The 60,948-nt window shown below is 38.3% G+C and overlaps 1 protein-coding gene across 1 annotated transcript; it reads right to left on the bottom strand.

Annotated features, from left to right (window-relative positions):
• Positions 1-2,999: 2,999 nt before the first annotated feature.
• On the bottom strand, positions 3,000-44,330 carry LOC113061763 (cell adhesion molecule-related/down-regulated by oncogenes-like). Its single transcript, XM_026231187.1, has 19 exons — positions 43,917-44,330; positions 25,960-26,099; positions 25,561-25,839; positions 24,639-24,785; positions 24,400-24,543; positions 23,904-24,194; positions 22,951-23,220; positions 19,473-19,756; positions 18,681-18,855; positions 17,771-17,884; positions 15,810-16,016; positions 14,950-15,131; positions 13,203-13,308; positions 10,821-10,943; positions 8,813-9,004; positions 7,028-7,323; positions 5,756-5,835; positions 3,857-4,119; positions 3,000-3,644 (listed from the first exon to the last, which is right to left on the bottom strand). Exons 2-19 carry the CDS (start codon positions 26,030-26,032, stop codon positions 3,490-3,492), a joined length of 3,381 nt encoding a protein of 1,126 aa, XP_026086972.1. The 5' UTR covers positions 26,033-26,099; positions 43,917-44,330; the 3' UTR covers positions 3,000-3,489.
• Between the last annotated feature and the right edge of the window lie 16,618 nt (positions 44,331-60,948).

Below are 60,948 nucleotides of genomic sequence, written 5' to 3'. Positions count from 1 at the left end.
TCAGTAGAGAAGGGTTGGGCAGTTTTGGTCCTGGAGGGCCACTGACCTACAGAGTTTAGCTCCATCCCTAATCAACCATTTGCCAACACTACAAAAGCTGTCACTGGGCTAGAACCTTTTCAAAAGGTACACCTTTGTACCTAAGAGTCCGTACTGGTACCTTAAAGATAGATTTTAGTACCGAAAAGGTGTGCCTTTTGAAAAGATACTGCACCAGTAACAGCTTTTGTACCTTTTTTTCTGAGAATGTATGTTTTTAGAATTGCTTGTAGATTTAGCACCTTGCCAAAAGGATCTGATTCTCTTGGCCACTTTTATACAGTTTACAAACACATTTATCCAAAGTGCACTGGATTTAAGGCATACATTTGATTAGTTTTTCTATTCCGTGGAAACGGAACTGAACATTATTATGGCACTTTTCCAATGCATGGTATGGCTTGATACGGTTTACTGGGTACAGTACATGGTACCTGGTACTTTTTTAGTAGCACCTTGTTTGAGGTTCCAATGAACCGTACCATTTCCAAAACCTGACATGTAAACTCTGTTGATCAGGGACTACAAGAATGCTTTTGTGGCTCAAGCTATACTGGCCACCGCTCTAAAAGTCATCTTCACAATAATGAAGAAAATTCGCAGGTCCAAGAGAATAATCTTCAATATCATTGTGTGGTCTCTTATACTTCAGGTCTCTGAGCCAACCTTTGCCTGTTATTTAGATCCTGGCTTTGGTTTTCCAGCTGAAGCCCAGTGGAGCAGAAGGGACATTTTTTTTAATCCAGACACCGTAGGTCCAGCCAAAATTCAGGAAACCACCTTTAAGTGGTCTGGATAGTGCGCTAAACGGTTCACCACAATCTGGCAACAGCAAGACCTCCTGTCTTTCCTCCATCTTCATTTTTCTTTCCAACCAAGAATGACAGATGGAAGCATCATGATGTCGAGAGGGTTTGTAGGGAAAAACCAGCAGGCCTGAATGTCTGGTGGCAGTGTTGGCACTGTAATTGGAAGTCAGTGACTGGGTTTACTGAGGACTGTGAGACTAAAATGGCCATCTCTGTTAGCCACCATCTACAGTACTCCAACCAGCCTAGATTATTTAGAACAAAATACTCAGAGGTTCAACGTCTCAGTCATGGTTAGACAAGTTATGATGTCGTGACATGTCAGTCTTAGCTCATGAACATTAAGTTAGACCATGTACAATAAATATCTTATTAACTTTTCTTATAACATTTAGCTAATTTATACTCTGATTCACAAGTTGAAGTGGGGACATCAAGGACTTATTAATAAAAATAAAGTGGCCCAGCATGACAACAGCGAAACCTGACAATAAAATAAATAATTTGCACCGATTCCTGCTACTGCCCCATATGGAAATACTGAAAAGGCACATACTTGTAAATCACTCATAATGTATACAAGAAAACATAAAATAATAACTAGACGGATGTACTGCTACTTCCTCTACAGTCAAAAATCTGGGTGTTACATTAAACAGCAACTTGTCTATGAAAAACCATATTTCCCATATTACAAAAGCAGCATTCTTCCATCTTAGAAACATTGCCAAGCTACAAAACGTGTTACCTGTTTCTGATACAGAAAAGCTAGTTCATGCATTCATGACCTCTAGACTGGACTATTGTAATGCACTTCTATGTGGTTGTCCTGCATCTTTAATAAACAAGCTACAGGTAGTCAGCAGCTAGAGTCCTTACCAGGTCAAGAAAATATAATCATATTACCCCCATTCTACAGTCTACAGTGCACTGGCTACCAATTAAGATCCTTATCAGTTACAAATTATCATTACTTACCTTTAAGGCCCTAAATGGTTAAGCTCCTGCATACCTTCATCACGCTACGCTTATCATCCTCCCTAAGGTCACAAAACGCTGTACTTTTGGTAGTTCCTATACAAAATCCACTAAAGGAGGTAGAGCTTTTTTGCATTTGGCTCCCAAACTCTGGAATAGCCTTCCTGCAGTTGTATCTGATCAAATGCACATTATTATTCTATAGCTTAATTTTCTGTAAAGTTGCTTTCAATGATTTGTATAGTAAAAGGGCTATACAAATAAACTTGAATTGAATTTTACAGGAAGGGTGTAGTCAGGATAAGGTAACATTAGATCAAGATAATTTTAAGGGAAAATATACATTTTTATCATCATTGTAGTTGTCAGTGATCAGAGCAAAAGTTCAGGAGGAGACATTTTTGAAGCTTAGTGTCAGTAAATGCTCTTTATGGATGGTGGAGGATGTTTGGGGTCTGAAATTTACAATATAATTCCCTAGTACATCAAGCTCTCGTATCTCTAGAAAAAAAGAAAAAAAGAAAACAACGATATGATATCCCTTGACAGATGGAATTATGAAAACACATCTCAATCCAGCCAGCCTGAAATCAGATGTTAAAAAGACTGCAAAAAATGACAATGCACCGTACACTCTTTGGCAATCTGCTTATGTAGACGGTCAACTTGAGCACAAACCACATCCTAAGCTGAAATAAGGAGACCGCAGTAATGAGCTCCACTAAGCAACTAAACAAGAACACTCATGTGATGTCAACACAATCAATGCCTTTCAACTCAGCCTGGGAGGGTCAAAGGTCATTCAAACACTTGCATGTTTGTTTATGGTTAACAAAAAAGAGACGCAGAGAGCACAGAGGAGGTGTGGATGGGAGGCTGTGGGAAACTTCAAAGAGCTGTTGCAATTACCGGACACTTGAGCAGATATTTCGGATATCCCTCAGGCAAAGACTCGATTATAGTGGGACCAACCTAATTTTGGATTCAAAACCAAACGTTTAAGATTTGAGCTTGCAGGTTTCCTAGATTCCACTTGTGAATTACTTTTGTGTTTTAGAGGTGCAACAAACCATGTAAAGGGCCCATATGAAACTATGTAAATATTTGTCCATGTTTGGAAATTTAAGAGTGTAAAATAAGGTATAGCACGAAAACTTCAGAGGAAGAAATGCATAGGTGTAATACTTAATCTTCTCTTTATATTATTACAAAACTTTACACATACAATGGCTAAACTCCACACTGAAAAAAAAAATACAGAGTCAAATAAACAACAAAAATGTCAAAGTTTCTCATTAAAAAAAGCATAAATAATATAAAAGACAAACTTTTTTCTTACAACAGATACATTCATATGAAATAATATTTTACTACTACAAAAAATAAATAAGGCATCTAAAGAGTTTTTGCTTTTACTTTTAAAAGTCCTCCCACAAGTGGGATCGTTTCGGCCTTTGCGTCTTTGCATAAGAGTCTCTTTTCATTCTTCTTTCTCTCGTCAGTCTTCTCCAGCTCTGTAAGCAGTCAGTTTAGCGTCCAATTCAAGTCACACAATGTCTTTGACCATTCCATCACTGGCCGTTCATGTTCCCAATTTCTCTCGTTCTCTTTCTCTCGTGTAGTGTGTATGCATATTTGATAAGTGTTTTCTGGTTGAACATATTCAGATCTCCTGCACAGTAGGCTGGATGAGATCTCCAGTCAGGCTTCCAGTAGAGATCCAGGCAGTTTTTTCCTTACAGTCCAGATCAGGCAGTCCCAGCCGTTCCCAACACACCACAGGACCCTCCGAGTCTTCGTGCGGCACGGTCTGAACTCCTGTTACATACACACAAACAGATAGAAAAAAAATTATGCACCAGCTCCAGTATGCGGCAGTCTAGTCAAGTATAATAATATTGCATGATGGGTAATTTACAGTTTGCCAATGCAATAATTTCCTGCAAGGCAAAAAGAAACACTGAGTTTCCTCATTCAGAAGGAGTGCAGAGTGAATCAGAGAGCTCTTTATAGCACTGAAACTCTCTCACCTCTTTGCTGCTCGAGGGTGGACTTTGTTTCCACTGGCAGACGAGGGGAATTCTGGGAAAAGGGTGGAGCCTTGCCCTCCTCTAACTCTTCGGCTGGATCTCTCTCCTGGGAGCCGTTGAGCTGTGGGCTGTCACATCCATGGCAGCGAGACAAAACAGGGTTGAGGGGCATCATTTCCAGCCCGTTGGGTTGGCGCGCTGCCACGCGGTGCATTACAGGGAGAGTGCCGCCCGAGAAAGTGCCATTGGTTTTTGTGTAACACCTGTCCACAAAACACAAATGCAAGACGAAATAATGACCAGTGCACGTGTCGAGACTGAAACTTGAACTTCTTTGAACCAACTAAGCATTTTCTCATGAAAACACCGATATAAACGTATGTCCTTTTGCCAACACTGGGGCATATGACCATATTTCAAAATATGAACTATATTTTAAGTCTAATATATAAATATAAATAAATAAATATATATATATATATATATATATATATATATATATGTATATATATATATATATATATATATATATATATATAGTTTTTATTCTGACATTTTCCATTGTTATTTTAATATTTGTTAAAGTTTTAGATATTTTGTTTGTCATTTTTATTATTTATGTCTATATAGTTCTAAAAATATATCTATATATTATATATTAATTTTTATTTCAGTTTTAGCTATTTTAGTACCTCGCCAAAAGTTATACCTTGGCTGAAAACTATCTAAAAAAAAAATAAAAATAAAAAAAAATAATAATAATAATAATATATAAGTGAAAGTGATTTTTTCTGTTAACATTTATTTAAAGTAACAAACTGTGTAGATAAATATAAAAAACAAACTACTAAAAACTAGTTGAAAGCAGTTAAAGGGCATTTAGGCATTGGGCAACATTATTATGCACAGTATGAACAAATAATATTATTTTCTATATTTGCTAAAGATAACATTTAGTATTGTAGTTCAATTATAAATGTTTTAGACTATTTGTTGACACCAAAGAAAATCTAAATGTAAAAACAGGAAAAAGTATTATATCCAATATCAACCAATAAATAAATCATCCATGCCACTTTTACCACATTTATTATAAACCCAAAGGTGTTTACATCCCTTGTCACAATATACTTCCAGTGAACATGAACATTCTCCAAAATCTCTACTTTTGTGTTTAACCGAAGAGTCACACAGGTTCAGAAGCACATAAATGCTGAAAATTATATTATTATTATTATTTTTTTTTTTGTAAATAAAACCTGTATAGTACAGCTCGAGCATTTGACCAGCTGAAACAAGCATCTCAAACTCTGATCGCATCTGAGATCACAGATTTATTTCCGTGAGTCTCTACGCTGCCTGACCAGACTCAACAGCCTGTGTCTCTGTGTGTTTGCACATGCTGATAAGACACAGAGGCTTCAACACACACACACACACACACACACACTCAAATAAACACATAAACAAACAATACCTGAGAGTATAAATAAACATGCAGATAACTGTATGCTCACTCAAGAAGTAATCAGGGATATAAAGCGCTCCCGGTTAGCTGGTGCGCTGATATCAGAAGGATTTCCCTCAGCTCTCCCGCTGACCGCGGCTAAATAAACACTGCGCTCATTAAGACCGTAGCAGGGGTGCGTTCAGTGTAAACTGTTACTGCCGGACACACTAGAGTACACAAACAAACCTCGTCACATGTGTGTGTGTGTGTGTTTAGCCCAGAACAGAATAAGCTCAGGTCAGGGGTGAAATGAGAACCAGATGGAACAGATGATTGGTTTGCTGACTGGAGGCGTGCTGAGCAAAACATCATTCTGAGGGATGTAAACACCAAACATTAACAAGCTACTGGGCTTGACTTCTCCAGTCTTACATCTCGCTCTTCCTCACCTGTTGTTGTTGCAAAAGTTTTGACAGCTCATGCAGTCCGACGAGTCGTTCTGGGGCAGAGCCGTGTATATCCCTCCACCCTGCCACACAAACACACATCAGACATAACAATAACTGCATTTCACTTCTCATTTCTCACTCACATCTAAGCATTTCATAGTATTGTTTCTTACTTTTACTATTTAACATACCACACTAACTGTACAATACCACATTGTACTAAACTGTATCAGGCAACACTATATTATATTTCACTATAATACTCTATAACACAACATATTACTGTATTATACTATATTGTAAAGAAAATTAGGGTCGTCCGTTTTTGTTAGTTAAGTTAGGGTTTTGAGAGAAGTCTCTTTTTCTCACCAAGGCTGCATTTATTTGATCGGAAATACACAAAAAAAAAAAAAAAAAAACAGTAATATTGTGAATTTTTTTACAATAATTTTTTTATTCTTCGGCATCATAACTCCAGTCTTCAGTGTCACGTGGTCCTTAAGAAATAATTATAATATGCTGATCTGCTGCTCAAGAAACATTTATTATTAAATAACTAATTTGTGACCAAAAAAAGAGAGAAAAATTAAGTAAGTCTGTAAGTAAAGCTATTTATAATGTTATATAAAAAATTTAATTTCAAACAAATGCTGTTCTTTTGGACATTCTATTCACCAAAAAAAATTAAGCAGCAAATATTTCTACATTGACAATAACATCAACAACCATTGTTAATAATTGAGTACCAATAATAATTGAGCAGCAAATCAGCATATTCAAATGACTCCTGAAGGCTCATATGACAAATGAGTAATGATGCTGAAAATTCAGCTTTGCATCACAGAAATAAATTACATTTTAAAATACATTCCAATAGAGAAATTTAAATTAAAAAAATTGAGATGTCAAGTTATATTTCAGAATATTATCGTTTTTGCTATATATATTTGATAAAATGAATGCAGCCTTTGTGAGCATAAGGAACCTCTTCCAAAAGCATTAACCAATCTTATTTTTCCCATACTATTTCCAGACTGGTTTAGACACATGCCAACATCAAACATCAAAAACCATAAACATTCCATATCATATACTACATTGCTCTATATACTGTAAAATTTAGAATGGTTCTGGATGCTAAATGGTTAATACAGCAACAGTTACAACACAAAAACTGCATGAAAACCAAAGAGGACAACAATGTCGGGCACTTTATCTCTACTCGATTACCAGAATCTAAATCCAACCACACGTGCGCACACATTTACTCACGTTATGAAGGTGATGAGGGTGTGAGTGATCGTACTCCGTGGTGTTGTGGGGCAGAGATGCATCATGTGCATGCAGATGCCCAGGAGGGTAGAGGCCTCCTGATCCATTCAGCAAAGCCAGACCGTTGGGCAGTTTGTGGTGGAGGTGATGGCAGGCCTGGGGCATCATGGGAGCGGTGTGTCCACAGCCCGTGTGCACGCTTCCATTCACATGGCTGGAGCGGGGCAGCGTAGAATATTCCAGAACATGACCGTTCATCTCAGCAGACTGGTACAGGTAACTTGGAGGGTCGTATTCTACAGAGAAGTTTTTTTTAAGTTAGTATATTTTTTAATGTGTAGAAATAAAAAGGATTTATTATTATTATTATTATTATTATTATTATTATTATTATTATTATTATTATTATTATTATTCTACACCATTCAAAAGTTTTGGGTAAGGTCTTTTTTTTTTCTTCCCCAAGAAATTAATACTTTCATTCATCAAGGAGAGTGAAGACATTTATAACGTTACAAAATATTTCAAATTAATGCTGAAATTTTATCAAAGAATCTTGAATACAAAAAAAAAATAAAAAAAAATACATCTGTTTCCACAAAAATATAAAAATGTGCAGCATAACAGTTTTCAACACTGAATAATAATAAATGTCTGATGAACACCACATCAGCAAATTAGAATGATATCTGAAGGATCATGTGAAACAGTTCTTTTAAAGGGTTACAGTATTTCACAATATTATAATTTTTTTTACTGCAATTTCTATTAAATAAATGTAGCCTTGGTGAGCATAAGAGAGTTGCAAAAAAAAAAAAAAAAAAAAAAATTGTTAATGACTCATTTGGACAGTATACTGCCCTACAAAGTAAAAAGGCAGTAACTACACAGAGTGCAGAACTGAGAAAAATGACTTCCTGTCATCCAGCCTAAGTAGTGACTGTACAAACAACTACCATTTTTCTCCAAAACGACACACATTTCAGATAAGATGTTTTGTCACATAGCAAAGGATGCCTTGAATGTCATGAAAATGACAATAACTAATTTTTGACCAAAAATGCAGTTACTGCCTTTTTGCTTTGTATAAAATATTAACACAAAATATAACTAGCACTAATAAATTCAGAAATTATAGTCAAGATGTTAATATTGCATTAAAATGCTGTAGAAAAAGCACAAACATGAAATAACAATGCTTTTGCCAAACACATGTGGAAAACCAACTAGTAGTGAACTGGAGTGTGTGTGATTAAAGTTAGCAGGCCCATTTGTGGCCTATTTCAGGGGGAGGTGTATCTGTGTTACTACTTATACACACCGCTGCGGCCAGCACTGTTTATTCTGTTACTCAATCTCATTGAGAGTGAAAGAGAGAGAAAAAAAGACAGAAAGAAAGAAAACTTCAAAGGGCCGGCTGTCGAGGAGAGGCAATGAAAACCAGGCCTGGATCAGGAGGTGAACTCTAACTCAATTTCATAAAGAATTTATTGACATAACATAACCTTTCTTAACCTTACAGAAATACTACATCAACTAAAACAACACAGCGCTGCTGCTCTCATTACTACATATCCAAATATAATAATAACAGTAGCAAAGAAAATCATACATGTTCCACCATAAAAATATATACCTTAAAAAAAACATTGTAATGATTTTTGAACACTACAATCATGGAAATTCAATAGAGTTCTTAGTAATCATTCAGTACTTTGGTTCCCAGTGGTCCCAACAAGAATATGGACAAAAACTAAAACCTAGACCAGGACGTGTGGCACTTACTATGCAGACTGTTCTGCTGACGGTTCCTCCACAAGCACATGACGATGAAGACCAGCAGAATGAGCACCATGACGCCCAGAACACAGCCCACGATCAGGTAGAGCAGGCCGCCCGGCTGGCTGGGTGTGTCTGCGGGGTAAAATCCTGGAGGGGTTACGGGCCGCTGGCTGGGCACACCGGGAGGTTGACGGGCTGAAGGCAAAGAAATAGATAAAGTGAGTTGAAAGGGATAAGACATCTGTTTGTCTTTCAAGAGAATATGTCACAAGCTCTACATTTATTGGTTAGTGATTTAGTGTGGGGTTTTTTTTACATTTAAAGAAAGAAATGCTGCTTTGCTCCTGACACGATACTTGACTATATGTCTTAGTACGTACAGAGTGCGATGCAAATTTTGCTATCAGCACAGTTTTTGGTTACTAAGGAGTTAATACGTGGTTGCTAAGATGTTCTGGTGTTGCTAGTGTTTGAAGTGTTTTCGTGCACTCCTATACAGATGCATAGATCATATTGCTTTAGAGTGCAACAGTTGGAAGGTAATGATTTTGAATGATAAGTGTTTAAAGACTGTGAGGTACGAGGCTGTTGATAAGTTGTTAATCAATGCTATATGCTATTTTCGTAGCCATCAAACCACGCAAATTACGTTGAGTCATGCGTTCTCAAACTACATTTTATTTATATGCATAATATGCATCTTTTCTAAATACATAACCCCTTTAAATCAATAGATTTATATCTCTCCACTGTTTTTTTTTTTCAGTTATGTACTTCACAATGCTTTATAGATTTGTAGTTCTTTTTCTCATTAAAGCCATTAAAGCTGCAGTAGGTAACTTTTGTAAAAATATATTTTTTTACATATTTGTTAAATCTGTCATTATGTCCTGACAGTAGAATATGATACAGATAATCTGTGAAAAAATCAAGCTCCTCTGGCTCCTCCCAGTGCTCCTATTGCCATTTGCAGAAATACATCGCTCCCGGTAAAAAATAACCAATCAGAGCTGCGGTCCGTAACTTTGTTTGTGTTCAAAATGTAGAAAAATGTATAAAATAAGCGAGTACACCATGAATCCATTTTCCAAACCGTGTTTTTAGCTTGTCCTGAATCACTAGGGTGCACCTATAATAAGTGTTTATATTCGGACTATTTTAGATTGCTTCGGGGATACCGCGGCGGAGTAACCCAGTACCTTTGTGATTGTTCATAGACATAAACAGAAAGAAGTAGTTCCGGCTACAATGTTCTTCAGCTAGACGCAATCAGTTCTGTTTATTAACCGCTAGAGCGTCAAAAGTTACCAAGCGCAGCTTTAAGTACAAAGTCTAATACCTTTGTCTTTTTGTCCAATTTTCAAATACTTTTCAAAAAAAAAAATTATTATTTTTTTTGCTTCAGTAATGTTCTGATTCACCTTGTAGCTGGCTGGTGTGGTTCATAGCTTACAACTCTGAAAGAAAGACTTTTTAAAAATTCCTACAGTAATGAATGGTAAAAATGCTTCCAGATAAAAAGCTGAAGAACTGGGCAGCACTGTTGCACTCTATATTTGCTCCTGCACAATTTAATGAATCATTCATGTCTGTAGAACTAATGGGGTGGGATAAATTATGCACCGTTTAATACTAATGCTCTAAAACTTAGGATTAGTTGTTTTTTTTTCTCTAACCCAAGTATAAGCAATAATAAAGCACCACTAACAAGTGCTGGCACATAACAATGCAACTGTTGTCAGTCTTAAAGCTTGCGGCAGCAGCAGATCTGTTTGCACTCCATGATTTTTATTTGCTCTGGCTGTGAATGACGCTCTGGTTTGATTTCAACAGTGCTGCACCAGAGTAGTTATCAGGGAATGATGTCAAGGAGACGCAGCACAATGTCTCTCTTTGTCTTGCTTCTAATGAAATGATAGCTCGCTTTCCTCTTTCATTACTGCAGTGGCTTTATGGGTTCCTGTCTACATGTTAAATATAGCATTCCTGTAATGATACTTCAGCCTCTCACCTTTGGTCTCACAGATCATGACGTTGCTATATTCGCTCTCGCCGCCGTCATTGAAGCACTGCATCTTGATGTCATAGGATGTCTCAGGTTGGAGCTGACCAATCAAATGCCAGAATTTGAAGCCTAGGGGAAGGAGGTGGGAAAAGGAAGGCAATGAGAGAGACTACTGAATGAGAAGGGCTTTTCTCAAAGCACGTGTTGTTCTCTCCAAACCGCAATTCATTCGCTCAATCTCATTTTTTCTCTCTCGCACACACACACACATACACTCTAGTGCTCTCATTCTCACAGTCTCCCAGAAGGATTCAGACAGTTGCTTTGCTGCAGACAGGCTCCTTATAAGGCAGCTTAACGTTTGTTCTGGCCTGGCTCCAGTATTCCCACTGAACACACTCAGGGCCCTATGTACACACACACAAACACACACACACACACATCGTAGCAGCCGCTCGCCACAGTCACTCATGTATGTTGAGAGCCAGCTCTCTAATTACAGTTTGTGCCACAATATTTTATTTGTGTAGCTCATTTCTCTTTTTAATACAGTGAAGGCATGGTGTTCACTAAATGACCAGCTGCTGTACTGCATAATGAGACAGAAAAACACAAAACACACACTTACAGACTCGTGGACACATGAAAAAAAGCATCACAGGCTTTTTAGTGTAGTTTTTTTCCCTGCACACACAATATATCAGTGTTTCCTGCTCCACTGTTCAGCGCCGATGCAAAATCAAATGTGACATGGCAAAAGAAATTACATATAAATTGTGAGTTTGCACATGTGATAATACAAACAAATAAAAATGTCTTCTATTGTGTTGTCTTTGCTGGATATTCACAAAAATAAGCATACAGCACAACAGTGCAGTCTGATTCAGGAACAAATGACTTTATGAATAGATTATTGTAAAGAGTCAAATAGACTTACAAACTCACAAGGATTGTATCAGTCTAATAAATTTATTCTAGGCGGTTGAATTGTCTGATTGTCCATTTATAAAAACATGTGGTTTGTTATATTTGGTATTTAAAAAAAAAATTGTAAATCTGTTAAAAAGGAATGTTCCTTGACAAAGGAACTTTGAATTGCATCCTCTAGTTACCTTCTCAGGGATCAATGGTTAAATGCGTAACTTGAGACGTTCCCTTTCCAAGGGAACTTTGAACTGCATTCCCCATAGCGACCCCTAGAGGACGCAGAGTCTCATTCCCTTATCAGGGAACCATGGTAATATACGTAACCTTTATATACGTAAGACTTTTTCTTTAAAATGTATTTAAAGTTAGCATAAAAACCATGTAAAGTCTGACATATGAAATAATTGTCAGATTTTTTATGGAATATTTTATTAAACTTTTAGACAAAATATATATTAAAAAAAAAAAAATTCAGAATCTTTATGGCTCATTATAAAATATATTTAGAATTTACACTTACGGCCTTTATTTGTTAAAAAAGTGTAAACTATCAATCAGATGACAGAAGGCATTCCATTTTGCATACAACACGTCGATAATTTAGAGACCTTTGAAATTTACATATAAAATATGATACATTAGCCTTTATAAATGAAAAAAAAAAATCACCCTATTAACTTTAAAATTCAAATCCTAATTCAAGATCCAATCCATTTTTTATGATTCAAATAAAGTCAACGTTACAATGTTATAATTAAAATATGTCAGATGGAAGTCAAATGGGTTGCAAAAATCATTTCACATTGACTTTAAGACCAATAATCTGAAGGACACACTCCTGATGTTTCTGTTAACTGTGAGACTTATGAAGTCATCTTATCTGCCCAGTGTGTTTCTGACAACTTGTCGTTAAGATGGATGAGGAGAGGTTTGTGGGGCCAGTGAGAACAGAGAGAAGGGGGGGGGGTAAAAATATGAGGTGACGGCAGTTAACATTCCTCTCAGAAACTTGAATCCCTCTCTGAGCGGTCAGTGTTGGGTTTCAGTTCAGGCCCATTAGTATGGCAGCCATTTATTAAAAACACATTTTACACTGGCTCACTACTCTGAGCGCAGAACTCACTCCACATCAATCTACAGATTACACTTTCTTTGTCCCGCCCTCTCTGAGACCCAATATTCATTACACACTCATACTAAATGGCTCTCTGGAATACTTGATTCTGATTAGTCAATTTAAGCACTTGCCTGTCAAATACTTGTGTACAATGTCTACTAAACTCTATGACTGACCACTGTCCCAGGCAACTGATTTCCTGTACAGCTGTGTTTGTTTCATGTCAAGAGTATTTCTTCTCACAGAATTAAATTTCTATATGTATTTAATGTCCGTTTTTTTATGTTTTGTGCTAGTATCCATGAAATAAGAGCAATAACAGAAGAAAGACACCATGATCTCACCTTCCACCACATCTCTCTTGTAGTCACTGTCATTGTCACTGTCTGTTGGCCGATAGTAGATGTAGAACCCCTGGATGGGTGTGTTGTTATTACTGGAGGGAGTGTACTATGAAAGAAAGTGAAAGAAACAGTTAATTATATATTTTTTGTTTCCTCTATAAACACTCACTAATAATTATCTCATCAATGATAAGAACATAACTGAAGTTTAACAAGAATCAAGACATCCTGCTCTATTTAAAAAGGCTACACTGTACATATTTGTATGACTTTATTTTCTGAAGTCTACTATTAATAATGTTGGTCATGGTTTCCTGCACCAAAAACAGTCATAATTTAGTTTTATATGACCATTTTCTTATCTTTGAATTATATATATATATATATATATATATATATATATATATATTTTTTTTTTTTTTTTTTTTTTTTTTTGTCTTGAAGTCTCTTAAACAGACTTGATATGATGTTATGATTGGCTAACCTTTTAGCTAAAGAGTAAAATAAAATTTCAGTTTTTATTAAAGCACCCTAATTTCACTCCAAACACTTTAGCAGGTTTAGCAGATTGTCCTAAATGTTCCAATACATACAATTAAAGTGAATAGGGACAAACTCAAAAACTAAACAAAAAACACTATTCTAATGGAATGTTCATGAGTGCCAATGTCCAATTCACAGAAACAATTCATTCTTCAATCATTCATTCAATCTTTTCAAAGAAGTAGTTGACCAGATTCACCAAACTCTCCAGATTTTCAGTCAGTAATGACAGATTTTGATTTTTTTTCTCAGACAGAGTTTTTGTATGACCTTAATTGAACTGCAGAAGTTGCATAGACTACTTTTATGATGTTTTAATGTTATTTTTCTAAGCATGAAAGTTTCAAATACAAGTCATTTTAACTTCACAGACAAGAATAAACAGGTCTGGTATAACATGAAGGTAAGTAAATGGCAACATTTCCATTTCTAGATGAACTATTCCTTTAAGACACATCAAAACTCTTCTCCTCATGCATGTCTTCTAAAAATAGCTCAACTCAGCCAATTCCACTCATTAGAGCTGGATAAGGCCTCCTAATCTGTACTGGACACACACACTTTTTCCTGCAAAACAGAACGTGCTGAAAAACACTTCTGCACCACTGGCACTGCAGAGAAGAACAAACCAAGGAGGCGTGTTGTGAGTGAGCTTGTTATGTGGTTAGTTCTGGATGGTTTTTACACTCCCATTGTCAAATTAAGCATAAAAATTGGCCATTAGATATAAAAGGCATATGTTTAAAACATTAACTCTCACACACATTAGTTTAGACCCCTGGGTTGCTAATATGAGGTTCAGGGTTATTCCTTCAACAGGCCAGAAACAGAAATATGTACAAGTGGTGAGATCCTTTTTAAGATTAATGTGCTAATAATACACATACAGAAGCACGGAGTTACAGAAAAACTCAAAGTTTATTCAGTGATGAGTTATTGAGTGCCTGACAGAAACTGTTCCAAAACCTAGTGAGCTGCCTCTGTGTCTACTGCATCTATATGCAGCTGCCTTTATTTTAGCCAAAATGCATATGCATATTTTGTTTTTGTTTTTTTTTGGTGTAACAGCAGTGCACCTTTAAAATGTTGTCTTGATGGGAAGCTCAGGTTTAGGGGCAGAATTAGTGTACTTCATTTACCAAATAGTGTATAGTACAGTATGTAAATGTACTGCATTCAAGTGCGTGTTCACAAGTGTACTCACAGTCCAGCGTAACATGATCTGAGTATCGCTGACAGCGTCAGTGAAGGAGATGTGAGGGCCAGTGATCGGACGGCTTGAGACGGGTGGATTCGACAGGGAGACCTGATACGGCCTGGAGGTGGCGCTACCAGGGCTTTCACCATAATTATTCATGGCAATGACACGAAAACGATATGTGGTACCTGTCATGAAAAAAATATTTACACCAAATTAGATTTTTAAAGTTGTGTAGGATACTCATTCATTAATGTCCCCAGTAATGTGGACCAGATTTGGATGTGGTTTTCTTCGGTTTTCACATTTTCAAGTGCATGTCGCGGTAACAGGCTTTACAGACAGACATAGTTTTTGGATGGAAAAAATGAGTGAAAAAAAAATTTAATTACTAGCTAACTACAGAACACATTTTCCATTAATTTTTAAATTGTTAATAATTCAAAACTAAAAATATATTATTAAATAAAACATAATAAAATTTATTTATCCATGATTATTAAAATAAAAACAAATACTGGTAACCAATTGATTAAAACTGGGGACCAATTCTCACTATTAACTATTAGTTGTTTATTGGCATGCATATTACTAGAATATTGGCTGTTTATTAGTATTTATAAAGCACATATTAATGAATTATTCTGCATGACTGTAATCTACATCTCTTAATCCAACCCCATACCTAAACTAACATTTTACTAGCTTCTTATAATAAGCAGCAATAAGGAGTTTATTGAGGTAAAAATTTATAGTTATTTAATTATGAGAATTGGTCCCCAAACTAAGTATGAACGAAATAATATATTTAAATAATATAAATATGGTCTGGGAATCAACCTGTGGAAACCCTGGTGTAACCTCACCTGGTTCCAGGTTGCGCACTTCTACAGACAGTTTTAATGGTGAGATATTATCAGCCGCGATGATCCAGTCTCCACTTCGACCCTGCTTCCTGTACTCCACGCGAAAGGCCGTGATTGGAGAGCCACCATTGGCTCGTGGGATCCAAGCAACATAAACAGAGCTTTCTGTCGCCACAGAGATAGTTGGGCGGTCTGGGGCCTCTGGAACTTAGGGATGAAACCAACCAATTAGAAGTTTGATAAAAAGTAAATGCAAACTAAGTAGGGCTGCACAAATAATTAAATAGCAAAGGTGATAAATCGCGATTAGGCTGAAGCTGCGATTGTCGTGCGTATCTTTTCAGTGAAGCACGGTTCTGTGATCAGTAGTAAATTTTCTCTAAATTTTCACTACAGTGTTCCTGTAGCTCAAGTGGTAGAGCATTGCGTTAACAAGCGCAAGGCTGGGGGTTCGAATCCTGGGGAACACATGTTAGGAAAAATTGGATAAAACTTTGGATAAAATCGTCTGCTAAATGCATAAATTAAATTTAGTAAATCTCCACCTGAAGGCTAGAGTGCGCCATCATGGGGAAACTACAAATGTGCCCCACAGAAGAACTCCAGAAAATCCCTAAAGCGATTGCTGAATAAACAGGAGACTCAATTGATTTCATTGACTCTACGTGACTAATAAACACATGACTATGACAATATTGGTTTTATCTGAGTTTGTCTTTTCATGATGTTTATTATAATAAAGTATATAATAATGCAATGTTAATCGACATAGTATTCTAAGCAGTGATAAAGGCTATGAAATATGTTGCATGCTTTATTCTGCGTAAGAAGCCACATCATCTCACAGAAGGATTTACTTCAACACTCGACTGACGTTATGAAGTGAGTTTGGAGTGAAAACTTTATTAAAAGTGTTATTTTCACATGCTTTCAGATGGAAAAGCATTTAAAACACAGAGCCATAGTTCACTTACAAGCTACAAAAAAAGCTTTCATAATCGCAGAACGATATCTTCGATTTTGTTATCATGCGATTAAATCGTCTACGATTATGAACGTGATTTTGCATAGTTTGTCAGTGAACTACAGCTCTGAGTAGTAAATGCTGCTCCATCTCAAAGCACATGATGGAAACTTACTACTGATTATAGAACAGGCTTTACTGAGAAGAGACGCATGGCAATCGAATTTGAATAATCGTGCAGCCCTAAAACTAAGATCTAATGATTGTTTTCCAAAAAGAAACAGCAGCAGTTTACACGTCAAATGCAAAATGTAATCTCAACATCCATCAGTGAAAAGACCAAAAGAGCAGACAAAGATAAAATAAACCAACTCACACACACACACACACACACAGCAGACGACAGCATGCCAGGGTCAATTGAGTACTTACTGAATGGGCTCTGAGCCATAGACACAGAGACGCAAGGAGAAAGAGAAAGACAGAGCAAAATTTATGTGGCAAATATAAGTGGGTTTATACCCATTATAATCTAAATGTGCACACACACACACACACACACATACTCAAACACTAATTACAGAAATACATCTCACACATCTGTGCAAGTGCAATAAGAATACTTCACCCCAAGTGACCAATTACTCGCCCTCATGTTATACTTTGACATGGAACACAAAAGAAGAACTTTTGAAGAATCTTCTTGCTCTATTTTCCATATATTTAAGCATATTGGGACCAGAAAGTTATTACATAGCTTTAGAAGACTTAAAATCAAACACACTGTGTGGACAAAAAAAAAAAGCTTTTCTTTTTTTCTTGGCACTTAACTCTGCCTGGTCACAATATGATTTCACTGTATGGAAAAAAAAGTAGCATGAACGCTCTTCTGCTCCACAGAAGACTACTTTTAGAGGGCAAGTACATCATTGATCATCCTCGATCAAGCAGAAGTCAAACCTTTATGGTGTAATAGTGTTGTGGGACGTCCTCTTACCTCTGTCATGTATGACCACTCCATAATAAGTGTTAGTGGTTTTATCTTCCAGCACTTTCTCTGGAAGAGATACAATTGGAGCCTTGGAGGGGTTCTTATTGGAGGAAGTTCTCTCTGAGAAGAAGAGTAAGAGAAGTTATGATTTGATTAATAATGTTAATCTTGGTGATCATGCTGTATCATAATGGAATACATGGATTGGACTTTTCTTTTACCAAACTGAGTTTATATTATGAGCAGCTATAGTGAAAAAAAGTTCTTTCTTATGCTTCAATTCTAGAACATGCATGAGCTAGAATATATAAAAATAATTGCCAATGCAATTATAAAAATAACTGCATCATATAATCTTTTTTTAATTACTGTAAATTATGTAAAAATGTAAATTAATTACATAAAAGTGTAATATAATAAAATATACACACATACAACACCATTTGGGGTTGCTAAGATTTTTTTTTCTCTTATGCACACTATAGTGCAATAATTTGCTCAAAAATACAGTAACAAATATTTATATTGTAAAAAGATATAAATTATTTCATATTTGTCTATTTCATATGATGCTTCAAAAATCATTCTAATATGCTGATTTGTTGCACAAGAAACCTTTTTTATTATAAATGATGAAAACAGTTATGTTGCTTAATAAGTTTGTGGAAATCAGTACACGTTTTCAGGATTCTTTGAAGAACAGAAAGTTCAAAAGAGCATACTTTATTTGAAATCTAAATCTTTTGTAAATTAATTGCCTTTACTTTCACTTTTGATCAATTTAATGCATCTTTTGTTGAATAAAAGTGTTAGTTTGTTTCTAACCCAAAACACAATTCTTGATCTCTTTCCATGGTTCAGATTCACTGAATTATGATCTAGTTCTGATGTAATAAAATGCTGACTGTATTCTCACCCTTTCCCGTGCGGAAGGTCAGCATGGCGGGCTGGCCCTCTCCTGCAGCGCTGCGGGCCACCATCAGAACCTCATACAGGCTGGACGGCTCCAGCTCAGACAGGGGCAGGGACTTCTCACTGCCTGGCACTCGCACTGTGTGCCAGTTCCCCACTACATTACCCATGTCATCCACCTACAGGGACATTCAGCACATGCATAGTCAGGTAACAGTCTTACCGTATTTAGTGATCTCATGCACATAGGCATATCTTTCAAGTCGCTTTGCACTTTGTCTTTGCACATACTGCACGTAAAGTTCAATGAAGAACGGTAACGTCTCTTTTATTCTCCTACTCCGAATCATGACAAAAGATCACCCCACTCAACTATTCCCGAGAGCACAAACTGTCATTTTTTCCTGAGCCAAAGTGACAAATGCGGTCAATGCAATCTTGAAAAGAACCAGAGAAGTTTTATTAGCCAAGGGAGCATATCATTGAACACAGGCTTTTAAAGAGGAAATTACCAACTTCTTACCAAAACGCTCTTGGCTGGCAGATACTGTTGAATTGTGTTAGCACTGACTTTTACAGTTAATGGTAGAGGGCGCTGTTATGAGTACGTGCTCATTCTCAAATCTAATAACTATAAATCTGACCTGATAATTAACGCCAGGGGAAAGAAAAAGGTGGAGAAAGATCCAGTCATTCTTGACGAGGTAAGAATTATCTATATTTTGTGGCCCACTTAAATTACATCAGTAAAACATTCATAACAGAAAATCAACAAGTGTACTTTATGATTTCTTACCTTGCGGTATTTAACGAAGTATGCATTGATAGGGATGCCCCAGTCCCGACCTGCCCGCCACTCTAGATCATACATGTTGGGTTTGTGTGTTTGCGGTGGGCTGATTATGATTGGTGCTTCTGGCATAGGTTTGTCATTTATTCTCTCGGCTGGCGGTCCTACAGTTTCACCAAGCCCCGCCTCCCCTATGGAGAGGAACAGTTTGTCGCCATCGTCGCTCTGGATAGGGTGGACAGAAGTCTGCGTCTCCATGAGAGCTCCAGACATGGAACTCGAATGGGGTTCTGTAGGGGGAAAAAACAACTCTGGTCATAAATTTTATCTTTTTACTTTTTTTTTTTTTTTTCAGATATACTTACACAAATAAGTACCAAATAATATTAATTAACTACATTACTATAGTACTTATTGTAGGGTTGAAGTTAGGGTTAGGTTTAGGGCTTGTACTTATGCATAATGTATACATAATATACTGTTACTACTATAGTAAGTACGTCACATTAAAATAAAGTGTTTACATTTTACTTTTCAAATATTAGTATATAGGATAATTACACACTCTGTCAATATGCAAGCCTGGAAACTACTTTTCCAACTTTTACTTTTCCACTAGCATTAAAATAAAAAGCCAGGAACCTCAAAGGGAAAATACAATAAAGCTCTATTATTAATTAATTTAGTTTTATTAAACCCAACCAGAATGGTCCATTTGGGAATCTGTGCTTCAGACGCTGGCTTGGCAGCCGAGTAGAAGATTTGTGAACTTGTATTTAGTAAAAGACGACTTGCACACATATGAGTTCCTTTTCTGTGCGAGTAGCCATACACTGTGAGTGTTGTATACATTACAATATTCAAGTCACCGCTGAGTATCAGTAAGATAGCAATTGAATAATTCCAGCTAAACAGTTGAAAAGCAGTTGTACAAGAGGTATGGTTTGCTGGTGGTTCTTAGGATAGTTCTAGTTCTCGGTTGTTGGGTGTGTGGCACTGGTTAACCTTATAAAACAAACAGTCCCACAGTCTGTAACACAAGAGGTCAAACCGGACCTGCCGCCAGCCACCACACATTCCACACTCCGGCCATTAAAATACCAAAGTGAATCAGAGCACTTCACCAGCTCTCAAACCCACCTTCTAATCATGTCCTGTTTAAGCCAAAAGGCTATTCCTAAGTGTTTTATGGGATAGCCACAGTATTACACCTCCATCTGAAATTAATGAAAAGTACTAAGCTTTCATATTTTTGAAGAAATTTTCAGTGTAACAATGCATGGACTTGTTTGAATTTGCCAGGCTGTTGCTAGGGTGTTCAGTGTGGTTGCTAGGTCATTGTGAGGGTGTTCTATGCAGCTGCTTACTGGCACCCTCCTCACATTCAAGTCATTATGATATTCTAGTCGCTAAATTTGACTCAGATTACACCTTCAAAGTAAGTCTATGGCCCTGTCCCAATACCAACACTTGCTTGCGAGCATCAAGGAGTGTACAAGACTGTCCCAGATCTGAAACTACAAACCTCAGTGCCCTCAAGACACACTATTAAGTCCACTTAAGTACACACTCTAAAACCGCTTAGGAACAGTTTTTAAGGCTACAGTACAAGTTAAATCAATTAAATATTCCATAAAATTTGGTAGTCAAATGTAAAATGTTGCACATTTTATTGGTGCAGAAATGAGTATGTGTATTTTGTAAAATGTTTACATCTGTCTATCTGGACTACTGAACAGACATTTAGTAAAATGCAAATTATTGAAAATCAAAATGTATATTAAAGCAAACCAAAGGGAAGTCAAAAGTTGAGTCAAAGGCAAAGTGAATACTTTACTTGCATTATTACAACATTTGGATGCAAGTCTGACCCATCAGGTAATCAAAAGTTGTACACATGCTTGCAGTTTTCACACTTTCTTGATATATTTCCGGTATTTGGTCCAAGTGTTCATATAAGTAGACAAGTGGTCAAGTGCAAAGTGTCTTTTTTAACAGTTTATCATCCACCAGATAATTTGAGGTATAATCAATTTCCATAGCACAAACAATACTGAAGCCAAACCTTATACTTCGGTTACGGGTTTGTTCAAATCCCTAATCATTACTATGAGCAATAGTAATAGCGAACACCCCTAATGAAACCACAATATGGTAAATATTGCTCTGAAGCTTTGAACTTCTCTCTTTTTCCGTACAGTAGATGTTTCTCCTTTGTGACTCACATGTGCCTGACTATGTGTGATCATTAATGATTGGTGTGGTGGGTATAATATAAACACTACAAGGCTGAGGCAGAGACACAGAAAGCGATTTTAAGAGGAACAGTCTGGTTCAGACTGTGATCGGGCTGTACATCATCTCGACTCGCCCACTGGCAGAGCCAAACTCGCTGGAGGCCCTGCATGTGTACCGCCCAGCATGAGCGGCAGTCACAGTCTGGATGTACAAGTTGCAGAAGTCAGCACAAGACATGGCAAGGCGGATAGAGTGGTCAACTGGCGACCAGCCTGCCACTGGATGCTGAAGTAGCAGGACGGAATGTGTAGTGATTGGACCGGCAGAGTTGTACCAGTGGGTAACAGGAAGTGGCTTTCCACAAGCAAGAGTTACAGAGTCACCCTCCACACAGACGCTGCTTTCAGGAGGGAACAGGATTGTGGGCTTGGAATTTGTCACCTAAAAGACCCCATGCATTCAACATTTGAAACTTTAAAAAGACAATTCCAGTTAGTATCGTTATCTAAATCTTAAGCATTAAATCCACAACATGTTTTCCCAGTCCCAGAGCTGATCACGTCTAATGCCGTTTCTTCTTTTTCCAGCAGCCTACGGATCACGTATCCATCTCAAATCCTGCTGTTAAACATAAACAACTCTGCTTTTACATTGACCTGCATTTTATCAGGGCGAAATAAATCACTCTTGTAGCCGAGCCAGGAAAAAAACGTTACGAGCCAAGATTTGGAAAAGACCTCCGTCATGTTTTATCTATCCTGAAGTCTGCATATCTCTAAGCTTATCAATCACGTTTGGAGACAGAGCAAGGCTGAGGAATAGCCTCAGAGGAGGGCAGGGGAGGGCTGTGTGTGTGAGAGAGAGATATAGGGCTAGTTGTGTGTGATGTTGACAGCTGGGTGGTCTAGTCCTCGTCATAACCTTGTGCAGTTACTCCTTACATTCCGCTGTCCAAGAGCTTATCCCCAACAGCACGCACAAAGCTCACACTCACAGCCTTCTCATTGCCAGCCAAATACTGTACACCCACCACAGCTCCCCTTCTCCAGCCAAACTCCAGCTAAACTCTCAGCCCTGCTGGAAGGATATACAGTCCCAATTCACAGTACGGTAAACCTGGATCTTCTGCTACTTCTGCTAGTAAAAATCTCTTTTAAAGAATTTATAATTACGCAGGGTGTTCTGGGTAGTTGTCAGGCTTTTGTAAATGTGTTCTGGATGGTTGCTATAGGGTGCATCGTCTTACCTGATTGGACACTGAGTCTTCCCGCTGATTGTGCAGAGCTAATTCCATTGTCAAACAGGCACTGGTAGATTCCCTGATCTTGAACCATTATTGAAGAGATGTGAAGGGAGGGGCCAGCGATTCGGAGGCGGGTTGAAGAAGCGAGAGGGGTGGAGTTGAGGAGCCATGTGATGGCGGGGGTTGGACTACCACTGGCAGCACAGGTAAATCTTACAGAAGAGCCTACAGTCACAGCCTGATCGGACAAACCTTGCAGGACGCTTACTTGCGCTGTAAAGAGGTGAAGCGTGCTGGAGTTATTATACACAATGTAATATTACAACTATTGTCCATGAAGTACTAAGTACTAACCTACTTAATATTTCTAACATATGATCGTTTTGTTTGTTGTTAATTTTTAGTAAAGTATGTATAAAGAATAAAAAATGGCAATACTAGCATTTGTTGTGCAGGAGTATAAACATTTTATAAACAGGTTTTATTCTTATATGAGTTTCCAAGTTGGACATCATGTACCATTTTATTGCATATTTCAGTTGCTCTTTATTTTACAGTACATGTACTTACATGTACTTATAGTGTACTTACAGTGTATCTATCTAAGAAAGTTCTGGTTATACAAGGTAACTACATGGGGTAGGGTTAGGTTTAGGGCTAGGTTTAGGGTTAGTACCTAGTTATTACATAGTTATTGTAATTACTATAATAAGTATATAGCATGTACATGGGCAACAGGACTGTACAATAAAGTGCTACCCATATTTCCTATATATGAAAATTGGAAATTCTGACTTTCTCAGTTGAATGAAACAGAACAATTCAGCCCCTCCATGCAAGCAACATTACCCAGTGATTCCATAAAAAATATGTTGAGCTTGAGAAGAATCTGAACTACATGGATTGAGCTGCCCCAAACCTTGGTGGCTTGATAGGATATTAATATTATTCCTTACCAAGCACATTCACAGTGTAGATGACACTGACCACAGCTCCACGGTCAGTCAGAACAGAGCAGCGGTAACGTCCTCCATCACTCAGCTGAATGTCATTCAACACCAGGTTGCTTTGCAACAACATCCATTTGGAATTTAAAGAAAGCTCCACCCCATCTTTAATCCATTTGACCTTTGAAGAACGACTTCCTGATACGACACATTCAAGGGTCAGAGATCCAGACTGGTCCACTGTTAGATTGCGAGGGGTCACAGGATAGACGATCCTTATAGGTGATGGGACTTCTGAATCTACATAAAAAAAAAAGAGAGTGCAATCACATTATTCCTTCATTCAAAAATATTGCAATTTTAATTGACAGTAAAACACAATATCTAACAACAGAAAAAACATCTCAGAAAATATAGCTGCTGATTTTATAGCAAAATATGGGAAGTATAACACTCACATCTTTGTGGTACCTAGAGAAAAACTAATAGAGTTTGCTCAACCAACCTCTGACCATGAGTTTAGTGCCATGATCCTCTACTTGAGTCTCTCGGGTTAAAGGGTTATAAGCACCACACTTATACATGCCCTGATGTTCTGAAGACACTGAGACAATCTGAAGGGTCCCAGAGGGCAGGATTAAATACTCGTCTGAAAACCGACAAAAGAAAAAAACTCTCAAAATGTTCATCTGTATTTTCAAGTGTTTCTGGAGGGTTTGGCATTTGAAGCTGTATAGTCTGTACCTGTAGACTGTTCCAGCCATTTCCCCCGTATCCGGAAGCGTGGCAGAGCAGATGGATTGCTGCGAGGAAGTGGGCATTCGATAACAGCAGTTTCGCCCTTATTTACAGTAAATGTCCTCCGATGGCTCTCGGCAAACCTCTCAATATCTGAAAGAAGAAATCTAAAGAGTGCTCAATCGTTTTAAAGCAACACATATAATAAAACACTGAAGAGTTTTATTTTGCAATATGAAAAGAAGAGTGTACATTGTCCTGCTTTTTACATGACTACCTATGAAGTAAACAAATAAATAAACATAAAATGATTTTGAGATGGAGAAGGAAGCTTTGGAGTGATGTTTCGTACTTTGACAACAGTCAATTCATTATATCATAATCATTATACAAAATATCTGACCAAAGAATGTGGCAACTAACCGATCAGAATCAAACATCTGCGCAATAAACTGGAACATTCATTCAAAAGTAGCAGCAGTTCACACAAAGACCTTCTGTCAAAGAGGTGTTTATATTGGATTGTGAGTGCCAGAGAACATGTGCTTTCTACTGAATAATGCAGTCTATCTGCAGCCCTAATCAGACCCTGGGTCGGCTGCCGGGGGTTTGCGTCTGATAGGGCGCCCTTCCCGGCATCAGCTCTCGGTACGACACAGGAAGCCCCCAGGCTCATTAAGGATACTGCTAAAGAGGTGTCTGGATAAGTGCCAGATTAAAAAGAAAGAGCCATTTCCTTCCCCTCCAACACTCATCTATAGTTGGCCATTCTAACAGTGTTAATGGCTCGAGAAATCCGCCTTCTGATACTTCCTGTCTTTCTTCTCCAGCGACTTCATTGAAGTGCATTCTTGTAAGAGTGTTGTTCTTAAAGCTGCGCTAAAAGTGTATTTGTCAGCCTGCTATGTATGTGATCAAATATGCCTACCTGCAATGTGCACCCGTGCATGCCGGCTGATGATGGAGCCCATCTCGGACTGAGCCAAGCACTGGTAGGACCCCGTGAGAACCGGTTGGAGAGATGACAGCGAGAGGGAGCCTGGACTAAGTTCCACTCCAGACTGGTGGCTAGGGTCTAGTGGTTGACCCTGAAACAGCCAGCTGATTCTGGCGGTGGCTGGTCGCGTTGTGCAGTGCAGGTGGACCGCACCGCCCTGCTTCTGTACCACAGAGAGAGGCTCCACACGAAAAGATAGAGACAGGACAGCTGAAGGAGAGACACGGGGAGAAATAAAGAAAAGAATAATATCAACAGACCATAATACATAAATATTCCTAGACTAGCACACAGGTGCGCGCCAATGTTTTTTTTTTAAGTGTTACTAACATGGGCAGTTGAGGAGCAGGGCATGGCAGACACAGAGCACAGCGGACAATAATCTCAGGCCACTGTCCTCCATGACGCTGTTTCACCTCTGTAAACTAACCAGGGGCCTCACACACACCCCCTCCACACACACTGCACACCTGAAACGCATAAAAACAATTCAGAAACATTAAAAACAGTCATAGGCAATACGATATTTGAAAAGACTGAACATTGTCAATAACATGGTTTATCATGGTTCATGCAACAGTAAAGACAACAGAATGACAGCAGAACATAAAATGTGGACACTTTTGCCACATATTTTGTGTTGACTGTGTTGAATTCTTCATAATTCTGTAAAGTGGATTTAAATACAGTTAACTAGCAGAAACAATGATCAAATTAGCTGAAATAATAATGTGCATGTTAAATTACAGTTGTTCTGAGTGGTTTAAGTGCATCCCTAGTTGGTTGTTTTGGTGTCTCTAAAATATTTTGTTCCAAAGATATGTTTTACAGCAGGTTGCTCCTTTATTTCATGTCGTTATTATTATGCAATGATAAAATCACAAAAAAAAAAAAAACTACTTTGTAAGGTCACAGTACATCTCCCCTCAAAATGCCACACAAATATTTGTAGTATTCATAACTATAGCGCAAAGAAGTTACTACTACAGAGGTTTGCTTAGATCACTAGTGGAAGTTCCTCAACAAACACCAATAATAAAAGTTACCCACATACTCTTTCTACAGATACTAAGTAGCACTTCTTTCATCTTTCTATCTGTAGCTGTTCAAGAATCTCAGCTTGTAGGAATTACAAAACCTAATATTTCACAGTTAATCCCAGACAATACTTTCAGTAACCTTTATGACGCATCCACTTATGCACGCCTTGATCTCACACAGCCTTCCCCCAAAGAGAAATTTCTTTCTGTTGATCTACGGGCCATTCCCACAGAGCACTTCTCCAGTGAAACAGAAATTCCTGAACTTCTGCACCCCCTCCCTCACTCACCCTCAACCTACAACCCTTCTTCTCCCTTGCCCCCTTCATTTCTGCCCGTCTCCGATGGACTGCATTTAAAGAGTCTCCTTGTGGTCTACTCCTAATATCACTATCCAGTCACAGTGCACTGCTTTCTCACAGACTCACCGTAGCCTGAAGAGCCTCCACATGGTGTTCACACACTCAAACACCCTAAAAGAAAGACAAGGGGAGCGCCCAAATGGTAAGACATGGAGAAGAGTGAAAGGATCGTAATTAGGAGCATTCCTCTTTGCTTTTGAACCCATCCCTCCCCAAGCGCCAGTGCTCTGTATCTGGGCTGCGTTAATCCGGAGGGCCTTTGATCCCAGGATACTGGTCTGTGAGTGAAGTTTGGGCCGGGGGCTGGCAGACAATAGCCGCCCAGCTGTGATATTCACATTGAGGGTGCCATGGGGCTCTGTGCCCGGCCCAACAGCAGCCCAAAGGACAAGCCACTCGACTGGGTCAAATTAAAGAGGTTATGCCTGGGTGAGACCACTTAGGCTCAACAGGTCTGTGACATGAAACACATGTTAAAATTTACACACATTCAAGCATACTAAATACCCCCTCTTGTGTTTCTTATATCTCTTCAACATTTCTCTTTAGCAGTGCTTGCTGTGACAAGCAGTACTATATGCTACCATTTCTCAAAGTGTATTAAAAACATGACAGGTCAACTAACTTAACTGAAAAATCCCATAAAATTACACAAGCACAAATCAGAGTTATAGCTTGGGACCAAATTTAGGAGTGGGCTCTTTGGTCAACCATTCGGATCACTTTAGAATCCACCTAAAAATGCTCTAGCAACCATTCATTGCATAGCATTGTGCTAAAACAAGAGTATATTAGCATAACCATACTGCAACGGCCTGTCAACTACCCACAAGACCTTTGGATGAGTGCTGGACAGAAAAATCTAGTAGCTAGTTGCATTCTGTTTGAATTTATCATCTCATCATTCATAATAGCTGCAGTAAGACCTAAAATCACTCTTTGCAAGCATCAAACATGCACATACATACATATCATCTCCCCCGCCCCCTTGCGGGACCACTCAGAGGAAGACGAAGTAGGAAACACAGGAAATAATAAACTCTCCCAGCCTCCTGCTCTCGTCCCCTTTAAACCCAAATGTCAAGGGTCACTGGAGAGCAGAAAGTCAGTGCGTGTCTGGCAGTTGTGGCCCCACTCCTTGGGGTCACCCCAAAAAACAGGGTGATAAAGGGATCTGCATTTCACAAGCACGACAGGCAAGAAGGGAGCAAGACAGATGAGCCTTTAATAAATCTACACATTTTTGACAACAGATTTCATAGAAACTTTACAAAGATTAGTCATAAACTCTATAGGTTAGGCTATAAACATGTGTGTGTGCATGGTTCTTCAGCCCAAGGATTATAAGGTTATTGTGTCTTATCCACGAGTCCCAACAAGCCCTCTGCAGTGCCCCTATGCCATCAGTGGAAACAATCTTCTCACTCCCAGAATAATAATAATATATAATTACAACATAACAACAGCCTTGAATGAAACGCAGATAAAGCAACATAGTGCAACATAGCCCGTGTGTACATAGGTGCTGGCGTGTACCCTTAGAGGCGTGGGTATAAGTATGACCATGAATCAAGATATCTGGTGTGAGGAGTGACGCTGCACCTCTTGCTATCTCTACAACAGATCTGGCATGATGAGGAAACACAAGCATCATTCCTGTGTTCTATCTCTGTGCCTTTCTTTTGACATCCGCCTGTATGTACTAGGCTCAGGGCAGAGAGACACTTTGTTGGATATCTTCTGTCCCCCATCAGAGAAACAGACAGCTACTACTAAATGCAAGCAAGAGAGACAGTAAGACAGTAGCAGTCTTGAGCCTTCAAGAACAGAGCTATAATATATATAGGGAGAGAGAGAGAGAGAGAGAGAGAGAGAGAGAGAGAGAGCGGGTTGTGGAGTGCTGAGACATGTCTGATAGCAGAAGGGAAGGGAAGTCCCCTATACCTGCAGATCTCCATCACACAGGCCACTTCAAAAGAGAAAATTAAGGGCAAAGGGAAAACAGTGCAGATGGAAGCAAGGGTTTAACAAACAGAGAGAATTACAAACATTACCCTGACAGTGCCTCTATTTATGTAACATCATTGCACTACCAATGACTCCAGCAAGAATGTTTGCTATTGCAGTTATTGAACTGAGGACTCTTTACTCTTGCCCATCCATTCCTTGCTGGAAGAACCTGCCTTAAAGTATGAAACAATCAATAACCATATATTACCAGCTTTGACTGACTATAAATCTTAGAAATCTACCATCAGGAAATACATTTGGCTGAATATTCCAGGAACCCTCAACATAAATATTAACAGACAAGGGATTTTCTTGATAGCTTCTTAGTAAGCTCTATTAAACACTTTTAAATAGATGAAGGGTATAGGTAGTGTTGCACAGCTGATGTCTTTTCCTGTTGCAAAGACCAGCTTAGACTATTATGAATTTTCTTGTTGGTTGAGGCTGGTTGGCTGTGGGCAAGACCATGCCGTTCTACAGCAAACTCTAGAATAACGTTTTAGCTTAGGCTAGTTATGAAGCTTGGTGGGGATGCTAGCAGCATCCCATCCCAACCCATAAGACAACATATGCTAATCCTCAGAGATATTTGGTTTACAAAGATGGCTCTTTAGCCAGCATGCTACTCCAAACATAGCAGAAGACTTCTCCTACATGCCTCTTTCCATTCTGTTTTTAATTTTGAGCATGATTGAAGACTTTCTCAAGCCAAAAGTCACGATTCACACACACTGAGTGTTTTTCTGAGAGGCTTGATCTAACAGCAGTCCAACAAACCCACAGGCAGTTCAGGATCATATATCTAACCTTATCAGTTGTCAGATTGAAAACTAGGGCTCTGTATTGCCAAGAATCTGGTGATATGACACGCATCACAATACAGGGGTTGCAATACGAATATGTTGCGATACATTGGGATACTGTAAGCAAGGAGATATATTGGGATATTTCTTATTTTAGGAATAGTATATATTGTCAGGAAAGCTGTCATTAAGAACGCAACACCATATGCAAACCTTAGCAATATTTTTTTTTTTTTTTTTTAAACGGAACACAGTGGGATCTGCATTTGCAATAATAAGCCCCTGTATCATTCAACGTTATTGCTTTTGTGAAGTACAAGTAAAGGGGGATAAATTAAAGTGCTTGCAGGATCATTCAGTTAAATGTACAGGTTTTTACATTGAGTCATTTAGCAGACGCTTTTATCCAAAGCGACTTACAAATGAGGACAACGGAAGCAATCAAAAACAACAAAAGAGCAATGATATATGTGCTATAACAAGTCTCAGCTAGCTTAAACGCAGTACATATAGCAAGAGCTTTTAAATAATATAATAAATAAAAAGAAAACAGACAGAACAGAAAAAGAACAAAGCAAGCTATTTTTTAAATGAGGGAAGGGTACAGTCACGGGACGACCGTCCCGCCTGCTGCGGCCCGCACAAGCCTCTTCACACGGGTCGCGGCAAGTGGTGGAACCCGAGGCGGAGCGAGCATCACAGTCCCGCAGTGGACATTAAAACAAAAGCCCACATGACGGTACTCTTCAGCTTTGTACACCAAGACAGGAACAGGGACAAATCTTTCACCCTCCATTACTAGCAGCGAACTACATTAGTGGCGTGATCTAATACTAGTATTTCCTGTCACTTAGGATTTGTTCAGAGATGAAGACTGCCATCTATAGGTCTGGGAAAAAAACTCAACATGAAACAACTGCCATGATTTTTTTTTTTATATTGATATTCTGTCTTTGAGAATCGATACAGTTTCACCAAACAAAATATCGCGATACTCACGTGTATCGATATTTTCTTACACCCCTAGTGAAAACTGTTTTTTCTTACTGTCTTCTCTCTGGATTAAGGGAGTAAGTCCAGGATCATACCTGAGATCCTGCCAAAGTGTAGGGAAGAAAGGCAAGACTCCTTGGGATGTCTAAGAGCATCCATCTTTAAAATCTTCTGCAGTTTTACCAAGACTATCGTAGCCATTAATTCAAATTTAGTACAGTCTATCTCTGCTAAAAAATAAGGGTGGATCTATGTATGTGACAACATAGCCTCTACAAAAACATTCTGCTGGAATGAAGGAGAAATCTGGCAAAAAGATGGATGCAGTGTAAGCAGAAAATAAAACAGGATGACAGCACGGAAAATAAACAGTCTGACAAGCCCCTAGATGCGTGAGTAAAGTGGGCGGGAAGTGGTAACTGAAGACCTAGAAAAAAAAATGTGTGAACAAGAATGAGTCTTTCTCTGCAGGCAGTGCTTAAAAAGGGTCATCTGCCATCTGCCCCAGATCCCTGTCATATTGAGTAAACACGAACAAAGGATCCCATAGGGCTATAGAAGAACAGGTCACAACTGGTATAAAAGTAAAGGCCTGAACTTGACAGGTAAGAATCAAACAAACCTAGCACGTAAAGCTCAACAAAATGGATGTAAATGCTTATCCTATTAAACAATCAAATGTCTCATATGGCTATGTTTATTAGGGAATGCAGAAAGCAGCAGAAACATGAGGGGCACTATAAGAAGAAGGAGAGTGAAAAACAGAGAACAGAAGCAGAAGAGTAAGTGAATATCATTTCTGATAGTTTGATCTGACCCCCCACATTCCAACAGGCAAGAGAGTGAGGTGAAGGAGATCAACAAAGTGGAGAGATTACAAAAATGAAAGAAAAAGAAAAACACTACAAAATAAGACTGGTGGAAGGGAATGGAGTACGCCCCTCAAAAGTGAGAGAAAACAAAAATTGATCCAGGAAGAACAGGAGGTAGGAGAGTGTGAGGAATGGAGTGTCAGTGAGAAAAAAAAAAAAGAGGATTCATCGGGAGGTGAATAGTTGCTAAACCTCAGCTAATTTCCCAAGATAACGCCTGACAGACAAACTCATACAGCGTGAACCTAACTTGTAATCCTCCCAGTCAACTGACAGTACAATGCTTTGACTTGGTGCAATCAGAGAGACCTGGCAAGCAATATAAATCAGGAAAGGGAGAAGGACTAAGAGACTGGAAGAGAGGATGGGAACCAAGGTCCAGTATGGATCACCCGAGTGGGGCTATAACAGGCTACAAGTGGCAGGAATGAGGGAAGCTCCAGGCCATGCAGATGGGACTAATGAATGGAAATACTGGGCCTCTGAACTGAGCAGTGATTAAAGGGGGCTGACATTATTAAAAAGAGAGAGAGTAAAAGGAACAGGAGAGAGAGAGAGAAAGAGAGAGAGAGAGAGTAAGAGAAATCTGTAAGCTACTAAGCATTAAAAGGGGAACATTTGCACTTTCTTTTACCATGAACAGAGATGAGAATCAAACTGCAGTTAGGCAGCACTTATCAGCATTCAGAATGCTACAATGCCTAAGAAAGGGCAAACAGAAGTTAACCTTCAACTGCTCTCTTTCGTGAAAGAGTGGGTGAGTATGTATGAGTGTAAAGAGGCATTACATTAGGAGTATGATACTACATCCTAGGACTGGCCTCCCCCATCTGTAAAAAACAGCCCTGAGGTGAGATGCTCTTGGGTTGATGGGGCACAGCCTGGACAACCATGGCATGGTGAAACAGTGAAAGGAAAGATGGGAGGGGAGGAGAGAAGACAGGAATGAGAACAGAGGCCCAAGGGATCAGACAGTCACCTCTAACAAAGCACTGTTTACCAAGAACACACACATCTCTTTCCCGCCTCTCTCCTCCCAGGGGGATTCTCAGCAGAAACAACCCGGTCTACCTCCGCCTCCTTACCATGAGTGCCAGGCTTCAGACCAGGGAGGCAGTGCTAATTCCTGCCCCAGGCAGCCTTGCCTTGGTCACAAACACTCTACACACAGATCACCCGGTAAGATGGGGGGGAGGGAGACCCTTAGCCCCAGTACAGTACAGAAGAACCCTTTTAATTGGAGTTGTTCTGTGGTGTCTTGTTTGCCTGGGAACAGGAGGCAGTGGCGGTGTGGAAGGGGAGGTGGTGACAGAGGAGGGGTGCAGAGGTAAAGGGGCCATTCCCAAGGTTTTCAACAACAGGGATTAGGCAGAAGGCTGAAACTCAATAGGGTCGTCTCAAACACTGGAAATGGATCTCAGGATATTCTGTCACACAAGGCCACAACCAAAACTGTGGAAAAGCAACATGCTTAACTAGAAACACCCACAGTACTGTGGGAGTTACAGAATATCCTTCCAGCTGAGTTCACAGCTACTCAGAACCCTCGAGGGGACGTTTGCACACAGGAAGGGTAGTTCTAATGGAGAGGAGGAATGTTACAGACAGGAGAGACAGCGGTTCTGTCTGCCCAGAGGGTGTGCTGAGAGACAAAGTTGATAGGCAGGCCGTGCCAAGAGTGTCTTATTCATCAGCCAAGCAGAAGAGGATGAAAATTAGTGTGTATGTATGGCGGTTAGAGTCAGCCGAGCATTAGATGACTTCTATGTGTATGCCAAGCACTCAAAAACAGGAACATGTCAAAGCTGTGTCCTAGTTACATGCACATGTTCCAGACACATTGTGCTGTGGTTCTCATGTCAGAAAAGCAGGACTGGTCCATGTTCCCTCTAGATGCTTTTTAAGTCTTACACATTTAAAAACAGACTTGAGTTTTTAAAAGGATGACAGCTGCAGAAAAGTTGGTGGCAGCTAGCGATTTATCATCTAATGTCTACATATCTCTGCTCTCCTCTCTCTCTGCTTCAGCTCAGATTCAGTCCTCCCTCGCCCTCCTGGATTCCATCACCTCTCCATCACCATGGCAACTAAGCTGGACATAGAGCTACACAACAGGTCCTGCTCAGTATCCCGCCGATAGGTCTTTGGCCTCCGACCAAAAGCACTCACAGAGCAGGGACATATATTAGAAGTTGCGATTCAAAGCATGCACAAAACAAAAACAAGATGACAGCAGGACCTGAAATCTTCACAGGCAAATAATGAAGACCAGGAACATCACTCTGACATTCATGCTGGCCAAAGACTGAAGAGTGTAAGAGATAAAATTCACAACTAGATATGTAATATATACTGAACCAAGAAAATAGTTAGATAAAAAGGGTCAAGATTCATGGTGAATAATTAGTTTTAGGGTATAATGCTGACAGAACCTGATTTTACCAAGTGAGACATGTTCCTGGGACAACATCTTTGTTGTCCCTGGAACAACACTGTGATTAACCGATCAGATTTGAAGAACCAGTTTATAGATTTTGTGAAGTTTACACTTAAAATCACTGTTTGTTGCTTGTACATCAGTGTCATTCATCTATCATTTCCTCTGATTTTAGGGATTACTCATGGTTAGGGTTAGGTTTAGGTGTAGGGAAATGGTCAAGAATATATTTTTGGAGTAAAATGTTGTTCCAGTGTCAACAAAATATGTTGACCTAGGAACACATCTAACACAGCAAAATCAGGACGTGCATAATGCTGTGCCGTTTCAAGCATTGGGTTATCCAAAAAAAATTACATTATAGAACAAAAACAAACAAATTGTTAGAGGCTTAGAAGGCTGAATTATACTTTGAGTGTGTTGAAACCCCCCACCCCCCCTCAAACATACGGCCAACTCTCTGCCTTGTATGCACAAGCTTGAGGGCTCCGAAATAAATATCCACTCCAAACACTGCCTCTGATTGAATCTATTTAGGTTGTCTAAATGTTTATCTGTCTTGTCTTGTAGCCCTCTGCAAGCCAAGAGGTCATGTTTTCCACAGCTTCCAAAATAACAAAACAAATTGTGTGGTGTGAGTTCAACAAACGTGCTTGTCTGAATTGCTATCACTGGCTTCATTTCAGATAGCTGAACTCTCTGTCATGCCCATGCTTCAGCCATTGCCTTATCCTGGTGGTGAGTAGATTCTTGACAGTGGCATCAGATGGTGCCAATACCAGCATAACTTTAATAAAATATAATAATAATAATAATAATAATAATAATAGTAATACAGCTTGCAATCACTACATTTGTAGTACACTTTTTCTATTACTGAAAGGAAAATGGTGGCACACTGGATTCAACAGATGGGGAAAGTTTATAAAAGGCCTCATTCGGATCACCAATGGATAAGGTTTTACTAGACACAGACCAAGAAGCTTGTTTTTTCGAGAACCATAAATATTATGCATCTCCATCCTGTATCTTAATCTAATTTGGGTTGTTGTAAAGAGATGGGTCAGATGTGTAACAATGTAGGGCTTTCTTTGGGCTTTCCCCTGTAATTAATTCCCGTTTCCTCAAGCAGTTGAAAAAACTATAAATGACCATTTAACTTTGTTTCCTAGAGGGGCAGACACTTCCCGCAATGCGAGGCTCAAAATGGCACTTACAACCACAAGCCTAACAGTAGTACTACCCACAGTGCCTCAGGCTCTGATCCACCAGTTATGTAGCCCTTCCAAACAAACAGTCTGTTTGTCAGGAGCAAGGGGGAGCCACCCGTGGCTGCTTTTGCCTCAATATAGTCCTGCTGATCTGTTGCCTGGCATGGGCACTGGGCTACAGAGAAAGCCCATGTCAAATGTCGCTTATGGGCTGCAGTGTTGGAAACAGAATGCTGTGGTGTAGCTGGGCTCATACAAAAGGAGAAAAAAAGGAAAGATATACAAGGAAGAGTTCTGGCTGCTCTCAAGGATGGACTTAGAAGAGGATCTGGTGAAGGAGGGTCAGTTCAGGAAGTCTCAGATAAATGAATCTTAAAAACAGGAAGGTGCTGAGGATGCAAAAAAAAAACCTTCTACATTCTGCACAGGGTCAGGGCTTCCTCTGTCTTTTTTAAATGTGGGAACTGTCAGCAATGTGTAAAGTTCAGAAGTTCACTCCCATCATTACCCCAGGATTCTGTAACTGTCCCATATATTGACAAAGTCGATTGAGTTTATTTGACCAACAACAGCTAAGTGTGCATAATTCCATAGAGCAACTTCCTTGAGCAATTTGGTCTTCTCAATAATTATTAGTGGTCAACCGATATATCGGCAAAGCTGATATATCGGCCGATATTTGCCATTTTGTTTAAATATTGCCATTGGACAATACGTTTTTCTGCTTGGCCGATGTGTTAGAGGCGGAACTTTTACTTTGACAGCGTCTGAGAGCACACAGCTCACATTTTCCCTCTTGTTCGCTGTCATCATTAACAGTTCTGTCTAATACGGATAAAAGTCTGTCTAATAATCAGATAGAACAGTTAAACGAAGGAATTCATGTATACAAAAAGTATTATAACGATTGCTTTTATATTATCAGTAATAGAAAGGCAAACATTATATTACTTTCTTGTTTGCAATCAGCATTAAGCAAATGCACATTTATATAATTTAAATAAATCTTTGAATGGCTAATGAAATTTTATTTTACAAACCTTGCAAACTTGTGATCTTATGGAGTGTGCATTTTTATCCAGCATGATTGTGCATTCTCTGTGTGATAGTTGGTCCGTGACAATTGAATGCTTTAAAATTTAAACTAGTGAGTTCAAATTATGCTGTGCTTTATGTATTTGCCCACTGTCATATTCATGTAATTTTCTCTGTTTGCTGTCTGTAAAATGAGTGTTACGCTTGTTTTATTTGAAAAATATGATTCCCAATGAACACAAACTTCCCAGAATACTAAGAGCCCTGTTGGTTACAGTGTTTACTTCCTTTTTAATTATATTTTTATTAAATATTTATTTATTTGTGAAAAATACTTTGTCATCTATGTACTTTCGTATGTTTATTTTACACCCCTGCTTTCCAAGATATCGGCTTTGGCTGTCAAAAAAACAATATCGGTTGACCACTTATAATTATCATAAAAAGCATGCTTATTTGGAGATTATAACTTATGCCGAAGAACTAGCGCTAAGCAAAACTGACTGTGGTGTCACCTTCAGTTGCATTTCATCACCTGCTTCGGTGCAAAAAAAGCTGCACTAGAACACACTGGACCGCTTACAATATTCGCAAGTATTTTCCAAGCAAATTATGATTTTTTTTTTTTATTTGATGTGCTGTTGTGGTAGGCCAGTTTCAATATGCATATCTGGCACACTGCCTTTGTCTTGTCCTCATTCAATTTAAAGTGCTCCCACACAGCAGAGGTCTTCTGCATTTTTGTCTTCTCTTCCAGATGAACTGAATCATGACGTTCACTCATGAGCGATTCATAAGCCAATTTTCAGTGCCGATCCAGGCCAGTCAGCAGGGATACGGTTTAATTTTCCACTGTGATGCTAATAACGGAGCTCTTTGGAATGCAATACAAATGCGTCAGTCGTTGCTTTGGTGATGATATATAAACAGCGATATGGACGATGATCAGATATTTCAGTTTTTGGTACTCCTTTTTTATCTGAGATTTACTTCGGTTCAATAACAGAAAAAAAGACTCTCAACGGGAAATATAAAATAAACTATAACTGACAGTCCTTGGAACCGTTCGGCCCGATAGCAAAGAAGCAGCTATAATCAAGTCCGAATGAAGACCGTTTCGTGGGGGATGCCAGGTGTTTAGATTATTAGAATCTCAAAAATGTAAATCAAATGCCAATCACCAAACGAATATTCAAATAATCAAATATTCTGATCCAGCCCTAGTCATTTCCCCATGTTCTATTAAACCTGTATGAATTTATTTCTTCTGCTGAACTAGAATATATTCTAAAGAATGTGGGTAACAAAACAGTTGCTGGTCCCCACTGATCTCCTTAGTATTGTTTTGGTCAGTGGGGACCAGAAACAGGTTTAGAACAACTTGAGGGTGAGTAAATGATTACAGAATTTTCATTTTTAGGAGAACTATCCCTTTAAACGACAACACACCCATCAGATGAGTAAACTTCCTGCACGATTGTGCCATTAACACACACAGGAGTCAAAGTACATCTCTGATGCACTGAAATCTAGATTATTGCAATTGACTGTACCCATCATTTAATTTCCATGCTCCTAATAAAAGTTGTAATTTTTTTAGTTCTGTCTTTGCAGTGCCACAAAGGTATGACAAAGCTTGAGATGAAAATATTTTGATATCTGGCTCATAGGTGAGCCGATAGAATAGCTTTTCTATGTAGTATTTCAATTAGTTACACATAAAAACTAGGGAATAGATTTTAAAGATGTGTCTACACTTTCTGTTTAACTCTAAGGACGTTATAAGTATGGTGGTCAATGAATCATGAAAAAATTAATTCTTATTGTTGCCTCAGACCAGAGGGAGATGACCTTGGCGTCTAGTGAATTGCACCGTGTTAGGATAATCTTTTTAGAGCAAAATTTGCAACAATCTGTTGAGCGAGAAACAAAACCTGTGCGGTGTACCATTCACCCAATGTACATAACTGCTGGACAGTATCCATCACCACTTCCAGGGCCCTAAATCACAGCAACGCTTTGGCAGCCAGCCGTAATCCCTCTCCAGTTCCTAAGGCACTCCAGAAGGACGACAACTCTCAGCTAACCCAGACTAATGAGACATGGACTTCAAGGATTAAAGGCAATTATTCCGGGTGGTGGACCAACAGAGTATCTCTGTATTTATGGTATGTGTAATGCGCCATCATGAAATCTTCCACCTCTATGAAATCCTTTATACTGTTCGAAGTTGTACGCCATAGTCCATATTAAAAATAACTTCACATTTGTTTGGTGACTGGGGCCAATTAAGTATTCAGTGTGACTGTATGCTTGCCATACTGCAACACCACATTTGTCCTGTCAGCGAGAAATAAAAAAGGCAATTTATTAAATATCCATCATATATTTACAATGTATTTTGGCTAAAAAAAATTATTTCTATTTTTTTTTTATTATTACGTTAAGACATTAGTTTATTGAGAAATATCGTCCAGCCCCTTGTGAAACTTTATTACTTCATCTCACCATCTATGGAATGGTGGTAAGAGCAAAGATCATAGCCCCAAGCTAATTAAAGCTTCAAACCACACAGCCCTACGAAATCACTTTCATCCCTCGCTGCCCAGGGCAAGTGTAAAAAGAAAGCTTGCTTACATCTGTTAGGCTACAGAGGCAGGGCAGAGGATGACTCCCTAAATACTCACTGAGTGCCCCGTTACTGATTCTCCAGTGCATTTATATTCTCTCCTGCCCACAGCCAAAAAAAACAAATATTGCACAAATCATTGTCTGAATTGCTCATTCCCCAAAACTGATCTTACAACAAGCATAGTCCTTACTACGGAGACAGGGTTTTTCTTGCCCGTGTATTGATCTAAAGCAGTGTTTCCAACCCACAAACTGCGACAAACTACAACAGACCACCAGAATGACTGGAAAGGCCATCACTGGGTCTGAATCATTACACATGCTTATATTCAAATTGGCCACTTAGCATACCTTTTCAACAGCCCCATGTGTTTATCATTACCCAGAACCCTCTACACGGCCAAACATTATTCTAGCGCTCTAAATAGAACTGCAGGGTTTAGCTGCAGTGTGTACTGGATAACCGATGCCCTGCTAATGATTTATAAACGGTCGGAACACTGATGGGTCATGACTTTACAATCACAAAAATGTCATCAAGTCATTTAATTAGAAAACTAAGAGGGCTTGATCACAAACATGAAAGGAAACAAAATGGGGAAGCAAAAGCAATTGAAAATAAGTACTTCTCAATCCAGCTTATCTAGAAAAATGAATGCTATGTTGTGCAAAAAGAGTGACCTCAGAAACTAGTAATGATTCGACTAAAGCATATGTATTAACGGGAAATGCTCACTTTTCCCCCCTAGATTGCTATGGTACAACTATGGTATAACTAGATTGCTATGGTACAAGTCAAGCTAATTACACTGACATTACAAAGAGGAGCATTACATTTTATAAAATACATAACCATCAAATTGTTTTATCACAGCTGTATTTTTCTGGCAACAAAACTTCAAGGGTTTCTCAATTAGAGTGACACCACTGAAATAAAACAGACAAAAAATAGAACAGTAGTTTATTTTTTAAAAAATGATTCAAAAGAAAGAAAAAAGCACACACACAAAGATTTAAAATGCAGGAATTCAGATTGAAAACATTCAAATTACCAATTTTTTTTATTATTAATAATTATTTGCTTCTTTAGCTATGTTTGCAATTCAAAATAACATCAAAACATTGAAGGCCTAGTTGACGTGGGATGCAGGCAAAGCGAAGTGACGAATGTGGAAGCGCAGAGTAGAGAGGAAAACAAGTACAAGATAAGGATGTGTAAAGAAAAATGTTGGAGGATTTTAATACAAACCACGATGTAAGCCTTTGCTAAACAAAGATACTTTGCTTCCATTGCACCTGTAACAAAACTTGGTATTCTCACCCATGGGCATCGGAACCATTGTATGTGGGTTGGATACTTAAATCCGTTCCACTTCAGGAATGCACTTATAAATTTAACTCCATTCCACATTTTAGCTACAGCCTTGACTTCCACACTGCGGCTTCCTCAAATCCATTCCACTTGGCTCATTCAGAGTCCGTATCAATCTGTGTTTTCACTACTCGCTCCTGCTGCACTCCAGCAACACAGCAAGATAAAACATCATAGCATATGTGCTGCTCAGGTGGGTCTGGCTGTGTGCTCACATGGGCTTCTGTCACTAAACAAGCTGCTATTTAACTGAATGTTCAGAATTTCTTTGCCTGTTGCTTTTAAAGGCATCATATAGTCTTTGTTGAAGCACTGAATAACAGTTACACTTACACTATGTTGGATCCACCCACATTTGTGTTGCTTCCGACACGCACATGTTCTCACTGGAGCTTACGCTGCACCCATATCCTACTTCATCCAGCCGGAACGCCATTCCGCTTGTGAACGCGCATACCAGTTAGCGGAAGCTAGAGATTACATACATTGGATATTTTTGTGCACAGATTCGTTTTAGGAGGCCTTTAACTATCATTTTAAATGTAGCATTTTGTCAAGCTATGGCCCGGTTTCACAGACAAGGCTTAAGTTAAACCAGGATTAGGCCATAGTTCAATTAGGACATGTAAGTATATTTTATAAATGTGTCTCAGAAAAAAACATTACCGGTGTGCATCTTGAGACAAATCAAAAGTACCAACATATTTTAAGATATTTCAGTGCAAGTTTCCTACAGACATGCATTTTAGTCTGGGACTAGATCCTTGTCTGTGAAACCGGGGGTATAACACTACTCTTTTGAAAACTGCTGAACCATCAAGTTATTAAGTCTATAATAGCTCTGATATAACAAAAGGCAAAAGCTATTTCCTAAGATGAAGAGAAAAGAGACATCCTGAACAAACCTTCTACCACCACAATGATTTTAAAAACAACTCAAGCTGTTTATGTACTATACATTTGCGGTAATGAACTCTAAACATTGTTTTAGAGCGACAGCTCAATTTTGACAGCTCCAACTGTGCAAAGTGAGAATTTGTTGTGTAGTGATTATAAAGAGATGATAAGCATATGTTTAACCCATCAGCACAGTTGTCTTTCTCGCCATATTTTATTCTGACAAGATCATCTAAAGAATGAGAGATGGAGAGAGCCAACAGGTGAAAGAGAACAAGTTGGATTATACGTGACCGAGCTCAACATTCCCGTCTGGACAAAAATAAAGATATGATAAAAGTTAACTCTGCTGTCCTACAGTCTCTCAGTCTCATCACGCGTCCCATAAAATACCGCAGCATAACTGCATAGCAATTTTCCGCTAAATGCTCGGAGTGGTAAAAAGCTGTGAATGTAACAGAAATTAAAATGACAAGTAGCCACATTCTTACATTAATTCATTACACTTGGCTTTCCTGGAAAGCTCTTTTTACAACTTTTATTGTGCTGGTATCTTGAGATCTCTCGGCCTCTTTCTCTCCCGAGCAGAGAGCATGAGGGCTTTGTTACCCAGCAGTCATGTTGTCCTAACCTCTCCGATCACACAAAAGACACTCACATGCCACATGTAGGCATCCACTTACGCCTCTTTAGAAGCAGAACATCAAAAGAGTCATTACACACCAAAGGAGGAACAATACATAGAAACAAACCTCTATCTGCTGCCGGAATCAAAAACATCAGTATGCATATAAACAAAAAATCTCTTTTTTTATATATATATAATCTAAAAAAAAAGCTTATGCAGTTAAAAAAAATAGACCCAAGATACATCAACCTACCAAATCTAAAACTTATAATAAGACTATTATGAAACGTTTAATATGAATTTGGGTTGGTTCACACTCTACAGACAGTTTTATCTTTCAACCAATAGGTTTTTTATACAAATAGATAGATTTCCTTTAATTATTTTAATCAAATATTTAAAGAAATATCTTCTCAAAAGGCTTGCAAAAAAAACTATTTGACAGGAGCAATTCTTCTGGCACAGTTTATTGCCTCTTTACAATGCAAACCAATGAATCTACAACAAATATGAATATTTTCAAACACTTTTAAACATTTTATCTGTAAATACTGAAATTGAACTGGTCAATAGGTCGACTACATTATTTATGTTATTTTAAATGCAGCTCTAATATTTCCCACTCCGTGGATTCTCTATTCTATGAAAGATTCTGTTTGTTGTTGTTTTCTATTTTACAGTTTTATTGTCTTTCAGTCTAGTGATATTTATTTTAAAGAACAAAAACCCGTGGGTTCTGTCTCTGTCTTCTGAGCCGAGGTCTGACTTATACATATTTCGGGGTTTGTTCTCATCAAGAAATTGCTCTTTTAAACTGCAACAATGGTAAAGAAATTTCCCTTTTTTCAATGTTAAAAAGTTTTACATCCATTAATTACAGAAAGAGGATGTCAAATTTTCAGAAGAAAGCCTAGCAAAAAAAAATAAAAAATAAAAAAAACATTACATTAAGTAATTTTGCACACCAGTTCAATGTTGCATTTATAAACAAAAACATGCATTTAATAGCCAAGCCTTGCGAGACTAAAGAGCTTTTGACCAGACTAACACCACTAACAAAACACTTGTCACAGAGAAAAACGTGTCCAATAGTGTAATGTTTTCATTTTTACTGAGATAACTCTAAAAGCGCCCCGAGGCCAACAGGAACATCATGTTGTGTTTATACAGTTAAAATTAAGATTAAAGTCACTGACAGAAAAAAAAAAACTTAAGTCAACTCAAACTCATGGCAAACTGAAATGACTTCATTCATGGGACTGAAAGTTTTTTTTATGCTTTCCACTTTTACAAAGGAACAGTTTGAATAGTGTCTGACTCTAGATACTTTGTTTCAACACACTTTACACTCGGGGAAAGAGGTGTTCATGCATTCCCACATAAAACCTTTTACACTTAAGGTTCTGTAAACTTGTAGCTTATTTGCATTTCAAAATCTTAAAACTGTTTCCAAACATCATACTCCTTTTAAATTCTTGTTAAACTTTTATTTTACACTTTAAACGTCTTTTCTACATCCTTTACATTTACTTAAGTCTTTACACTTTTGTATATATGCCCTTTATAACTCAAATAGTTTAAGTCTTAAAATTTGATTTCTACAATTTTAACTTTGTTTCTAAACTCTTTACATTTTGGGGAAAGGGTTATTTATGTATGCCCAAAATAAACTTTAGCACTTGGCACTTTACACCTATACATTACGCTTTGACATCTCGACAGTTTAGAGTGAAGTCGAGGTTTCCATCTAAACCTTCTGCACACTTTAGTCTGAAGGGGAAATAATCATTCCAGAACAAAACAAAAGTCATTTTTAACACTTGACATTTTACACTTTCTCCTCATGTATGGTGTCTGCAGTGCAGACAACAGCGTCTCGAGCAGGGAAAGTGAGCGAGTAGACATGAACTTTCCACACTGTTACACTTTTCATCGGGAGAGACTCTTCACGCAGCTCGTCCGTGGCGGTGAGTGAAGGCTCTCCGGAGTTTCTTACCTTTTACAGGAGAGTAAAAGCTGCTGGCAGCCGGACACACTAGCAGTGAAGCACATTCTCTTGATGGCAGATCCGCACGGGGCCCTCCATTAGACGCGGGCGCAAAGTGCAAAACAACAGGGGGGTTAATTAGTAACGATACGCCGTTCCAGTCTCTTTCTGTCCCAGATGTACAGGCGCGTGAACGCCGCGGAGTCACCGTACGTACGCAAACCTTCCGATCCCGGTGAAGTTCGTAGTAAGTGAGTTTCCCTCTGTCCTCTCTCTTCCCTAGACACGTTCTCTCTCTCTCTCTCTGCTACTACTTCTGTCTTCTTCTACACACACGAAGAGAGAGAGAGGATCATATTGCTCAGCAGCTCGTCAGAGCAGGAATGTTCCAGCCCTACAGCAGCAGGCAGAGCTTCAGTGTGCAGGGGGTTGCCCTGCTGCCGCCGCCGCTGTGTGTGTGTGTGTGTGTGTGTACTTAATGAATATTACCAACACACCCCCCACCTGCACCCCTGCTACCCAAATCATCGTTAGCCTGTATTTGTCTCTGACTGGAACTCTTTTGACTTTTAACATTAATTTGCATTTAGTTCATTAATATGTATAGTTTTTTTGTGTGTGTGTGTGTATCTATCAGGGTTGGGTGCAAATTTGAAATGAAGTGAGAATGCCTTTCAAATTTCAATTCTATTTTTGAAATTTAAATTGCTATATATAATTTAACTGCAATAAGTGTAACTTGAAAACTGTGTATTGCCTTGTCTTACAGTTTAAAAAAAGTGTAAAAAGTCCTTACAGAAATAACAGTGAGAAACATGTCCAAATGTAGAACACTACTCACATGTAGGTCTGTTTATCTCATCACACATCTAAATGTTTTACAATGCTGCTGATGTATCAGTTTACATCTACAGCTAATTTAATTTTAATTTTTAATTTAATTATTATTGTATTATTATTTATTTTTTCATTGCTCTACACCTAAGGAACTCTTTCTGAGCCCTACTTAGACAGATGTTGGTGTGATTGACAGGTGGTGTCCTTGTTTTCATGCCTCCCTAATCCTCAGCAATGCAGAAGTTTTCAGAAAGAATGTGATATATTTGTACAGAGCACATTCCTCAGTCATTAACGACAAGGACAGTTAAAAAAGAGTTTTAAAAGACCATACATGGATTAAGAACAGCATGCAACTTTTGCATGTGCTTTTGTATCGCCTGTTTGTGTCTTGTTTGAGTACAGCAGTTACATTCTATGGGACATTTTGGCCTCGGGAACTTTAGTTGGATTTAGTTTATGTTGTTTGGCTGTGACTATTTCCTCAGCGCTTTGTGAGATTAGGGTGTGTGTGAGGAGATGTTCAGGTGTGGGAGGAATGGCTGGCTGGTTAATGTGTGTGTGTGTGTGTGTGTGCAGCCAAACTGTGCTGGGTGCCTGTGCGTGTGTGTGAAACAGTCATCTGTTCTGTGTATGGGCATGTGTAAATATCATAATTACCTTTGCAGATGTAATCATTGGACGAGACCAGTGATGGGACGGCCCACCCTGACCGGTGGACAGCAGGTGCTGCCTGCCTTCTGACAGCCCATTCCGGTGGAAGGTGTGATTCAATTCCTCCAAGGTCTGCAGTGAAACATGGTGTTTGTGGTCTCAGCCAAGCCAAAGAGCCTATAGATCCCTGACACCAGAGAGAGAGAGCTGGTGGAGCGTAGAGGCACTCTTATCTGACAACTGCTGCTTTCTATTCTGCTTGAGAGGATCTGGACATGCCAACATGCCCTCAGCGCCCCACTTTTCTCCCTTTTGATCTTTATTTGAAACAGATTTACATCTGCTATCAATACTGAAATACTGTGAAATAAGCAAATCTTTTGAACTTATTAGTGGTGGTTGCATCACTGTTGTTATTGCTCATATCAGTGGTTAGTTATTGAACAAGTATTACAATTTGGCACGTTACTCATCCCATGCCGTGAGTGTTTAGTTTTATACGTATGGATGACCAAATGTATTTTATTATTATTATTATTATTATTATTATTATTATTATTATTATTATTATTATTATTATTATTATTATTATTATACTAGTGATTTCTCTTTTTTTACCAGAATATTAATGCATTTACAAAAAAAAAAATGTACACCCCAAATATATATATATATATATATATATATATATATATATATATATATATATATATATATATATATATATATAAAATAAACACAATGTGCATTAACAAATGTGGTGAAAGGTCAAAAGTTTGGAATAATAATTTATAATAATATATTTGTTAGATAAAATTCTCTTATGTTCAGCAAGGTTGCATTTATTTGATCAATAATACAGTAAAAAGTGTAATGCTGTGAAATATTCTTACGTTTTAAAAGAACTGTTTTTATTGTAATATATTTTCAAATGTAATAGATTTCTGTGAGTTAAAGCTGAATTTTCAGTATCATTACTCAAGTTTTCAGTGTCGCTTGATTCTTCACAAATCATTCTAATATGCTGATATGGGGCTCAAAGAAACATGTCTTATTATTATCAGTAATGAAAACACTTATGCTGCTTCATATTTCTGTGGAAACCGTGATGAACTACTGTACAGACGTTTGGAATATGATTTAAAGAAATAAAGAAATGCTTTAATTCAGCAAGGATGCATTAAATTGATCAAAATTGACACTTAAAATGTTATAAAAAAATATTTTTGAATATATATTGTTTAGGATTTTTTGTTTTTTCATCAAAGAATCCAGAGAAATCATCATAGACACTGAAGACTGGAGCAATGGAGTAATATTTGTTTGTATTTATTTTTTAATGCATGCAGCTTTGGTTAACATTAGTTGCTTTTTAAAGAGACATTTAAAAATAAATCTTAATTACTCCAAACTTTTGACAAGTACTGCAGCAAATAATGATTGGAAACCAAGAGTAATGTCAGTATTGGCTTCTTTAATATTAATGACCATAATTACCCATTTTATCTCCATAAATCATTAAAATGCTCCATTTTATAAAGGTATTAGAACTGATATCAGTTATAATGTGCTTAGTAGTTCTTTATGTCGGATCAAACAGTAAGTGTTAGGCTATCACCCATCCCTAATCATCAGACTTCTTAGCTGGCAACAGCAGAATTATTCTCAGATTTGAACAGGATAACAAGCTCAATTGAAAATGTATAAATCACTTTTTTTTTTTTTTTGATGGACTCTTTTGAATTAGGCCACTAAGCAGACATGCTAAAAACCACTCGAAGAACCTTAGCATATCATAGCATCACCTGCATAACCACCACAACTTGGCGACAGCAGGCACCACTCACATTCTCTAACAGCTCATGACATTACGTTTAATATTTAATGTGTTTACTTTTAATTATCCTCAAACAATGGTATGCTGGAACTTGTTGTTTTACTTTTTCCCGACCCATATTATTAGCCTTTGCCCCAGCAGTTCCATTCCTCTCACCTCTCTCTCTCTCTCTGTGTACCTCAGCACAGAGCTTTCACCTTCTTGAATGGGATTTTTAATGGAGAAAAGCTCAGGCCAAGCCAAGAGCAGCAGGCTGTCCGTGAGCCCTGCGCTGAATCTAAAGGCCTCTGTACTGGGCAGCATGAATTCAACAGGTCTTGGAATGAAATCAAAGGTGTTAGCATGAACCAGACTCCAGGAGAGAAGGTGTAGACCTCTCCACACACAGGTCATGTATGTAACATCTCTTTGTTCAGTCCGGAGATCTTTCTGGCTCTAGTTCATTACCTCTGTTTTGCCCTTCTTTCCTCTGGCTTTGTGTTTTGGGCTGGTGTGAGTGTGTGTGTGCACGTGAGAAGCAGAGAGCTACTGTGTGATGGGCTCAGAGGTGGGGAGTGGGGTTCGAGGGGAATTATTTGACACAGTCTCACGTGAAAGGCCAGAAAGCGGGCAGTCCACAGGGAGCAGGGGTCTTCATACAAAAGAGTTTGGAGGGGGTCAGGCACAGCAGTGTGAGACTTAGAGAGGCTGGAGCCATGCTGAGAAGTGAAGCCAGCTACATAGATTCCTCTCTGGCCCTGCAGTCTCTGTTTCTCATGCCAACACGTCAGTTCAGAATGAGAAACCATTCTGATGGCCATGTGCATTTCTGAAAAGCATTTATTTTATAATTCCACATCAGCTATGACTTTTTAAAGCCTATTCAAATGAGAACCCCAAAATCAAAACAGACGAATCATATTAAGTCAGTCTTTCTTTCTTTTTTTGTTCATGGTGAGCCTATTTTTCTTCCAGTTCTCATTGCCAAAATGCAACCTGATCTTATTTTCATTATGTTAATGCATGAAAAGTAATGTAGTATTATTTACCATGTGACATGTTTATACATTATGGTAGTATTAGTAGTACTGCTTTAATTTCACTATAACTATTTAATTATTAAAACTGTTAGAAGTTGCACACTTTTAAAATGCCCATATATCCAGGTTTTCCAAGCCAGTCAAAACCTTAATTTAATCTATATTTATTTTTCTTATTAAAATAGTTTTAGCTTATTTTAATACTTTGTTTGTCATATTTTAAATAATGTTTTAGTCATCTTGACACCCCCTACCGCATTAAAGTGTAGACTTTTTTCACTTTACACTACAGTAATGAGAATGCAAAAAATAAATAAATACATTTTAGGCTTCAGTTTCTTCATGCAACTAATTAGTTTGTTTGTTTGTTTTATGTATCTATCTATTAAAAAAATTAAAAAAAGATGCATCCCACATCTAAACCTCAAGCACCTTAAAATTAGCCACTGTATCAGAAATTCCTCACACTCCCCTTCCATCAGGTGCTCAACCCACAGTCCTGTTTCTGGTTTGCTTTGTGTGAGTGTGTGTGAGTGTGTGTGTGTGTGTCCCGGGATAACCAGGATCTGACAACAGAGTGTTTTTGAGCTGCAAAGCAACACAGGCTAGTGCTGACATCTCCAGCATGGGCCGTGATGCTCCACAGTCTCTCTTCTCCTCTCCCTCTATCAAAAGGTCATTAGTGATAGCAAGAGTGCCATCAGGGCTTTGGGTTTGACTCAGAGGTCAGAGGTCAGAGTACACAGCTAAATCAAACCTGGGAGAATCCTCAACCTCCCACAGGAATGTGTCCTTAAGTGAAAGGTTAGCTTATTAAATCCTGCCTGGAAGATCTCATTCTACTGTACGGGTTTGGAATTCAGTGTTTATGAATTTCGAACAAAATAATATAAAAAGACATTTACTTTGAATTGTAGATCATAATAAACCTTATTAATCCCAATAAACAGACAGTACAATGCTGTCAATTACAGCAGCAGTAATGTTGCTATCTAATGTTATGTATTTTGGATTATGAAACAGGATATTTGATTTTATCATGGAAAATTGATTGGATCATTATAATTGATCATTAGCAATTGATCATTAAATGATTAATTGAAATGTGACAATAAAAGGAAAATCATTGAAGAAGCAGAGAAAGTTTTACTTTATTGATTTAAGATATTTTATATAGTGTATATATATATATATATATATATATATATATATATATATATATTAAATCAAATTTATTTTAATACACTATATAACATATCTTAAATCAAAAAAGTTTCTTCTTTTGAAACTTTCACTTTCTCTGCTTCAACGATTTTCCTTTTATTGTCATATTTCAATATTTCATATTTTTATTGTCTATATATAGTGTATTAAAGTCCATTTTATTTTGCTTTAACTATTATTAAAATTACTTGATTTACAAAATGCAAATTAAAAAAAATTAAATTAAAATTAAAATACATAGAATACTTTTATATACTGTACTATTTTTCAGTATGAATTAACTTTTAGGTCTAATCCTGGTTTAATATTTGCGATTGTTATTTGTAGCATGGCCACATTATTATAATGTCTAATAATATAATATAATATAATATAATATAATTTAATCCTCAGTTACTGAATATTAAACACATTTTGTTAAAGTCTCAGTATGTAGTATGTAAAGAAGTTCCCTTTACTGTTGTACAACACACCGTAACCAATAACCCTCAGGAAGGCCATACATCTGTGTGTGTGTGTGTAGGCGTGTGTGTGTGTGTGTGTGTGTTTGTGATTTAAACACCATGGGCCCCCCACCCATCTGGTTTGTTCATCAGTGTGCCGAGATTGTATTATCCATTCTGGCCTCTTTGGGAATTTCATCAGTATGTTACATCTCACTTATTCACTCACACACATGCTCACATACATTCTTTTGGCCTCAGACATAAGTCATGTATACACATACACACACTCGTTTCCCTGGAGAGTTTACAGAGTGCTCGACTTATTTACTCCCCTCATCATATCTTTATGTTCAGAGCAAAAACAGCTCCACTTTGTTAAAACAACAATTCTGTTTAAAATGATGAGTTAAGGCATCATAGGTGCACTTCTGATTTAAAGGCGTTCTAAGTTACATTATTTTGTAAGATACTTTGTTTTGAACAAAACATCACATTTATCCTTCAGAAACAAGGCAATCCCAGAATGCACTGCAATACGCTCAGTGAATTGAAACTTATAATTCTACATAAATAATTATCTGAACAGGAGACTAAAATCATAATTGAGTGTGGTGTTAGCATGTTGCTAAGATAATGGAACATCCTCTAATACCAATAAAATATGTAATGCACATAAACATTGGGTAAAATCATATATTTTTATTGAATTTGTAATGTGAACATTAAGGTCCAGCAATTTGCCAAAACGCATTATAGTAACGAATTGCCACAAGATCGGGTTGGTCCACCATCTTGGATTTATTTTTGTTGTTATTTTTTGCATTCTTGGATTGCCTTCTGTGTGAAGGACACATGTAATGCACATGTGAACTTGAACCACATGCATGTTCTTGCCTGATCAGGAAGTTCCCAGAATGTAACTGTGTAACATATACATGCAACCATAAGGCAGCTTTAAATCTTTTCCTCTCTGGAGAAGGGATATTATAGACAGAGTTTCATTGAAGATAAGCTGGAAAGTGATGACACAACAAGGCTCATCCGTGATGGAGTGAGTGAATGTGGAACAAGGGAGAAGGAGTGGAAGGAAGCAGGTAAAGAGAGCGATCAGTCACAGGTCTCCTTCGGTCCCGCAGTGTCAGCCTCTCTGCTGATTTATAGCGCCGGCCGGCTGAGAACATCACAACACGCTCACTCACACGGCTACATGTGGAGATACACACATGGAAGTGGACATATGCTGTGGGGACAGGAAGGAGTATACTCACATGTACACACATACATAACCTTAACTATTCTGCTGTTGTTAAACTGGACCAACAATCTGTATCAGAGTTCAAGACTCTATTAACTTAACTATCCACATAAGAATACTGTCTACCACCAATGGGAGTTCCATTTGTAACAATAAATTCATCCATCTGAAGTCATCCACTGAATGAAATTAGGATTTAGAAACTTCAATAACTCAAGCTTATTTATTGCTATTTTCTGTAGTTTTTGAATGTATGTCACAAATTATGTCAACAAACCTTAAGTTGTTATTAAACCTATAACCTTCATGCTAAGTCTGGGGTCAAGTAATTTTCATTCATACTCTTTCCTTTTTGCAGATCATTTCCATTTTAAGCACATGCTGTTCTTATGAACGTTATATTAATCACAGAAAATAAAAAGGCGAAAAATATCACAATTTTCATAAAAAAATAAACAGCACTTAAAAAAAATAAATGTTTATTGATGTATATATAATGATTTCTGAAGGATCAGGAATAATTTACATTTTAAAATAAATTAAAACAGTTCATTTAAATTCTAGCAATATTTCACAATAAAAGACTTCAAACACATATTTTTTTACATCATACCGACCCCCATTTTTGAACAGTATTGTAAATGCACACATTTACCTGACCCCACTGCATTTCTAACAAATTAGAGTTAGATGTGACACACAGAGAATCTCATTCACACCAGTGTTGATGCTAATAAACTCTTCTTAAAACCTCTGAAATCCTTCATTCATTTGCATAAAACCAAGTAATTGTCTGGTTCGAGTGCGTATCACACAGGCAAACACTCACACACACACACATGCTAATGCTAGGTTTCAGACACTCCCACTTCTAATTGAACGCTAATCCCTCGGACTGAAGTACATCACATCCGTCAGTTGATGACACTCCATAACACTGCCGCTTCACACACCTGCTCGTGATCTCTGTACGAACCTAACCTGAGGGTGCATTCCAATGGCGCCCAGAGAGAGCCAAGTAATTAGATAACATTGCTTATTAGCTGTCAGGCAGCCGGCGAGCTGCAAACTAATAAAAGCAATAAAGGAGGCAGACACGGCTAAATGCTGTCGTGGTTGTGACTCTGAATGGGCTGAACAGATTTAGAAAATGAGCTGGATGAGTGGGATTACTGCTCACACACTCCGAGAGAGCACTTGTCGGCTTTCATTCACACCCAGCGGAGGCGGCTGGTGTTGTCATGGAAACAGGAAGTGAGAGGCAAGCCTTCAAGATGGCCACTGGCTTGTGAATGGGTGCATTCCTCAGTACTGGGGTGTTCATGGGGTCTGTGTGTGGTTGAGCGGGAGGAGGGGATTTTAGTGAGTATTTACTCCAAAAGGAACACTATATAAATAGTAACTGCTGCTGTTTTAAGAACTTCCTGTCACTAGGTATTCCATAAAACAGTAGTTAAACAAACAATGGCTTTCCCATCGGGCCTCAACTATGTCGTAGCTCCGTGCAGGACTCGGGGGAGAGAGTTCAGTCTAGGAACTGAGGCATGTGTGAGTCTGTTACTGATTCCAAATTACATGACACAAAACTGTAGCTGGTAACGTAATCCATTACATTACATATTTTAGATAATGAGACTACTTTTAGATTACTTTTGACCTAACGTGATTTAAATAACCTGCAGAGTGATGTTTCAGATCAAATGTAATGTGTTCATCAGGAGTTGATGCACTACTGAAATGGTGAGAAAACACTTCTTAAAATCAAAATGATTTTTGAAGTCTGATTACGAGTATTTTAAAATGTAACAATCTACAAAATGTGTCACAAAATTTCAAAGTACAAAATATATGGCCAAGGGATAATTCACCTAAAAAAATATTTAAAATCATTTATTGAACCTCTTGGCATTTTAAACAAAGAAGATATTTTTAACAGGTTGTGTGAGTGCGTACTTGGCATTATTTGTATGAAAATGTTTTTTTTTTTAAATAATTGCACTTAACATGGTATTTATCTTCAAACAATACCATGGTAACTCCTTGATAAATGTTCCAAAAACTAGAGCCATGCATTCATAGAGTTTTAAAAATAAATGTGATATGAGGACATTTCTCATAAATCTTTGAAATGTTTTGTTATAAATCTCTGCATGGAAATATATTAGGTACAGACAGCCAGCTTGCCAGGGAATGAGACCAAATGTTTTCTTTGCCAATTAAATATGGTTCTTGCTCCGGTCCGTGCAATTGGTAGCAGTATTCCCAGCTGCTAAGTGAATGTCATGCGTGTTTACTCAGTGTTATGCTGCAGGCCTGTTGCTCAGAGTTTTGGTTGGACAGGGATGTGGCACGCTGGATGGGGTAGAGAAGCAATAACATATGCAAACACACAAGCATTGCAGTGACTGAGAATACAGACATGAACACATGCATATGCAAGCCCAAATAGAAATCTATCACATGATCAGTGTCACAAATGTGGTTAATAGATAAGTAGCCTGAAAATAGTGCAGAACTGTAATTAGTTCTGCTTAATTTTTCATCATAATTTCTTTGTTTTTTGCCTTTTCGCCATTGTAACATTTCTTGTTTACTTCTAAAAAAAATATATATATAATAATTCCTAGATTTTAATGGGATCTTTTGGAGTCCACTGTATACTGCACAGCATTCTGTTATTTTTATGTATTCATTTATTTTAGCATTTTTATTGCTTATTTGTTGTATTAACATTTCCCTTAAAAACTATTGTGATAGGACCATAGTATAATTATATAAGCCATTATATAAGCCATGTCATTCAAACATCTCAACATCATTGAGCATATAGTGTTTAAAAAAAAACATGGTATTACCATGGTACTTTTGTCAGGGTTTTTAATGTAAGGAAGTGTAAGGCGAGAGGTCAGAGCATTGTGGCGACAAAAGATTCCTTTCAACAGGATGTTAGGCAAGAATCCTAGGCAGATGTGAAACCAGAGACCTGGACTGATATCTGTATAATAATCTCCATTAACTCTCTCTCACTGTCTCTCTGTAATGGCCTCATCTGTCCTTTCTCTCTCTTTCTCAGCCTCACTCACCACCAGAGAGACCCTCTCAACCTGTGGACAATCAGTTCCAGGCTTCTAGGCCTTTGTGCCGTCTCGGCCCCATTCTCTGTGCCTGTTCCCTGGGCATAAATTGCAGCTCCCTGGGGGTGTATAGAGAGACAGCCGGCCACAGAAAAAAGAGATGAAACCGTCTGAAGAAGCTTCTGTTTCTAATTAGTTTTGCAGGACAGAAGGTCACCAAGAAAAACAATTCAAAATGCCCATGATAGTCTCATATTTATGTAATATCTCTGCATATGAGATAGTATCACTTGCCCATTGGCCAACAGACTAAATATTGACTGGACGTTTCTGTTGACTGCTGGAAATGCAGGCTAGAGTAGTCCATGCTTATAGTGTCCTGACTGGGGCATTGAAAGTAAGTTTACAGGCCTGTTAAAACTAAATAAAAAGGGCTTTCCACTGAGGCACATATTTCATGGCCTTCAGTACCTCTGTCTTGCTCTCCCTGTCTTGTGTCTTTGCTTTTGTTCACAGTATTTCATAGCCCACCCAGCATGAATATTGCTGTAACCCTGCTCCTCTCGAAAACAGTGCTGTTCTGACGTCTCTGTAAAACTACTGCTGAGTCAGGTCAAGTAACCGATTAAACACAACTTTGTTTGGCAAGCGCCTGTATACTCAGAGAAATGAAGGTGCAACCGAAGAAAGTTTTGTTTCAGGACTTTACATTGGACAAATGGCAACCCAACACAGTGCAACATATGTTAGTTGTATAAAACATTACATTTGATGGTGTCAAGTGATAATTCTCAACATAATTCTCAACAATTATCATTGTGAAACTGTTCATGAAACCAACTTTGCTGATTAATCTTTTTCTGCAGGAAACCATGATAAGGCATCAGATTTTGCTGCTGTTTTGGCGTTTCAAGGTTGTTGTTTTGACTTACACATTGGAAATTTGACTCCCCGGCACAAATCGGGGAAAATAGAGACGAGGTAAGCCAGGAGACAGGGCAGTCTCTTATCCTGGCATGGGACAGATTGATGGTGCTGCTGGGAGCCATCAGAGAAAGGGAGTTATTGAGATGATCCGGGGCGAGAGGCTAAGCATGCTGGGTGAAAAGGGTAACAGGCACTCACAAATCAGGGAATCATGGCCCCTTTGACATAGTACCATCTCATCCCTGTTTTCCCCTTACTGTTTCACTATGTCAAACCATTGTTGATTACTGAAACAGCACAAGTTATAACCTCATTTAGCTGTTGCTCTGATCATGACCAGGGGCTTTGCAAACCAGGGGAAAAGGGAGCAGAGTGAGGGGCCCAGTGGTTGAGAAGGGCCCACAATGTTGTCCTTTGGCAAGCCCAATTTTGATCACCACCCCATGAATGTGCATAGAAGTCCTAGTGATGCCATTGATTATGACTCTCACAAGTATCATGCTTTGACCATAGTCACCACAGTCCCAGTGGCTAAACATGGAGGAGGCATCCAGATGTTCCTCATGTGAATTTTTTTTTTTTGCCAATGGATCACTCTTGGTTTTGGGAGGACATAACTGTCCAAACACGTTCTCCCTGGCAACCCTGCTGATCATCGTACAGCCATGAACTCAGGCCCTCTACCATAAAAACCTCACAGTTCTCACATGCCCTGTCCTCTAGAAATGGGACCAGCTTACAGCCCCCATAAATAAGTAGAAATGAACCTAATCACACACTTAACCTTTAGGGAACTGATGAGAAACATGTTTAGGACAGCTTTACCTTAGCTTTTGATAGACAGTTGTTTTCAAAGATAGCTAATTCTTCTCCAAATGACATCTGGTCAAACTGATACATTTTATAATGGTGTCTTAAAAATAAAGTTGACCAAAAAACAACTTTTGAGATGGCTATATATGATTCTTTAGAGAATAAGATGGTACCAATTTATCTTATTGGCAGTTGCTCAGTTGGTGGCAGCCCAAAAGTTTAGAAGCAGAATAATTAATATTTTGGTAAATGAATTTACATTTTGCAGATGCTGCAAAGTGTATGTGAAATTTTGACCATAACTGTAGATGTTGACCTAAAACGTCCTGAGTGTTTTCAATGGAATTAAAAAATGGTTCTCCTATGGCTTTAAAGCTCTTTCTGGAACATTTATTCTTAAGAGCGTAGCATTGCTTGCGTTCCAGCAGCTAGAAATGAAAAAGAAATTGGTTTGCAATTTTGGCCCACATCATCATCAAACATCCTGTTCCATACCTACAATGTCTCTCTCTCAAGATTTACAGCACATAGACCTAATCTCCTATTTTTCCCCTGTATTAGAGCCAGCCTCTCTGGCCCCACTCCCACCACCTCTGACCTGTTCTAAACCGCTTGTCCTCTTGCCTCATTAAGAGGCGAGTCTTCACACCTCATACCATGCTGGGCCCAGCTGTGAGTTACACCACATTTAGCCAATCACACAGCCTACATCAGCCTAGCACTTGGATTCAGGAAGGGGCAGCAGGGTTTCCTAGAGTGCCCTATAGCACCCGGTTCTTTGATCTCAAACTGGCGAGCAATAAATCAGTCTGGAAAGGTTACGAAGGGAAAGCCCTCATTAAATTAAAGTAATAAATGGAGAGAGAGAGAGATGTTTGGTGGCTAGTATGGCGGAAGCTAAAGAGTGGTAGCAGATATGCAGGTAAGTCTATTAGCTTGTGGTCGCAGAGGTAATAATAGCAAAAATAAATGCTTTCATTTCCAACAGATTAATTTAAGCGCAGTGTCAGGACTTGGTATTGACACCACATGTGTGGAAGTTTTGTGCATTTATGAAGCTCAAACTGGTGTTAGCTAGTTTTGTGTTTTGTAATTTCACTCAGTTCAGACATAATAATCGTCCTTTTTCCTATTTAAAATGCTGGCACACCCTTTGGACTAAAGTGTGCTGACGGACATAGTTAGTGACAGGCTGTTTTCCAACCTTCAAATGAGAGCTTGTTAATAAATCTATAATGATATGGTGCATATTCAAACATAGTGCGCTTGCCAAAAACCTCAGTTACCATCACATAGATAGACCCTAAGTGTTTCCCCTGAAATTCAGGATCTTTTGCCTACATGCAATAAAACAAACATGCTGATATTTATTGGCAGTTTTGGGCTGGTCACAGCAGGAAAGCTAATACTGGACTGTGTGGTTTGGCTGTGCTGGACTGGATTAGCGACTAGTGAAAAGTGTGAAAGAACTCCAGTCTTCCCGGTCTTATCTCTGCCTGCTATCCAACCTCAGGGATCAGCGCAGCCCAGAGCCTGGCCAGAAAGACTACTTTCACCAGACTGGGAGTGAAAGAAGCTTGGAGAACAAGGATGAAAGGAGAAGGGTATCACATCTGTATTCTTCCTTCCCTCTTGAGCAATTCCACCCTTAGCCTAAGCGTCTCGGCTTTCCACAGCTTCCACTTCCTGTCTTTCCGGCATGCCAGCTAGTGGCACCATGACTAGTGTCTGACTGATAATCTCCGTTGTGATGTAATCTGAGAGATTTATAAATGATATTCAGTGTGCTTGGCCATTATGGAGTGCAGAGTTCTGATATGCTGATGGGATAAGAGTTTGCTTTGTGATTATTATTATCCTATAAAGCCTACTGTGTCATATTTCAAGTTTCTAAGGCCTCTAAATTATCATAGTTTAGGCTATGTTAAACTGATTAGAAAACTAAGCCTTTTGATATCATCTTACTAAGACATATTATTGGGAGATATACAGTGACAACTGGTATTTATATGCATTTTATTTCAGTATAGTCTGCTATTCTGTTATAAAGATCTCACTGATTAGAAGCTATCAGAATTTCATGCAACTTTTTGTCAGTATAAATATCAGCAACTGCACCAGATTGCATATTTTTTCTAAATTTGGGCCTCTGAATAAAAATGAGGTGATTTTCTTTCTGAAGTGTGAGCTACATGTTCTAACTATATCATACTATATGAGTCATAAAGCCTGACGTATCAAAAATGATATTTGGCACACAAAAAAAAAAACAGCATATATAATACATATTTAATATATAACACATAGTTTTTATTTTTAGATTTTGTTCAATAAACTGTTCAATAAACTGGTAAGGTTCAATGAACCTTTTGTTTTTCATAAATAATAATGAAAAATTATAATAATAATACGGGAGGAGGCCCCGGGGAAGACCTAGGACTCGCTGGAGGGACTATGTCTCCCGGCTGGCCTGGGAACGCCTCGGGGTCCCCCCGGAAGAGCTGGAGGAAGTGGCTAGGGAGAGGGAAGTCTGGGCGTCTCTGCTTAGACTGTTGCCCCCGCGACCCGGCCCCGGATAAGCGGAAGATGATGGATGGATGGATGGATATAATAATAATATGTCAAGCTTTACATGATTAAAGAGAACATTCACACAAAAATTTAAATTATGTCATCATTTACTTGGCCTCATTTCATTCCAAACCATTAAGACTTATTTTCTGTCATCAAACACAAAAGCAGATGTTTAAACGTTGTTGCGCAAAGAGTTATAGTTATATAGTTATATGCAGCTGAAACATTTTCTTTAACCTCTCCTTTGGTGTTTGACAGAAGAAAATAATAAAAGTTCTGAATGACATAAGGTTGAGAACATTTTCATTACCGGGATGATATATTTCTTTAACAACTTTGCAAAAAAAAAAAAAAAAAAAAATATATATATATATATATATATATATATATATACAAAATATATATATATATATATATATATATATATATATATATACACAAAATATATATATATATATATTTCAGTGAAGTCACCATTTAGTCATTTTTCAGCTCTTTCTCATCCTGCTAAATCACACACACAACCTCCTCAGCAGTCAGCAACGTGTTATCACACATCCAAAACTGAAGCACCTTACAGCCCACCTCATGTTAAGTGAAACTGAAGGTAACAAAAACTTGTGGTACATTTTCAGACTCGCACTAATAGGAAAAATTTTCCTCCTTGAAAATGTAATCAAAGGACGGGAAACGAAGAGGGCAGGAAAGAGAAGGGAAGTGAGAGGGAGTTGAGTGCAGATTGAATAAGAAGTGAAGGTTGTTATTCTCATTCATGGCGTCCTGTAGTGGAATAGATGTGTGATATTTAGGTGACAGGATGGCAGTTGGTTTTCATTAGGTGCTTCTACTTTTACATTTGAACAACTTCTCGCTCTCTCTCGCTCTTGCTCTCTCTTCTGGATTTGTTTCTGTTTTGTTTGTTTGTTTGCTCAAATTGTACAGGTGACAATAGTGGTTCTCATTATAGATTTGATAAACCTTGAGATGTCCTTTTTTCAGTTGCTTTTTTGTTTTGTTTTTTTGGCTTCCGAACCTTCACACAGTCGAGCTCACTCTTGCTCTCTCTCTCTCTCTCTTGAAAGGTACAAAATTATTCCTGCCGGAGGGGTGCTTTTTTTCCTCCTGTGATTTTTTTTTTTAATATCCTCTTCAGACTTGAAGTCTCCTCCTTGCCTTTTTTCTTTTAAATAAACCCTGTCATCTACCCTGTGGGGGCTTCTCTGGAATTCGACTTCAATATAAGATCTGTACCTATACACGCTAATGTGCGCCGAGCCTATGTGCGTTAAAATGAACCTTAAACCCGGGGGGGAGTAGGGGGCTGGTGGCAGAATATGGGAACAGGGCTGGAGCTTTGTTTGTTGCCCTCTCCACATACCAATGCAAAATTGAACACCAATAAAATAAGGGCCAGATGTGCCTTCCTGGCTCGGACTTCAATTGCTGGCGACCCTGAGTGGAACGCTGGTCATGTGCCATTTGATGCTGGACGGGCTCTCTGGGGCTTGTTATCTCTCAAACGCATTGCATGGATGCCAGGCCTGGCCCGATAACCACATCCAGAACATCTTTCACTCTAAAAACTGCTGGGTTGAAAACAACCCAATTTGGGTTATTTTGACAACCCAGCGCTGGGTTGTTTTAACCCAACCAGTTGGGTTATCATATTTAACCCAGCCTGCTGGGTTGCCTTTTTTATGGTTTAAAATGACTATATTGCAGGGTTTAAAAAAACAGAGCGGGTGTTTTTTTATCACTGTATTTCAGAAGGAAAACTACTGTATTTAGAAAATGTTCGATATCATTTCGCATGTGCTTGATAAGGCAGCGTTTGTGAGCTCAGCACCGCTCTGCAGCCGTTACCGGAGAAACCTACCTCTCCCGCTCTTAGCGCCTCCTGCTGGCAGAAAATAAACTCGCAGAGTGCAGCCATGTGGGGAAACAATGCATTTCTACGTTAAAATTAACCCAAATTGAGCTAGGCATTAAACCTACAAATGTTGTTCATTTTAAATATCACTTTTACACACAAATAATAATTACCAAAAGGAAAATATTTATTAAAAACAAGAGAAAAGTCAAAAAGTAACATGTTAGAAGAAATGCAGAAAAGGATGGCATTAACAGCTACAGAGTTCATAAAGCATTGAACATTTGATGAATATAACTTAAAATCAAATTGGACTTTGTTCAATTGTATATATTGTATTAAAATATACGAAAACAAATATTATAAATTTACAATTAGTTAAGTTTTTTTCCAACTATTCTGGCATGACAGTACACAAATAAATCGCAACATTAACTTTGATATTATAACATTTAACAGACGCATGTGTGTGTGTGTGTGTGTGAAAGAATGTGAGCAGGTGTATGAATGA

This window comes from Carassius auratus, chromosome 43 (genome assembly GCF_003368295.1).
Source record: "Carassius auratus strain Wakin chromosome 43, ASM336829v1, whole genome shotgun sequence".
Lineage (NCBI taxonomy): Eukaryota > Metazoa > Chordata > Actinopteri > Cypriniformes > Cyprinidae > Carassius > Carassius auratus.
This window is presented reverse-complemented; position numbering and strand designations above follow the sequence as displayed.

Bases quoted from the DNA above. Each gene is read 5' to 3' on its own strand.
- LOC113061763 (XM_026231187.1), bottom strand. From the start codon at position 26,032: ATGGAGGACAGTGGCCTGAGATTATTGTCCGCTGTGCTCTGTGTCTGC. The intron at 25,840-25,959 runs GTTAGTAACACT...TCTCTCCTTCAG, and splicing joins CCTGCTCCTCAACTGCCCAT to CTGTCCTGTCTCTATCTTTT. The intron at 16,017-17,770 runs GTAAGAGGACGT...TTCATCCCTAAG, and splicing joins AGTGGTCATACATGACAGAG to TTCCAGAGGCCCCAGACCGC.